The sequence below is a fragment of the Ranitomeya variabilis genome, chromosome 2 (genome assembly GCF_051348905.1).
Source record: "Ranitomeya variabilis isolate aRanVar5 chromosome 2, aRanVar5.hap1, whole genome shotgun sequence".
NCBI classification, from domain to species: domain Eukaryota; kingdom Metazoa; phylum Chordata; class Amphibia; order Anura; family Dendrobatidae; genus Ranitomeya; species Ranitomeya variabilis.
This window is the reverse complement of record NC_135233.1, coordinates 278,622,849-278,694,937: the sequence shown is the minus strand read 5'-3', so window position 1 is coordinate 278,694,937 and position 72,089 is coordinate 278,622,849. Positions and strand designations below refer to the sequence as shown.

The window sequence follows — 72,089 nt, the reverse complement described above, 5'->3', positions numbered from 1 at the left end:
GCTCACCACACATCTAGATAAGTTCCTTTGGGGGTCTAGTTTCCAAAATGGGGTCACTTGTGGTGGGTTTCTACTGTTTAGGCAAATCAGGGGCTCTGCAAACGCAACATGATGACCGCAGAGCATTCCATCAAAGTCTGCATTTCAAAATGTCACTACACTTCCGAGCCCCGGCATGTGCCCAAACAGTGGTTTACCTCCACATATGGGGCATCAGCGTACTCAGGAGAAACTGGACAACAACTTTTGGGGTGAAATTTCTCCTGTTACCCTTGGGAAAATAAAAAATTGCGAGCTAAAAAATCATTTTTGAGAAAAGAAAAATTATTTTTTATTTTCATGACTCTGCGTTATAAACTTCTGTGAAGCACTTTGGGGTTCAAAGTGCTCACCACTAGGGTTGAGCGAAACGGGTCGATCATTTTCAAAAGTCGCCGACTTTTGGCTAAGTCGGCGTCTCATGAAACCCGATCCGACCCCTGTGCTTGTCGGCCATGCGGTACGCGACTTTCGCGCCAAAGTCGCGTTTCAATGACGCGAAAAGCGCCATTTCTCAGCCAATGAAGGTGAACGCAGAGTGTGGGCAGCGTGATGACATAGATCCTGGTCCCCACCATCTTAGAGAAGGGCATTGCAGTGATTGGCTTGCTGTCTGCGGCGTCACAGGGGCTATAAAGGGGCGTTCCCGCCGACCGCCATCTTACTGCTGCTGATCTGAGCTTAGGGAGAGGTTGCTGCCGCTTCGTCAGAAGCAGGGAGAGCGTTAGGCAGGGTCCACTAACCACCAAACCGCTTGTGCTGTAGCGATTTCCACTGTCCAACACCACCTTCGGTGTGCAGGAACAGTGGAAGCTATTTTTTTTTTTTTTCCTCAGCGTTGTAGCTCATTGGGCTGCCCTAGAAGGCTCCGTGATAGCTGTATTGCTGTGTGTACGCCACTGTGCAAACCAACTGCTTTTTTCAAAGCACATATCCTCTTGTTCCTTTCTGCACAGCTATCTTTTTTGTTTGTCCACACTTTTTATTTAATTTGTGCATCAGTCCACTCCTATTGCTGCCTGCCATACCTGGCTTAGATTACTGCAGGGAGATAGTAATTGTAGGACAGTCCCTGTTTTTGTTTTTTTTTTGTGGGAGATTAAGATTGGCATTTCTGCTACAGTGCCATCCCTGTGTGTGCCATCTCTCACTGAGTGGGCCATAGAAAGCCTATTTATTTTTTCCGTGATTTGTGTTCTAAATTCTACCTCAACACAAAAACACTACATCAATCAGTGGTAGAAAAATATTGGCCTCAGTCAGGGCTTGTGTGCCACTGCTGTGTGTGCTATCTCTCATTCAGTGGGCTATAGAAAGCCTATTTATTTATTTATTTTTTTTCTTATTATTTGGTTTCTAAAGTCTCCCTGAAAAAAAAAAAAAAAAAAACAACAGTGGGAGAGTAATATTGCCCTTTCAGCTTGTGTGCCAGTCTTGACTCCTGGGTGTGCCACCTCTCTCTCATTCAGTGGGCCATAGAAAGCCTATTTATTTTTTTGGTTTTTTTAATATTATTTGGTTTCTAAAGTCTCCCTGAAAATAAAAAAAAAAACTTAAAAAAACAGTGGGAGAGTAATATTGCCCTTTCAGCTTGTGTGCCAGTCTTGACTCCTGGGTGTGCCACCTCTCTCATTCAGTGGGCCATAGAAAGCCTATTTATTTATTTTTTTAAATATTATTGGGTTTCTAAAGTCTCCCTTAAAAAACAAAAAATACATAAAAAAACAGTGGGAGAGTAATATTGCCCTTTCAGCTTGTGTGCCAGTCTTGACTCCTGGGTGTGCCACCTCTCTCATTCAGTGGGCCATAGAAAGCCTATTTATTTATTTTTTTAAATATTATTGGGATTCTAAAGTCTCCCTTAAAAAACAAAAAATACATAAAAAAACAGTGGGAGAGTAATATTGCCCTTTCAGCTTGTGTGCCAGTCTTGACTCCTGGGTGTGCCACCTCTCTCATTCAGTGGGCCATAGAAAGCATTTTTTTTTTTCCTTGATTTGTGTTCTAAAATCTACCTCAACACAAAAACACTACATCAATCAGTGGGAGAAAAATATTGGCCTCAGTCAGGGCTTGTGTGCCACTGCTGTGTGTGCTATCTCTCATTCAGTGGGCTATAGAAAGCCTATTTATTTATTTATTTTTTTTCTTATTATTTGGTTTCTAAAGTCTCCCTGAAAAAAAAAAAAAAAAAAAAAAAACAGTGGGAGAGTAATATTGCCCTTTCAGCTTGTGTGCCAGTCTTGACTCCTGGGTGTGCCACCTCTCTCTCATTCAGTGGGCCATAGAAAGCCTATTTATTTTTTTGGTTTTTTTAATATTATTTGGTTTCTAAAGTCTCCCTGAAAATAAAAAAAAAAAAACTTAAAAAAACAGTGGGAGAGTAATATTGCCCTTTCAGCTTGTGTGCCAGTCTTGACTCCTGGGTGTGCCACCTCTCTCATTCAGTGGGCCATAGAAAGCCTATTTATTTTTTTGGTTTTTTTAATATTATTTGGTTTCTAAAGTCTCCCTGAAAATAAAAAAAAAAAAACTTAAAAAAACAGTGGGAGAGTAATATTGCCCTTTCAGCTTGTGTGCCAGTCTTGACTCCTGGGTGTGCCACCTCTCTCATTCAGTGGGCCATAGAAAGCCTATTTATTTTTTTTTAAAATATTATTGGGTTTCTAAAGTCTCCCTTAAAAAACAAAAAATACATAAAAAAACAGTGGGAGAGTAATATTGCCCTTTCAGCTTGTGTGCCAGTCTTGACTCCTGGGTGTGCCACCTCTCTCATTCAGTGGGCCATAGAAAGTCTATTTATTTTTTTTTTTAAATATTATTGGGATTCTAAAGTCTCCCTTAAAAAACAAAAAATACATAAAAAAACAGTGGGAGAGTAATATTGCCCTTTCAGCTTGTGTGTCAGTCTTGACTCCTGGGTGTGCCACCTCTCTCATTCAGTGGGCCATAGAAAGCATTTTTTTTTTTTCCTTGATTTGTGTTCTAAAATCTACCTCAACACAAAAACACTACATCAATCAGTGGGAGAAAAATATTGGCCTCAGTCAGGGCTTGTGTGCCACTGCTGTGTGTGCTATCTCTCATTCAGTGGGCTATAGAAAGCCTATTTATTTATTTATTTTTTTTCTTATTATTTGGTTTCTAAAGTCTCCCTGAAAAAAAAAAAAAAAACAGTGGGAGAGTAATATTGCCCTTTCAGCTTGTGTGCCAGTCTTGACTCCTGGGTGTGCCACCTCTCTCTCATTCAGTGGGCCATAGAAAGCCTATTTATTTTTTTGTTTTTTTTAATATTATTTGGTTTCTAAAGTCTCCCTGAAAATAAAAAAAAAAAAACTTAAAAAAACAGTGGGAGAGTAATATTGCCCTTTCAGCTTGTGTGCCAGTCTTGACTCCTGGGTGTGCCACCTCTCTCATTCAGTGGGCCATAGAAAGGCTATTTATTTTTTTGGTTTTTTTAATATTATTTGGTTTCTAAAGTCTCCCTGAAAAAAAAAAAATAAATAAATTAGGTGGGAGATTAATATTGACATTAGTGCTTGAGTGACAGTCCTGCGTGTGTGTCATCTCTGTGATTTTGTGCCACAGAAAACAGAGTGTGTAACATTGTGCCTGATTTTCCTTGTGGTCTCACCAACCTGTTAAGGGATATTGAAATCATACTGAAGTTATAGCTCACCGTGTAAGTTGTTTGACAGCAACAAATAAAGTTACTTTGGTTAAGATTTTAAAACAATGAGGAAGTCTGGTGCAAGAGGTCGTCGTGGGCGTTCATTGTCAGCTGGTAATGATGGTAGTGGTAGTGGAGCATCAGGTGGTCGTGGGGATAAAAATATTCCACCTAAGTCTGGAGCTGTGGAGCCAGTTTCGTCGTCAGGCTACACAAGGCCTCGAACGCTCTCTTTTCTGGGAGTAGGAAAACCGCTTTTAAAGGCGGAGCAGCAACAGCAAGTTTTGGCTTACATTGCAGACTCAGCCTCTAGCTCTTTTGCCTCCTCTTCCGAAACTGGTAAATGTAAAAGCAGCGCGTCGCTTGTGGATGTTCACGGTCAGGGACAAGTCGCTTCCTTGTCCTCCTCAGCAAAAACTACAACAAGAGAGAAGGATGCAGCAGGCGACACAACGGGTCACTCCATGGAGCTCTTTACACATACCGTCCCTGGCTTAGAAAGTGAAACATTTAACAGGCCATGCCCATTACAAGTATATTCTGACATGGAGTGCACTGATGCACAGCCACAGCCAGAGTACTATGCTGCTCCTTTGACTCAGACCACCACATTGCCCTCTCAGGGTACAGATCCACAATCAGACCCTGATGAGACTATGTTGCCCCGCCACGAACGCTATACCACCGACCGACACAGTGACACAGACGAAGTTGCACACGAGCTCGAAGAGGAGGTAATAGATGACCCAGTTATTGACCCCGATTGGCAGCCATTGGGGGAACAGGGTGCAGGCGGCAGTAGTTCAGAAGCGGAGGTGGAGGAGGGGCCGCAGCAGGCATCAACATCGCAACAGGTTCCATCTGCCGGGCCCGTATCTGGCCCAAAACGCGTGTCAAAGCCAAAACCTGTTGGAGGACAGCGTGGCCATCCGGTTAAAGCTCAGTCTGCAATCCCTGAAAAGGGATCCGAGTCTAGGAAGAGTGCAGTCTGGCATTTTTTTAAACAACATCCAACTGATCAGCGCAAAGTCATCTGTCAAAAATGTTCAACTAGCTTAAGCAGAGGTCAGAATCTGAAAAGTCTAAATACTAGTTGCATGCATAGACACTTAACCACCATGCATTTTCAAGCCTGGACTAACTACCAAACGTCCCTTAAGGTTGTAGCACCCTCGGCCAATGAAGCTAGTCAGCAACGCAACATCCCTTCCGTCACTGTAAGGCCACCATTTTCCGCACCACCGGCAGTATCTGTGCAGGTTTCTTTGCCAGCCAAAAGCAGTCAGGGTCAGGGAACCACCAGTTTTGTAGGAGGAAATATTGCATCTAGGGCACCGGCGGAAACAATACCGTCTCCAACCGTCTCTCAGTCTGCCATGTACACCGGCACACCCGAAAGTTCCACGATCTCCAGCTCTCCAGTCCAGCTCACCCTACATGAGACTCTGGTTAGAAAAAGGAAGTACTTATCCTCGCATCCGCGTACACAGGGTTTTAACGCCCACATAGCTAGACTAATCTCGTTAGAGATGATGCCCTACCGGTTAGTTGAAAGCGAAGCTTTCAAAGCCCTGATGGAGTACGCTGAACCACGATACGAGCTACCCAGTCGACACTTTTTTTCCAGAAAAGCCATCCCAGCCCTGCACCAGCATGTTAAACAGCGCATCGTCCATGCACTCAGGCAATCTGTGAGTACAAAGGTGCACCTGACTACAGATGCATGGACCAGTAGGCATGGCCAGGGACGTTATGTGTCCATCACGGCACACTGGGTGAATGTGGTGGATGCAGGGTCCACAGGCGACATCAATTTAGGGACAGTTGTGCCTAGCCCACGGTCTAGGAAACAGTTGGCTGTAGGCGTTCGCACCCCCTCCTCCTCCTCCTCCTCGTCCTCCTGCAGAAGCTACAGCTCTTCCACAGAACGCAGTCTGCCAACCACTCCATCGGCAGATGACACTGTTGCACACCAGTTGTCCCATTATGGGCCAGCTACTGCCAAGCGTCAGCAGGCTGTATTGGCTATGAAGTGTTTGGGCGACAACAGACACACCGCGGAAGTTCTATCCGAGTTCTTGCAACAAGAAACGCAGTCGTGGCTGGGCACAGTAGATCTTGAGGCAGGCAAGGTAGTGAGTGATAACGGAAGGAATTTCATGGCTGCCATCTCCCTTTCCCAACTGAAACACATTCCTTGCCTGGCTCACACCTTAAACCTGGTGGTGCAGTGCTTATTGAAAACTTATCCTGGGTTCTCCGACCTGCTCCTCAAAGTGCGTGCACTTTGCTCACATATCCGACGTTCGCCTGTACACGCCAGCCGTATGCAGACCTATCAGCGGTCTTTGAACCTTCCCCAGCATCGCCTAATCATAGACGTTGCAACAAGGTGGAACTCAACACTGCACATGCTTCAGAGACTGTGCGAACAGAGGCGTGCTGTTATTTATTTGTGGGAGGATACACGGGCAGGCAGTAGGATGGCAGACATGGAGTTGTCAGGTGTGCAGTGGTCTAAGATACAAGACATGTGTCAAGTCCTTCAGTGTTTTGAGGAATGCACACGGCTGGTTAGTGCAGACAACGCCGTAATAAGCATGAACATCCCCCTAATGCGTCTGCTGATGCAAAGTTTGACGCACATAAAGGAGCAGGCGTCTGCACCAGAGGAAGAGGAAAGCCTTGATGACAGTCAGCCATTGTCTGGTCAGGGCAGTGTACAGGACGAGGTAGCGGGCGAAGAGGAGGTGGAGGACGAGGAGGATGATGGGGATGAGTATATTTTTAATGCCGAACCTTTCCCGGGGGCACAGGAAATTGGTTGCGTGTCACGGCCGGGTTCTGGTTTTTTGAGGGACACAAGTGACGTAGATTTGCCTGCAACTGCCCCTCAACCAATCACAACCGGAGATTTGACAACTGGAACTTTGGCCCACATGGCGGATTATGCCTTACGTATCCTAAAAAGGGACACACGCATTACGAAAATGATGAACGATGACGATTACTGGTTGGCCTGCCTCCTTGATCCACGCTATAAAGGCAAATTGCAAAATATTATGCCACATGAGAACTTGGAACTAATATTAGCAACCAAACAATCAACTCTTGTTGACCGTTTGCTTCAGGCATTCCCAGTAGGGTTGAGCGAAACGGGTCGATCATTTTCAAAAGTCGCCGACTTTTGGCTAAGTCGGCGTCTCATGAAACCCGATCCGACCCCTGTGCTTGTCGGCCATGCGGTACGCGACTTTCGCGCCAAAGTCGCGTTTCAATGACGCGAAAAGCGCCATTTCTCAGCCAATGAAGGTGAACGCAGAGTGTGGGCAGCGTGATGACATAGATCCTGGTCCCCACCATCTTAGAGAAGGGCATTGCAGTGATTGGCTTGCTGTCTGCGGCGTCACAGGGGCTATAAAGGGGCGTTCCCGCCGACCGCCATCTTACTGCTGCTGATCTGAGCTTAGGGACAGGTTGCTGCCGCTTCGTCAGAAGCAGGGAGAGCGTTAGGCAGGGTCCACTAACCACCAAACCGCTTGTGCTGTAGCGATTTCCACTGTCCAACACCACCTTCGGTGTGCAGGGACTGTGGAAGCTATTTTTTTTTTTTTTTCCCCTCAGCGCTGTAGCTCATTGGGCTGCCCTAGAAGGCTCCGTGATAGCTGTATTGCTGTGTGTACGCCACTGTGGAAACCAACTGCTTTTTTCAAAGCACATATCCTCTTGTTCCTTCCTTTCTGCACAGCTATCTTTTTTGTTTGTCCACACTTTTTATTTAATTTGTGCATCAGTCCACTCCTATTGCTGCCTGCCATACCTGGCTTAGATTACTGCAGGGAGATAGTAATTGTAGGACAGTCCCTGTTTTTTTTTTTTTTTTGTGGGAGATTAAGATTGGCATTTCTGCTACAGTGCCATCCCTGTGTGTGCCATCTCTCACTGAGTGGGCCATAGAAAGCCTATTTATTTTTTCCGTGATTTGTGTTCTAAATTCTACCTCAACACAAAAACACTACATCAATCAGTGGGAGAAAAATATTGGCCTCAGTCAGGGCTTGTGTGCCACTGCTGTGTGTGCTATCTCTCATTCAGTGGGCTATAGAAAGCCTATTTATTTATTTATTTTTTTTCTTATTATTTGGTTTCTAAAGTCTCCCTGAAAAAAAAAAAAAAAACATAAAAAAACAGTGGGAGAGTAATATTGCCCTTTCAGCTTGTGTGCCAGTCTTGACTCCTGGGTGTGCCACCTCTCTCCCTCTCATTCAGTGGGCCATAGAAAGCCTATTTATTTATTTTTTTAAATATTATTGGGTTTCTAAAGTCTCCCTTAAAAAACAAAAAATACATAAAAAAACAGTGGGAGAGTAATATTGCCCTTTCAGCTTGTGTGCCAGTCTTGACTCCTGGGTGTGCCACCTCTCTCTCTCATTCAGTGGGCCATAGAAAGGCTATTTTTTTTTTTGGTTTTTTTAATATTATTTGGTTTCTAAAGTCTCCCTGAAAAAAAAAAAAAAAAACATAAAAAAACAGTGGGAGAGTAATATTGCCCTTTCAGCTTGTGTGCCAGTCTTGACTCCTGGGTGTGCCACCTCTCTCCCTCTCATTCAGTGGGCCATAGAAAGCCTATTTATTTTTTTTTTAAAATATTATTGGGTTTCTAAAGTCTCCCTTAAAAAAAAAAAAAACATAAAAAAACAGTGGGAGAGTAATATTGCCCTTTCAGCTTGTGTGCCAGTCTTGACTCCTGGGTGTGCCACCTCTCTCCCTCTCATTCAGTGGGCCATAGAAAGCCTATTTATTTATTTTTTTAAATATTATTGGGTTTCTAAAGTCTCCCTTAAAAAACAAAAAATACATAAAAAAACAGTGGGAGAGTAATATTGCCCTTTCAGCTTGTGTGCCAGTCTTGACTCCTGGGTGTGCCACCTCTCTCTCTCATTCAGTGGGCCATAGAAAGGCTATTTTTTTTTTTGGTTTTTTTAATATTATTTGGTTTCTAAAGTCTCCCTGAAAAAAAAAAAAAAAAACATAAAAAAACAGTGGGAGAGTAATATTGCCCTTTCAGCTTGTGTGCCAGTCTTGACTCCTGGGTGTGCCACCTCTCTCCCTCTCATTCAGTGGGCCATAGAAAGCCTATTTATTTTTTTTTAAAAATATTATTGGGTTTCTAAAGTCTCCCTTAAAAAAAAAAAAAACATAAAAAAACAGTGGGAGAGTAATATTGCCCTTTCAGCTTGTGTGCCAGTCTTGACTCCTGGGTGTGCCACCTCTCTCCCTCTCATTCAGTGGGCCATAGAAAGCCTATTTATTTATTTTTTTAAATATTATTGGGTTTCTAAAGTCTCCCTTAAAAAACAAAAAATACATAAAAAAAACAGTGGGAGAGTAATATTGCCCTTTCAGCTTGTGTGCCAGTCTTGACTCCTGGGTGTGCCACCTCTCTCTCTCATTCAGTGGGCCATAGAAAGGCTATTTTTTTTTTTGGTTTTTTTAATATTATTTGGTTTCTAAAGTCTCCCTGAAAAAAAAAAAAAAACATAAAAAAACAGTGGGAGAGTAATATTGCCCTTTCAGCTTGTGTGCCAGTCTTGACTCCTGGGTGTGCCACCTCTCTCCCTCTCATTCAGTGGGCCATAGAAAGCCTATTTATTTTTTTTTTTAAATATTATTGGGTTTCTAAAGTCTCCCTTAAAAAAAACAAAAACATAAAAAAACAGTGGGAGAGTAATATTGCCCTTTCAGCTTGTGTGCCAGTCTTGACTCCTGGGTGTGCCACCTCTCTCTCTCATTCAGTGGGCCATAGAAAGGCTATTTTTTTTTTTTTTGTTTTTTTAATATTATTTGGTTTCTAAAGTCTCCCTGAAAAAAAAAAAAAAAACATAAAAAAACAGTGGGAGAGTAATATTGCCCTTTCAGCTTGTGTGCCAGTCTTGACTCCTGGGTGTGCCACCTCTCTCCCTCTCATTCAGTGGGCCATAGAAAGCCTATTTATTTTTTTAAAAAAATATTATTGGGTTTCTAAAGTCTCCCTTAAAAAAAAAAAAACATAAAAAAACAGTGGGAGAGTAATATTGCCCTTTCAGCTTGTGTGCCAGTCTTGACTCCTGGGTGTGCCACCTCTCTCTCTCATTCAGTGGGCCATAGAAAGGCTATTTTTTTTTTTTTGTTTTTTTAATATTATTTGGTTTCTAAAGTCTCCCTGAAAAAAAAAAAAAAAACATAAAAAAACAGTGGGAGAGTAATATTGCCCTTTCAGCTTGTGTGCCAGTCTTGACTCCTGGGTGTGCCACCTCTCTCCCTCTCATTCAGTGGGCCATAGAAAGCCTATTTATTTTTTTTTTAAAATATTATTGGGTTTCTAAAGTCTCCCTTAAAAAAAAAAAAAACATAAAAAAACAGTGGGAGAGTAATATTGCCCTTTCAGCTTGTGTGCCAGTCTTGACTCCTGGGTGTGCCACCTCTCTCCCTCTCATTCAGTGGGCCATAGAAAGCCTATTTATTTTTTTTTTTAAATATTATTGGGTTTCTAAAGTCTCCCTTAAAAAACAAAAAATACATAAAAAAACAGTGGGAGAGTAATATTGCCCTTTCAGCTTGTGTGCCAGCCTTGACTCCTGGGTGTGCCACCTCTCTCTCATTCAGTGGGCCATAGAAAGCATTTTTTTTTTTTTCCTTGATTTGTGTTCTAAAATCTACCTCAACACAAAAACACTACATCAATCAGTGGGAGAAAAATATTGGCCTCAGTCAGGGCTTGTGTGCCACTGCTGTGTGTGCTATCTCTCATTCAGTGGGCTATAGAAAGCCTATTTATTTATTTATTTTTTTTCTTATTATTTGGTTTCTAAAGTCTCCCTGAAAAAAAAAAAAAAAACATAAAAAAACAGTGGGAGAGTAATATTGCCCTTTCAGCTTGTGCGCCAGTCTTGACTCCTGGGTGTGCCACCTCTCTCTCTCTAATTGTGGGCCATAGAAAGCCTTTTTTTTTTTTTTAATATTATTTGGTTTCTAAAGTCTCCCTGAGAAAAAAAAAAAAATAAATTAGGTGGGAGATTAATATTGACATTAGTGCTTGAGTGACAGTCCTGCGTGTGTGTCATCTCTGTGATTTTGTGCCACAGAAAACAGAGTGTGTAACATTGTGCCTGATTTTCCTTGTGGTCTCACCAACCTGTTAAGGGATATTGAAATCATACTGAAGTTATAGCTCACCGTGTAAGTTGTTTGACAGCAACAAATAAAGTTACTTTGGTTAAGATTTTAAAACAATGAGGAAGTCTGGTGCAAGAGGTCGTCGTGGGCGTTCATTGTCAGCTGGTAATGATGGTAGTGGTAGTGGAGCATCAGGTGGTCGTGGGGATAAAAATATTCCACCTAAGTCTGGAGCTGTGGAGCCAGTTTCGTCGTCGGGCTACACAAGGCCTCGAACGCTCTCTTTTCTGGGAGTAGGAAAACCGCTTTTAAAGGCGGAGCAGCAACAGCAAGTTTTGGCTTACATTGCAGACTCAGCCTCTAGCTCTCTTGCCTCCTCTTCCGAAACTGGTAAATGTAAAAGCAGCGCGTCGCTTGTGGATGTTCACGGTCAGGGACAAGTCGCTTCCTTGTCCTCCTCAGCAAAAACTACAACAAGAGAGAAGGATGCAGCAGGCGACACAACGGGTCACTCCATGGAGCTCTTTACACATACCGTCCCTGGCTTAGAAAGTGAAACATTTAACAGGCCATGCCCATTACAAGTATATTCTGACATGGAGTGCACTGATGCACAGCCACAGCCAGAGTACTATGCTGCTCCTTTGACTCAGACCACCACATTGCCCTCTCAGGGTACAGATCCACAATCAGACCCTGATGAGACTATGTTGCCCCGCCACGAACGCTATACCACCGACCGACACAGTGACACAGACGAAGTTGCACACGAGCTCGAAGAGGAGGTAATAGATGACCCAGTTATTGACCCCGATTGGCAGCCATTGGGGGAACAGGGTGCAGGCGGCAGTAGTTCAGAAGCGGAGGTGGAGGAGGGGCCGCAGCAGGCATCAACATCGCAACAGGTTCCATCTGCCGGGCCCGTATCTGGCCCAAAACGCGTGTCAAAGCCAAAACCTGTTGGAACACAGCGTTGCCATCCGGTTAAAGCTCAGTCTGCAATCCCTGAAAAGGGATCCGAGTCTAGGAAGAGTGCAGTCTGGCATTTTTTTAAACAACATCCAACTGATCAGCGCAAAGTCATCTGTCAAAAATGTTCAACTAGCTTAAGCAGAGGTCAGAATCTGAAAAGTCTAAATACTAGTTGCATGCATAGACACTTAACCACCATGCATTTTCAAGCCTGGACTAACTACCAAACGTCCCTCAAGGTTGTAGCACCCTCGGCCAATGAAGCTAGTCAGCAACGCAACATCCCTTCCGTCACTGTAAGGCCACCATTTTCCGCACCACCGGCAGTATCTGTGCAGGTTTCTTTGCCAGCCAAAAGCAGTCAGGGTCAGGGAATCACCAGTTTTGTAGGAGGAAATATTGCATCTAGGGCACCGGCGGAAACAATACCGTCTCCAACCGTCTCTCAGTCTGCCATGTACACCGGCACACCCGAAAGTTCCACGATCTCCAGCTCTCCAGTCCAGCTCACCCTACATGAGACTCTGGTTAGAAAAAGGAAGTACTTATCCTCGCATCCGCGTACACAGGGTTTTAACGCCCACATAGCTAGACTAATCTCGTTAGAGATGATGCCCTACCGGTTAGTTGAAAGCGAAGCTTTCAAAGCCCTGATGGAGTACGCTGAACCACGATACGAGCTACCCAGTCGACACTTTTTTTCCAGAAAAGCCATCCCAGCCCTGCACCAGCATGTTAAACAGCGCATCGTCCATGCACTCAGGCAATCTGTGAGTACAAAGGTGCACCTGACTACAGATGCATGGACCAGTAGGCATGGCCAGGGACGTTATGTGTCCATCACGGCACACTGGGTGAATGTGGTGGATGCAGGGTCCACAGGCGACATCAATTTAGGGACAGTTGTGCCTAGCCCACGGTCTAGGAAACAGTTGGCTGTAGGCGTTCGCACCCCCTCCTCCTCCTCCTCCTCGTCCTCCTGCAGAAGCTACAGCTCTTCCACAGAACGCAGTCTGCCAACCACTCCATCGGCAGATGACACTGTTGCACACCAGTTGTCCCATTATGGGCCAGCTACTGCCAAGCGTCAGCAGGCTGTATTGGCTATGAAGTGCTTGGGCGACAACAGACACACCGCGGAAGTTCTGTCCGAGTTCTTGCAACAAGAAACGCAGTCGTGGCTGGGCACAGTAGATCTTGAGGCAGGCAAGGTAGTGAGTGATAACGGAAGGAATTTCATGGCTGCCATCTCCCTTTCCCAACTGAAACACATTCCTTGCCTGGCTCACACCTTAAACCTGGTGGTGCAGTGCTTATTGAAAACTTATCCTGGGTTCTCCGACCTGCTCCTCAAAGTGCGTGCACTTTGCTCACATATCCGACGTTCGCCTGTACACGCCAGCCGTATGCAGACCTATCAGCGGTCTTTGAACCTTCCCCAGCATCGCCTAATCATAGACGTTGCAACAAGGTGGAACTCAACACTGCACATGCTTCAGAGACTGTGCGAACAGAGGCGTGCTGTTATTTATTTGTGGGAGGATACACGGGCAGGCAGTAGGATGGCAGACATGGAGTTGTCAGGTGTGCAGTGGTCTAAGATACAAGACATGTGTCAAGTCCTTCAGTGTTTTGAGGAATGCACACGGCTGGTTAGTGCAGACAATGCCGTAATAAGCATGAGCATCCCCCTAATGCGTCTGCTGATGCAAAGTTTGACGCACATAAAGGAGCAGGCGTCTGCACCAGAGGAAGAGGAAAGCCTTGATGACAGTCAGCCATTGTCTGGTCAGGGCAGTGTACAGGACGAGGTAGCGGGCGAAGAGGAGGTGGAGGACGAGGAGGATGATGGGGATGAGTATATTTTTAATGCCGAACCTTTCCCGGGGGCACAGGAAATTGGTTGCGTGTCACGGCCGGGTTCTGGTTTTTTGAGGGACACAAGTGACGTAGATTTGCCTGCAACTGCCCCTCAACCAATCACAACCGGAGATTTGACAACTGGAACTTTGGCCCACATGGCGGATTATGCCTTACGTATCCTAAAAAGGGACACACGCATTACGAAAATGATGAACGATGACGATTACTGGTTGGCCTGCCTCCTTGATCCACGCTATAAAGGCAAATTGCAAAATATTATGCCACATGAGAACTTGGAACTAATATTAGCAACCAAACAATCAACTCTTGTTGACCGTTTGCTTCAGGCATTCCCAGCACACAGCGCACGTGATCGTTCTCACACGAGCTCCAGGGGGCAGCAGACTAGGAGTGTTAGGGGTGCACACATCAGAAGTGGCGTTGGACAGAGGGGTTTTCTGACCAGGTTGTGGAGTGATTTTGCTATGACCGCAGACAGGACAGGTACTGCTGCATCAATTGAAAGTGACAGGAGACAACATTTGTCCAGTATGGTTACTAACTATTTTTCATCCCTTATCGATGTTCTCCCTCAACCGTCATTCCCATTTGATTACTGGGCCTCCAAATTAGACACCTGGCCAGAATTGGCAGAATATGCATTGCAGGAGCTTGCTTGCCCGGCAGCAAGTGTCCTATCAGAAAGAGTATTCAGTGCTGCAGGTTCAATATTAACCGAAAAAAGGACTCGTCTGGCTACCCAAAATGTTGACGATCTAACATTCATTAAAATGAACCACAACTGGATTTCGAAATCTTTTGCCCCACCTTGCCCGGCCGACACCTAGCTTTCCTATGAAAAGCTCTTGCCTGTGAATTACTTTTCTAATGTCTAATTTGCTGCAGCTGATTGTACAGCATACGACATGTTTACACCTCCCTAAATGGCAAAACTCCCCACACGGGGCCGTGGTATCGCGACTTGGCGCAAGCACCCGTGAGACTGCTGTTTGTCTGAAGAGGTGGGTGTGCTCGCTTTTGGTTGACGGCATTGCTACTGGGTCCCTCATAGTACAATGTAGTGTCTCTGGCGGTGGTGGTGCGCACCCAACGTCAGACACACCGTTGTAACATGAGGGGCCCTGGGGCGGTCCCGCCGGCCTCAAGAGAGTTCCCCCCTACCCCAGCTCAAAATGTGCTCTACCACGTGCAAAATTATGTCGCACAGCTCCACCAATCTTTAGTCTATTCGCTGACATCATTCAATGTCTGGCACTGACAATACAAATTTGTAGACATCTATGATGCAACTTAAAGTAGTCTGTGTCTGTGTCCTATATTGGCACCATTAAATAGTTACTGCCAAATTACTATGTCAGAAACTCAGCAGATGAGCCCACCCCTGTACCTAAGTATGCCACCTTTTTTTTTGTTTTGGTTGTTTTGCGAGACATTAACATCTATTTATATTTTGGGAGTACTGGGACAGACACTCCTTGCACTACTCCTCCACTCACCACCAAGCTGCCCGTGTATCCATGTAACCGCTGTAAAACTGCCATGAGCCTATTGTTTGTTATTTTAGGCCTTTGAAGCCTGTCTGCGGTCCCTCCTTCCACTAGTCCTCCACTGACCAGACCACTGCTGCCCGTGTACCCCTGGAACCAATTATAAAGTGCCTACAGCCAGCCCATTTTTTTATGTTAGGCCTTTGAAGCCTGTCTGCGGTCCCTCCTTCCACTAGTCCTCCACTGGCCAGACCACTGCTGCCCGTGTACCCCTGGAACCAATTATAAAGTGCCTACAGCCAGCCAATTTTTTTATGTTAGGCCTTTGAAGCCTGTCTGCGGTCCCTCCTTCCACTAGTCCTCCACTGGCCAGACCACTGCTGCCCGTGTACCCCTGGAACCAATTATAAAGTGCCTACAGCCAGCCCATTTTTTTATGTTAGGCCTTTGAAGCCTGTCTGCGGTCCCTCCTTCCACTAGTCCTCCACTGGCCAGACCACTGCTGCCCGTGTACCCCTGGAACCAATTATAAAGTGCCTACAGCCAGCCCATTTTTTTATGTTAGGCCTTTGAAGCCTGTCTGCGGTCCCTCCTTCCACTAGTCCTCCACTGGCCAGACCACTGCTGCCCGTGTACCCCTGGAACCAATTATAAAGTGCCTACAGCCAGCCCATTTTTTAATGTTAGGCCTTTGAAGCCTGTCTGCGGTCCCTCCTTCCACTAGTCCTCCACTGGCCAGACCACTGCTGCCCGTGTACCCCTGGAACCAATTATAAAGTGCCTACAGCCAGCCAATTTTTTTATGTTAGGCCTTTGAAGCCTGTCTGCGGTCCCTCCTTCCACTAGTCCTCCACTGACCAGACCACTGCTGCCCGTGTACCCCTGGAACCAATTATAAAGTGCCTACAGCCAGCCCATTTTTTTATGTTAGGCCTTTGAAGCCTGTCTGCGGTCCCTCCTTCCACTAGTCCTCCACTGACCAGACCACTGCTGCCCGTGTACCCCTGGAACCAATTATAAAGTGCCTACAGCCAGCCCATTTTTTTATGTTAGGCCTTTGAAGCCTGTCTGCGGTCCCTCCTTCCACTAGTCCTCCACTGACCAGACCACTGCTGCCCGTGTACCCCTGGAACCAATTATAAAGTGCCTACAGCCAGCCCATTTTTTTATGTTAGGCCTTTGAAGCCTGTCTGCGGTCCCTCCTTCCACTAGTCCTCCACTGGCCAGACCACTGCTGCCCGTGTACCCCTGGAACCAATTATAAAGTGCCTACAGCCAGCCCATTTTTTTATTTTAGGCCTTTGAAGCCTGTCTGCGGTCCGTCCTTCCACTAGTCCTCCACTGGCCAGACCACTGCTGCCCGTGTACCCCTGGAACCAATTATAAAGTGCCTACAGCCAGCCCATTTTCTTATGTTAGGCCTTTGAAGCCTGTCTGCGGTCCCTACTTTAAATACTCCTCCACTCACCACCAAGCTGCCTGCCCGTGTATCCATGTAACCGCTGTAAAACTGCCATGAGCCTATTGTTTGTTATGTTAGGCCTTTGATAGCCTGTCTGCGGTCCCTACTTTAAATACTCCTCCACTCACCACCAAGCTGCCTGCCCGTCTATCCATGTAACCGCTGTAAAACTGCCATGAGCCTATTGTTTGTTATGTTAGGCCTTTGATAGCCTGTCTGCGGTCCTTACTTTAAATACTCCTCCACTCACCACCTAGCTGCCTGTGTATCCATGTAACCGCTGTAAAACTGCAATGAGCCTATTGTTTGTTATTTTAGGCCTTTGATAGCCTGTCTGCGGCCCCTACTTGCAATACTCCTCCACTGACCACAATGCTGCCTGGAGTGCCTGCCTGTGTATCCATGTAACCGATGTAAAACTGCCATGACTGCCTACTGTTTGTTATTTTAGGCCTTTGATAGCCTGTCTGCGGCCCCTACTTGCAATACTCCTCCACTGACCACAATGCTGCCTGGAGTGCCTGCCTGTGTATCCATGTAACCGATGTAAAACTGCCATGACTGCCTACTGTTTGTTATTTTAGGCCTTTGATAGCCTGTCTGCGGCCCCTACTTGCAATACTCCTCCACTGACCACAATGCTGCCTGGAGTGCCTGCCTGTGTATCCATGTAACTGATGTAAAACTGCCATGAGTGCCTACTGTTTGGTATTTTAGGCCTTTGATAGCCTGTCTGCAGCCCCTACTTGCAATACTCCTCCACTGACCACACCAATGCTGCCCGTGTACCCCTGGAACCTATTTAAAAGTTCATAGAGCCTAGTTATATATTTTATTTACTATTAATAAGGCCATGATGGACTACGCTGTACCACGCTACAAGCTAACCAGTCGACACTTCTTTTGCGAGAAAAGCCATCCCAACCCTCCACCAGCATGTAGAAGACCGCATTGTCCATGCACTCTGGCAATCTGTGAGTACAAAGGTGCACCTGACAACAGACGCATGGACCTGTAGGCATGGCCACGGAAGATTACGTGTCCATTACGGCGCAATGGGTTAATGTGGTGGATGCATGGTCCACAGGGGACAGCCTACTAAGTCTGTCTGCAGTCCCTAATTCAAATTGTCCTCCACTGTCTAAATCGGAGCTTCCACCTTCTGGCTTTCGGCCTATAGTATCAGAAATTAAACTGCATTTGGCCTTCAACTTTGGTTAGGGCCTACTAACGGCTTCTGCCCTTCCCTGGTGTTGCCCTCAACTAAATAAAGCTGAGCTTCAACCTTCTGCTCCAAATTACCATTTTAAAAAATGCAATAGGCTTTTCCTGCCTACTAAAGGTGTCTGTCTGTGTGCCCCTGCCTGGTGTTGTCCTCAACTAAATAAAGCTGAGCTTCAACCTTCTGCTCCAAATTACCATTTTAAAAAATGCAATAGGCTTTTCCGGCCTACTAAAGGTGTCTGTCTGTGTGCCCCTGCCTGGTGTTGCCCTCAACTAAATAAAGCTGAGCTTCAACCTTCTGCTCCAAATTACCATTTTAAAAAATGCAATAGGCTTTTCCGGCCTACTAAAGGTGTCTGTCTGTGTGCCCCTGCCTGGTGTTGCCCTCAACTAAATAAAGCTGAGCTTCAACCTTCTGCTCCAAATTACCATTTTAAAAAATGCAATAGGCTTTTCCGGCCTACTAAAGGTGTCTGTCTGTGTGCCCCTGCCTGGTGTTGTCCTCAACTAAATAAAGCTGAGCTTCAACCTTCTGCTCCAAATTACCATTTTAAAAAATGCAATAGGCTTTTCCGGCCTACTAAAGGTGTCTGTCTGTGTGCCCCTGCCTGGTGTTGTCCTCAACTAAATAAAGCTGAGCTTCAACCTTCTGCTCCAAATTACCATTTTAAAAAATGCAATAGGCTTTTCCGGCCTACTAAAGGTGTCTGTCTGTGTGCCCCTGCCTGGTGTTGCCCTCAACTAAATAAAGCTGAGCTTCAACCTTCTGCTCCAAATTACCATTTTAAAAAATGCAATAGGCTTTTCCGGCCTACTAAAGGTGTCTGTCTGTGTGCCCCTGCCTGGTGTTGTCCTCAACTAAATAAAGCTGAGCTTCAACCTTCTGCTCCAAATTACCATTTTAAAAAATGCAATAGGCTTTTCCGGCCTACTAAAGGTGTCTGTCTGTGTGCCCCTGCCTGGTGTTGTCCTCAACTAAATAAAGCTGAGCTTCAACCTTCTGCTCCAAATTACCATTTTAAAAAATGCAATAGGCTTTTCCGGCCTACTAAAGGTGTCTGTCTGTGTGCCCCTGCCTGGTGTTGTCCTCAACTAAATAAAGCTGAGCTTCAACCTTCCGGCTCTCATTAAGTGGTTTTTAAAAAAAAAAATGGTGGTTAGGGCCTACTAACGGCTTCTGCCCCTCCCTGGTGTTGCCCTCAACTAAATAAAGCTGAGTTTCAACCTTCTGCTCCAAATTACCATTTTAAAAAATGCAATAGGCTTTTCCGGCCTACTAAAGGTGTCTGTCTGTGTGCCCCTGCCTGGTGTTGTCCTCAACTAAATAAAGCTGAGCTTCAACCTTCTGCTCCAAATTACCATTTTAAAAAATGCAATAGGCTTTTCCGGCCTACTAAAGGTGTCTGTCTGTGTGCCCCTGCCTGGTGTTGTCCTCAACTAAATAAAGCTGAGCTTCAACCTTCCGGCTCTCATTAAGTGGTTTTTAAAAAAAAAAATGGTGGTTAGGGCCTACTAACGGCTTCTGCCCCTCCCTGGTGTTGCCCTCAACTAAATAAAGCTGAGCTTCAACCTTCTGCTCCAAATTACCATTTTAAAAAATGCAATAGGCTTTTCCGGCCTACTAAAGGTGTCTGTCTGTGTGCCCCTGCCTGGTGTTGTCCTCAACTAAATAAAGCTGAGCTTCAACCTTCTGCTCCAAATTACCATTTTAAGAAATGCAATAGGCTTTTCCGGCCTACTAAAGGTGTCTGTCTGTGTTCCCCTGCCTGGTGTTGTCCTCAACTAAATAAAGCTGAGCTTCAACCTTCTGCTCCAAATTACCATTTTAAAAAATGCAATAGGCTTTTCCGGCCTACTAAAGGTGTCTGTCTGTGTGCCCCTGCCTGGTGTTGCCCTCAACTAAATAAAGCTGAGCTTCAACCTTCTGCTCCAAATTACCATTTTAAAAAATGCAATAGGCTTTTCCGGCCTACTAAAGGTGTCTGTCTGTGTGCCCCTGCCTGGTGTTGTCCTCAACTAAATAAAGCTGAGCTTCAACCTTCTGCTCCAAATTACCATTTTAAAAAATGCAATAGGCTTTTCCGGCCTACTAAAGGTGTCTGCCCCTCCCTGGTGTTGTCCTCAACTGAACAAAGCTGAGCTTCAACCTTCCGGCTCTCATTAAGTGGTTTTTAAAAAAAAAAATGGTGGTTAGGGCCTACTAACGGCTTCTGCCCCTCCCTGGTGTTGCCCTCAACTAAATAAAGCTGAGCTTCAACCTTCTGCTCCAAATTACCATTTTAAAAAATGCAATAGGCTTTTCCGGCCTACTAAAGGTGTCTGTCTGTGTGCCCCTGCCTGGTGTTGTCCTCAACTAAATAAAGCTGAGCTTCAACCTTCTGCTCCAAATTACCATTTTAAAAAATGCAATAGGCTTTTCCGGCCTACTAAAGGTGTCTGTCTGTGTTCCCCTGCCTGGTGTTGTCCTCAACTAAATAAAGCTGAGCTTCAACCTTCTGCTCCAAATTACCATTTTAAAAAATGCAATAGGCTTTTCCGGCCTACTAAAGGTGTCTGTCTGTGTGCCCCTGCCTGGTGTTGTCCTCAACTAAATAAAGCTGAGCTTCAACCTTCTGCTCCAAATTACCATTTTAAAAAATGCAATAGGCTTTTCCGGCCTACTAAAGGTGTCTGTCTGTGTTCCCCTGCCTGGTGTTGTCCTCAACTAAATAAAGCTGAGCTTCAACCTTCTGCTCCAAATTACCATTTAAAAAAATGCAATAGGCTTTTCCGGCCTACTAAAGGTGTCTGTCTGTGTGCCCCTGCCTGGTGTTGCCCTCAACTAAATAAAGCTGAGCTTCAACCTTCTGCTCCAAATTACCATTTTAAAAAATGCAATAGGCTTTTCCGGCCTACTAAAGGTGTCTGTCTGTGTGCCCCTGCCTGGTGTTGTCCTCAACTAAATAAAGCTGAGCTTCAACCTTCTGCTCCAAATTACCATTTTAAAAAATGCAATAGGCTTTTCCGGCCTACTAAAGGTGTCTGCCCCTCCCTGGTGTTGTCCTCAACTGAACAAAGCTGAGCTTCCACATTCTGGCTTTCGCCCTATACTATCAGATATTAAACTGCATTTGGCCTACTAGTGTGGTTAGGCCCTTGAAACAGTGTCTGCTGCTCTTGGGTTTGCTACTCCACTGAACAAAGCAATGCCGCCTGTTTAGTCCTGTTACCAATTTTGAACTGCATTTAGCCTACTTTATTCTTTGGCCCTATATCTGTTTCCTCCTCATCCTGCCCATTGCCCAGCCACTGCTAAATGAGTCTGCTGGTACATTGACCTAGACCACTACATTCCCCTTGTACTCTACACAGCCAGAATCTGACCCTGCTGAAAGTAAGGTTCCCCTTCCCGCATGTTATACCACCTTACACAGGGACAAAGAGGAAGGTGCAGATGAAAGTGCAGGTTCCTTCATCAGGTGGGGGGGCATACTCGTTGGCGACGTCACTGGCACAGGGCCCCTCAGAGTACGCAAAAGTGTCGCTGCTGGTGGGAGGCGCCCCCGCCATGCAAACACACCGCCGTACTTTGAGGGGCCCTGTGCCAGTGCCAATGCGAACGAGTGGGCCCCCCCCTGCTTGCTCAGGATCACAGCACTTGCAACGTTTAAATACTTACCTTTCCCTGCAACACCGCCGTGACGTAGTCCGCATTTCCTGGGCCCACGAAAAACTTGAGCCAGCCCTACTCCCCCCACAACTTTCCCCCAATTCCCTATGCCCAACTATTATTATACAGTTAATTAAGATTGGCAAGCTTCAGAAACAAGAATGGATGTTTTTGGCATTAAAATGGGCACTGTAGGTGTTTTCCTGGCCTCCACTCACTGCCGACTATGCTTCCCCATTGACTTGCATTGGGTTTCGTGTTTCGGTCGATCCCCGACTTTTAGCGATAATCGGCCGACTGCACTCGACTCGACTCTGGACAAAATCGGGTTTCCCAAAACCCTACTCGATCTTAAAAAAATGAAAGTCGCTCAACCCTAATTCCCAGCACACAGCGCACGTGATCGTTCTCACACGAGCTCCAGGGGGCAGCAGACTAGGAGTGTTAGGGGTGCACACATCAGAAGTGGCGTTGGACAGAGGGGTTTTCTGACCAGGTTGTGGAGTGATTTTGCTATGACCGCAGACAGGACAGGTACTGCTGCATCAATTGAAAGTGACAGGAGACAACATTTGTCCAGTATGGTTACTAACTATTTTTCATCCCTTATCGATGTTCTCCCTCAACCGTCATTCCCATTTGATTACTGGGCCTCCAAATTAGACACCTGGCCAGAATTGGCAGAATATGCATTGCAGGAGCTTGCTTGCCCGGCAGCAAGTGTCCTATCAGAAAGAGTATTCAGTGCTGCAGGTTCAATATTAACCGAAAAAAGGACTTGTCTGGCTACCCAAAATGTTGACGATCTAACATTCATTAAAATGAACCACAACTGGATTTCGAAATCTTTTGCCCCACCTTGCCCGGCCGACACCTAGCTTTCCTATGAAAAGCTCTTGCCTGTGAATTACTTTTCTAATGTCTAATTTGCTGCAGCTGATTGTACAGCATACGACATGTTTACACCTCCCTAAATGGCAAAACTCCCCACACGGGGCCGTGGTATCGCGACTTGGCGCAAGCACCCGTGAGACTGCTGTTTGTCTGAAGAGGTGGGTGTGCTCGCTTTTGGTTGACGGCATTGCTACTGGGTCCCTCATAGTACAATGTAGTGTCTCTGGCGGTGGTGGTGCGCACCCAACGTCAGACACACCGTTGTAACATGAGGGGCCCTGGGGCGGTCCCGCCGGCCTCAAGAGAGTTCCCCCCTACCCCAGCTCAAAATGTGCTCTACCACGTGCAAAATTATGTCGCACAGCTCCACCAATCTTTAGTCTATTCGCTGACATCATTCAATGTCTGGCACTGACAATACAAATTTGTAGACATCTATGATGCAACTTAAAGTAGTCTGTGTCTGTGTCCTATATTGGCACCATTAAATAGTTACTGCCAAATTACTATGTCAGAAACTCAGTAGATGAGCCCACCCCTGTACCTAAGTATGGCTACGTTCACATTTGCGGTGTGCGCCGCAGCGTCGCCGCCGCAACGCACAGCGCAAATGTGAACACATGCACAACGCTGCTTTTTGCGCCGCATGCGTCCTTTTTTCCATTGATTTTGGACGCAGCAAAAATGCAACTTGCTGCGTCCTCGGCGCCCCGACGCGGGCGCCGCAGGGACGCATGCGGCGCAAAAAGCAAGTGCACCGCATGTCCATGCGCCCCCATGTTAAATATAGGGGCGCATGATGCATGCGGCGCCGCTGCGGTGCCCGACGCTGCGGCGCTAGCCGCGAATGTGAACGTAGCCTATGCCACCTTTTTTTTTGTTTTGGTTGTTTTGCGAGACATTAACATCTATTTATATTTTGGGAGTACTGGGACAGACACTCCTTGCACTACTCCTCCACTCACCACCAAGCTGCCTGTGTATCCATGTAACCGCTGTAAAGCTGCCATGAGCCTATTGTTTGTTATTTTAGGCCTTTGATAGCCTGTCTGCGGTCCCTACTTTAAATACTCCTCCACTCATCACCAGCTGCCTGCCCGTGTATCCATGTAACCGCTGTAAAGCTGCCATGAGCCTATTGTTTGTTATTTTAGGCCTTTGATAGCCTGTCTGCGGTCCCTACTTTAAATACTCCTCCACTCACCACCAAGCTGCCTGTGTATCCATGTAACCGCTGTAAAGCTGCCATGAGCCTATTGTTTGTTATTTTAGGCCTTTGATAGCCTGTCTGCGGTCCCTACTTTAAATACTCCTCCACTCACCACCAAGCTGCCTGCCTATGTATCCATGTAACCGCTGTAAAGCTGCCATGAGCCTATTGTTTGTTATTTTAGGCCTTTGATAGCCTGTCTGCGGTCCCTACTTTAAATACTCCTCCACTGACCACCAAGCTGCCTGCCCGTGTATCCATGTAACCGCTGTAAAACTGCCATGAGCCTATTGTTTGTTATTTTAGGCCTTTGATAGCCTGTCTGCGGTCCCTACTTTAAATACTCCTCCACTGACCACCAAGCTGCCTGTGTATCCATGTAACCGCTGTAAAGCTGCCATGAGCCTATTGTTTGTTATTTTAGGCCTTTGATAGCCTGTCTGCGGTCCCTACTTTAAATACTCCTCTACTCACCACCAAGCTGCCTGTGTATCCATGTAACCGCTGTAAAGCTGCCATGAGCCTATTGTTTGTTATTTTAGGCCTTTGATAGCCTGTCTGCGGTCCCTACTTTAAATACTCCTCCACTGACCACCAAGCTGCCTGCCCGTGTATCCATGTAACCGCTGTAAAACTGCCATGAGCCTATTGTTTGTTATTTTAGGCCTTTGATAGCCTGTCTGCGGTCCCTACTTTAAATACTCCTCCACTCACCACCAAGCTGCCTGTGTATCCATGTAACCGCTGTAAAGCTGCCATGAGCCTATTGTTTGTTATTTTAGGCCTTTGATAGCCTGTCTGCGGTCCCTACTTTAAATACTCCTCCACTCATCACCAGCTGCCTGCCCGTGTATCCATGTAACCGCTGTAAAGCTGCCATGAGCCTATTGTTTGTTATTTTAGGCCTTTGATAGCCTGTCTGCGGTCCCTACTTTAAATACTCCTCCACTCACCACCAAGCTGCCTGTGTATCCATGTAACCGCTGTAAAGCTGCCATGAGCCTATTGTTTGTTATTTTAGGCCTTTGATAGCCTGTCTGCGGTCCCTACTTTAAATACTCCTCCACTCACCACCAAGCTGCCTGTGTATCCATGTAACCGCTGTAAAGCTGCCATGAGCCTATTGTTTGTTATTTTAGGCCTTTGATAGGCTGTCTGCGGTCCCTACTTTAAATACTCCTCCACTCACCACCAAGCTGCCTGCCCGTGTATCCATGTAACCGCTGTAAAACTGCCATAAGCCTATTGTTTGTTATTTTAGGCCTTTGATAGCCTGTCTGCGGTCCCTACTTTAAATACTCCTCCACTGACCACCAAGCTGCCTGCCCGTGTATCCATGTAACCGCTGTAAAACTGCCATGAGCCTATTGTTTGTTATTTTAGGCCTTTGATAGCCTGTCTGCGGTCCCTACATTAAATACTCCTCCACTCACCACCAAGCTGCCTGTGTATCCATGTAACCGCTGTAAAGCTGCCATGAGCCTATTGTTTGTTATTTTAGGCCTTTGATAGCCTGTCTGCGGTCCCTACTTTAAATACTCCTCCACTGACCACCAAGCTGCCCGTGTATCCATGTAACCGCTGTAAAGCTGCCATGAGCCTATTGTTTGTTATTTTAGGCCTTTGATAGCCTGTCTGCGGTCCCTACTTTAAATACTCCTCCACTGACCACCAAGCTGCCTGTGTATCCATGTAACCGCTGTAAAGCTGCCATGAGCCTATTGTTTGTTATTTTAGGCCTTTGATAGCCTGTCTGCGGTCCCTACTTTAAATACTCCTCCACTGACCACCAAGCTGCCTGCCCGTGTATCCATGTAACCGCTGTAAAGCTGCCATGAGCCTATTGTTTGTTATTTTAGGCCTTTGATAGCCTGTCTGCGGTCCCTACTTTAAATACTCCTCCACTGACCACCAAGCTGCCTGTGTATCCATGTAACCGCTGTAAAGCTGCCATGAGCCTATTGTTTGTTATTTTAGGCCTTTGATAGCCTGTCTGCGGTCCCTACTTTAAATACTCCTCCACTGAACACCAAGCTGCCTGCCCGTGTATCCATGTAACCGCTGTAAAACTGCCATGAGCCTATTGTTTGTTATTTTAGGCCTTTGATAGCCTGTCTGCGGTCCCTACTTTAAATACTCCTCCACTCACCACCAAGCTGCCCGTGTATCCATGTAACCGCTGTAAAACTGCCATGAGCCTATTGTTTGTTATTTTAGGCCTTTGATAGCCTGTCTGCGGTCCCTACTTTAAATACTCCTCCACTCACCACCAAGCTGCCCGTGTATCCATGTAACCGCTGTAAAACTGCCATGAGCCTATTGTTTGTTATTTTAGGCCTTCGAAGCCTGTCTGCGGTCCCTCCTTCCACTAGGCCTCCACTGACCAGACCACTGCTGCCCGTGTACCCCTGGAACCAATTTTAAAGTGCCTACAGCCAGCCCATTTTATTGTGTTAGGCCTTCGAAGCCTGTCTGCGGTCCCTCCTTCCACTAGGCCTCCACTGACCAGACCACTGCTGCCCGTGTACCCCTGGAACCAATTTTAAAGTGCCTACAGCCAGCCCATTTTATTGTGTTAGGCCTTCGAAGCCTGTCTGCGGTCCCTCCTTCCACTAGGCCTCCACTCACCTGACCACTGCTGCCCGTGTACCCCTGGAACCAATAATAAAGTGCCTACAGCCAGCCCATTTTATTATGTTAGGCCTTTGAAGCCTGTCTGCGGTCCCTCCTTCCACTAGGCCTCCACTGACCAGACCACTGCTGCCCGTGTACCCCTGGAACCAATAATAAAGTGCCTACCGCCAGCCCATTTTATTATGTTAGGCCTTCGAAGCCTGTCTAAGGTCCCTCCTTCCACTAGGCCTCCACTCACCTGACCACTGCTGCCCGTGTACCCCTGGAACCAATAATAAAGTGCCTAGAGCCTATTTTTTTATTTAATTTAATATTAATAAAGCCAGGATGAACTACGATATACCACGCTATGAGCTACCCAGTTGACAATTCTTTTGCGAGAAAAGCCATCCCACCCCTCCACCTGCATGTTAAAGACCGCATTGTCCTTGCATTCTGTCAATTTGTCAGTCCAAAGGTATACCTGACAACAGACACATGGACCTGTAGGCCTGGCCACGGAAGGTTACGTGTCCTTTGTGGCTAAATGGGTTAATGTATTGGATGCATGGTCCACACAGGGGACAGCCTGCAAAGTCTGTCTGCAGTCCCTAGTTCAAGTTGTCCTCAACTGAATAAAGCTGAGCTTCTACCTTCTGGCTCTGATTAACTGCTGTTTTTAAAAAAATTGGCTGTTCCGTCCTTCTAAAGGTGTCTGCCCCTGCCTGGTGTTGTCCTCAACTGAATAAAGCTGAGCTTCAACCTTCAGTTCCAAACATACAACAGAAAACTGGTACAATACAAAAAGTGGCCTCCAGCTACAAAAACTTTCTCCTACAAGTAGTTAACTGACAGTTTTTTTTCCAGTGAAAACACAGATATGGCATCCAACGAGTGTTGTCCTGTCTCGTCTTCTTTATATTATTGCCAAGAAGCTGCAACTGAATAAAGCTGAGCTTCAACCTTCAGTTCCAAATTACCATTTTTAAAAAAGCAATTGGCTGTTCCGGCCTACTAAAGGTGTCTGTCTGCCCCTGCCTGGTGTTGTCCTCAACTGAATAAAGCTGAGCTTCAACCTTCTGTTCCAAATTACCATTTTTAAAAATGCAATTGGCTGTTCCGGCCTACTAAAGGTGAATGTCTGCCCCTGCCTGGTGTTGTCCTCAACTGAATAAAGCTGAGCTTCAACCTTCAGTTCCAAATTACCATTTTTAAAAATGCAATTGGCTGTTCCGGCCTACTAAAGGTGTCTGTCTGCCCCTGCCTGGTGTTGTCCTCAACTGAATAAAGCTGAGCTTCAACCTTCTGTTCCAAATTACCATTTTTAAAAATGCAATTGGCTGTTCCGGCCTACTAAAGGTGTCTGTCTGCCCCTGCCTGGTGTTGTCCTCAACTGAATAAAGCTGAGCTTCAACCTTCAGTTCCAAATTACCATTTTTAAAAATGCAATTGGCTGTTCCGGCCTACTAAAGGTGTCTGTCTGCCCCTGCCTGGTGTTGTCCTCAACTGAATAAAGCTGAGCTTCAACCTTCTGTTCCAAATTACCATTTTTAAAAATGCAATTGGCTGTTCCGGCCTACTAAAGGTGTCTGTCTGCCCCTGCCTGGTGTTGTCCTCAACTGAATAAAGCTGAGCTTCTACCTTCTGCCTCTTACTAACTGCTGTTTTTTTTAAAAATTGGCTGTTCCGGCCTACTAAAGGTGTCTGTCTGCCCCTGCCTGGTGTTGTCCTCAACTGAATAAAGCTGAGCTTCAACCTTCAGTTCCAAATTACCATTTTTAAAAATGCAATTGGCTGTTCCGGCCTACTAAAGGTGTCTGTCTGCCCCTGCCTGGTGTTGTCCTCAACTGAATAAAGCTGAGCTTCTACCTTCTGCCTCTTACTAACTGCTGTTTTTTTTAAAAATTGGCTGTTCCGGCCTACTAAAGGTGTCTGTCTGCCCCTGCCTGGTGTTGTCCTCAACTGAATAAAGCTGAGCTTCAACCTTCTGTTCCAAATTACCATTTTTAAAAATGCAATTGGCTGTTCCGGCCTACTAAAGGTGTCTGTCTGCCCCTGCCTGGTGTTGTCCTCAACTGAATAAAGCTGAGCTTCTACCTTCTGCCTCTTACTAACTGCTGTTTTTTTTAAAAATTGGCTGTTCCGGCCTACTAAAGGTGTCTGTCTGCCCCTGCCTGGTGTTGTCCTCAACTGAATAAAGCTGAGCTTCAACCTTCTGTTCCAAATTACCATTTTTAAAAATGCAATTGGCTGTTCCGGCCTACTAAAGGTGAATGTCTGCCCCTGCCTGGTGTTGTCCTCAACTGAATAAAGCTGAGCTTCAACCTTCAGTTCCAAATTACCATTTTTAAAAATGCAATTGGCTGTTCCGGCCTACTAAAGGTGTCTGTCTGCCCCTGCCTGGTGTTGTCCTCAACTGAATAAAGCTGAGCTTCAACCTTCAGTTCCAAATAACCATTTTTAAAAATGCAATTGGCTGTTCCGGCCTACTAAAGGTGTCTGTCTGCCCCTGCCTGGTGTTGTCCTCAACTGAATAAAGCTGAGCTTCAACCTTCAGTTCCAAATTACCATTTTTAAAAATGCAATTGGCTGTTCCGGCCTACTAAAGGTGTCTGTCTGCCCCTGCCTGGTGTTGTCCTCAACTGAACAAAGCTGAGCTTCCACATTCTGGCTTTCGCCCTATACTATCAGATATTAAACTGCATTTGGCCTACTAGTGTGGTTATGCCCTTGAAACAGTGTCTGCTGCTCTTGGGTTTGCTACTCCACTGAACAAAGCAATGCCGCCTGTTTAGTCCTGTTACCAATTTTGAACTGCATTTAGCCTACTTTATTCTTTGGCCCTATATCTGTTTCCTCCTCATCCTGCCCATTGCCCAGCCACTGCTAGATGAGTCTGCTGGTACATTGACCTAGACCACTACATTCCCCTTATACTCTACACAGCCAGAATCTGACCCTGCTGAAAGTAAGGTTCCCCTTCCCGCATGTTATACCACCTTACACAGGGACAGAGAGGAAGGTGCAGATGAAAGTGCAGGTTCCTTCATCAGGTGGGGGGGCATACTCGTTGGCGACGTCACTGGCACAGGGCCCCTCAGAGTACGCAAAAGTGTCGCTGCTGGTGGGAGGCGCCCCCGCCATGCAAACACACATCGCTGTACTTTGAGGGGCCCTGTGCCAGTGCCAATGCGAACGAGTGGGCCCCCCCTGCTTGCTCAGGATCACAGCACTTGCAACGTTGAAATACTTACCTTTCCCTGCAACACCGCCGTGACGTAGTCCGCATTTCCTGGGCCCACGAAAAACTTGAGCCGGCCCTACTCCCCCCACAACTTTTGCCAAATGACCCCCAATTCCCTATGCCCAACTATTATTATAAAGTTAATTAAGATTGACAAGCTTCAGAAACAAGAATGGATGTTTTTGGCATTAAAATGGGCACTGTAGGTGTTTTCCTGGCCTCCACTCACTGCCGACTATGCTTCCCCATTGACTTGCATTGGGTTTCGTGTTTCGGTCGATCCCCGACTTTTAGCGATAATCGGCCGACTGCACTCGACTCGACTCTGGACAAAATCGGGTTTCACAAAACCCGACTCGATCTTAAAAAAATGAAAGTCGCTCAACTCTACTCACCACACATCTAGATTAGTTCCTTGGGAGGTCTAGTTTCCAAAATGGGGTCACTTGTGGGGGAGCTCCAATGTTTAGGCACACAGGGGCTCTCCAAACGCGACATGGTGTCCGCTAATGATTGGAGCTAATTTTCCATTCAAAAAGTCAAATGGCGTGCCTTCCCTTCCGAGCCCTGCCGTGCGCCCAAACAGTGGTTTACCCCCACATATGGGGTATCAGCGTACTCAGGAGAAACTGGACAACAACTTTTGGGGTCAAATTTCTCCTGTACCCCTTGGGAAAATAAAAAATTGCAGGCTAAAAAATTATTTTTGAGGAAAGAAAACTTATTTTTTATTTTCATGGCTCTGCATTATAAACTTCTGTGAAGCATTTGGGGGTTCAACGTGCTCACCACACATCTAGATAAGTTCCTTTGGGGGTATAGTTTCCAAAATGGGGTCACTTGTGGTGGGTTTCTACTGTTTAGGCAAATCAGGGGCTCTGCAAACGCAACATGATGACCGCAGAGCATTCCATCAAAGTCTGCATTTCAAAATGTCACTACACTTCCGAGCCCCGGCATGTGCCCAAACAGTGGTTTACCTCCACATATGGGGCATCAGCGTACTCAGGAGAAACTGGACAACAACTTTTGGGGTGAAATTTCTCCTGTTACCCTTGGGAAAATAAAAAATTGCGAGCTAAAAAATCATTTTTGAGAAAAGAAAAATTATTTTTTATTTTCATGACTCTGCGTTATAAACTTCTGTGAAGCACTTTGGGGTTCAAAGTGCTCACCACACATCTAGATTAGTTCCTTGGGAGGTCTAGTTTCCAAAATGGGGTCAGTTGTGGGGGAGCTCCAATGTTTAGGCACACAGGGGCTCTCCAAACGCGACATGGTGTCCGCTAATGATTGGAGCTAATTTTCCATTCAAAAAGTCAAATGGCGTGCCTTCCCTTCCGAGCCCTGCCGTGCGCCCAAACAGTGGTTTACCCCCACATATGGGGTATCAGCGTACTCAGGAGAAACTGGACAACAACTTTTGGGGTCAAATTTCTCCTGTACCCCTTGGGAAAATAAAAAATTGCAGGCTAAAAAATTATTTTTGAGGAAAGAAAACTTATTTTTTATTTTCATGGTTCTGCATTATAAACTTCTGTGAAGCATTTGGGGGTTCAACGTGCTCACCACACATCTAGATAAGTTCCTTTGGGGGTCTAGTTTCCAAAATGGGGTCACTTGTGGTGGGTTTCTAATGTTTAGGCAAATCAGGGGCTTTGCAAACGCAACATGATGACCGCAGAGCATTCCATCAAAGTCTGCATTTCAAAATGTCACTACACTTCCGAGCCCCGGCATGTGCCCAAACAGTGGTTTACCTCTACATATGGGGCATCAGCGTACTCAGGAGAAACTGGACAACAACTTTTGGGGTGAAATTTCTCCTGTTACCCTTGGGAAAATAAAAAATTGCGAGCTAAAAAATCATTTTTGAGAAAAGAAAAATTATTTTTTATTTTCATGACTCTGCGTTATAAACTTCTGTGAAGCACTTTGGGGTTCAAAGTGCTCACCACACATCTAGATTAGTTCCTTGGGAGGTCTAGTTTCCAAAATGGGGTCACTTGTGGGGGAGCTCCAATGTTTAGGCACACAGGGGCTCTCCAAACGCGACATGGTGTCCGCTAATGATTGGAGCTAATTTTCCATTCAAAAAGTCAAATGGCGTGCCTTCCCTTCCAAGCCCTGCCGTGCGCCCAAACAGTGGTTTACCCCCCACATATGGGGTATCAGCGTACTCAGGACAAACTGGACAACAACATTTTGGGTCCAATTTCTCCTGTTACCCTTGGGAAAATAAAAAATTCCAGGCTAAAAAATCATTTTTGAGGAAAGAAGAATTAAATTTTATTTTCACGGCTCTGCGTTATAAACTTCTGTGAAGCACCTGGGGTTTTAAAGTGCTCACTATGCATCTAAATAAGTTCCTTGGGGGGTCTAGTTTCCAAAATGGGGTCACTTGTGGGGGAGCTCCAATGTTTAGGCACACAGGGGCTCTCTAAACACGACATGGTGTCCGCTAATGATTGGAGCTAATTTTCCATTCAAAAAGTCAAATGGCGGGCCTTCCCTTCCGAGCCTTGCCGTGCGCCCAAACAGTGGTTTACCCCCACATATGAGGTATCGGCGTACTAAGAAGAAATTGCCCAACAAATTTTAGGATCCATTTTATCCTATTGCCCATGTGAAAATGAAAATATTGAGGCTAAAATAAATTTTTTGTGAAAAAAAGTACTTTTTCATTTTTACGGATCAATTTGTGAAGCACCTGAGGGTTTCAAGTGCTCACTATGCATCTAGATAAGTTCCTTGGGGGGTCTAGTTTCCAAAATGGGGTCACTTGTGGGGGAGCTCCAATGTTTAGGCACACAGGGGCTCTCCAAACGCGACATGGTGTCCGCTAAAGATTGGAGCCAAATTTTCATTCAAAAAGTCAAATGGCGCTCCTTCCCTTCCGAGCCTTACCATGTGCCCAAACAGTGGTTTACTCCCACATATGAGTATTGGTGTATTCAGGAGAAATTTCCCAACAAATTTTAGGATCCATTTTATCCTGTTGCCCATGTGAAAATGAAAAAATTGAGGCTAAAATATTTTTTTGTGAAAAAAAAGTACTTTTTCATTTTTACGGATCAATTTGTGAAGCACCTGGGGGTTCAAAGTGCTCACTATGCATCTAGATAAGCTCCTTGGGGGGGGGGAGCTATTTTCCAAAATGGGGCCACTTGTGGGGGAGCTGCAATGTTTAGTCACACAGGGGCTCTCCAAATGCGACATGGTGTCCGCTAAAGATTGGAGCCAATTTTTCGTTGAAAAAGTCAAATGGCGCTCCTTCCCTTCCGAGCCCTGCCGTGCACCCAAACAGTGGTTTGCCCCCACATATGAGGTATCAGCGTACTCAGGACAAATTGGACAACAAGATTCATGGTACAGTTTCTCCTTTTACCCTTGGGAAAATAAAAAAATTGTTGCTAAAAGATCATTTTTGTTACTAAAAAGTTAAATGTTCATTTTTTCCATGTTTCCATTGTTTCCATGTTGCTTCTGCTGCTGTGAAACACCTGAAGGGTTAACAAACCTCTTGAATGTGTTTTTGAGCACCTTGAGGGGTGTAGTTTTTAGAATGGTGTCACTTTTGGGTATTTACTGCCATATAGAACCCTCAAACTGACTTCAAATGTGAGGTGGTCCCTAAATTTTGTTGTAAAAATGAGAAATCACTGGTCAAATTTTAACCCTTATAACTTCCTAGCAAAAATTTTTTTTCCAAAATTGTGCTGATGTAAAGTAGACATGTGGGAAATGTTATTTATTAACTATTTTGTGTCACATAACTCTCTGATTTAACAGAATAAAAATTCAAAATGTGAAAATTGCGAATTTTTCAAATTTTTTGCCAAATTTCCATTTTTTTCACAAATAAATGCAGAAATTATTGACCTAAATTTACCACTAACATGAAGCCCAATATGTCACGAAAAAACAATCTCAGAATCGCTAGGATCCGTTGAAGCGTTCCTGAGTTATTACCTCATAAAGGGACACTGGTCAGAATTGCAAAAAATGGCCAGGTCATTGAGGTCAAAATAGGCTGGGTCATGAAGGGGTTAAATACATGTATTTTGGGCTAAACACGTTTTATTATTGGGTTTCACTAAAAACTTTGCACTGTTTGCATTTAGTTTCTATGTTTCAGCTGATTCATGACCATATTAAAGTTCTCGTGAACTTGATGTGGTCTCTAGAAGGTATCATCTTTCAGAGGTATAAAGTGATAGGTTATCTTGACATACCACTGTATAGGTTTAGGTTATAAAATAAAGTTCTGAACTTCTAATGGTATTTCTGTAGGATTCCTTAGCATAAGAAGTATAATCAATTTTTTTTCTATGCAGCTAAAAAAAACAAAAAAAAACAGGTATGTCGATGGAGATCCAAAGCATACACTTTTGGCCTCTGTTCGGTGAATAGGGAATGTGAATACTTTTAATATGTAACCTGGGAGCATTCCCAGTGCACATTCTGCGTGCACTGTAGCTATAGTTTTAACCCCTTAATGACAAGGCCAGTTAGTCTCCTAATGACTCTCCAAACTTTTTTTTTTGCTTTGCCTCTCATTATTTCAGCAGTCGTAACTTAATTTTTTTTCATTAATGTTGGTGTATGAGACTTTATTTTGTGTGGGAGAAATAGAACTTTCATCTATGACAGTAACACAGAAAGAGAGAGAGGATCCATCCTTTAAGGACAGTAAGCATAAATAATAAAATGGAGGAGCCTCTCCAATTGCATCAGTGGTTTCCTGGCCTTGGAGAGGGAAACTACACAGTGTGATGCTCGATGCCCGACAGGTGGGAGGGTGCTGGAACGCTGCAACGCTTCCTGGTAAGGATTATGTTGAGGTGGCGGTGTAAGTGCTTTAGTGAAGCAGCAAGCCATCCCTGATGGCGCTGAGTTTCTGGACTGCAATCCCGATGTCATCCGACACGTCCTGTGCCTGTGCAGTCTAGACATACGGCGCCGTCAGGGGTGACTCACGGACTTGTCTCAGACACTTACACCACCTTAGGGATGAGATGGCTTATTAGTTACGCCAGATGAAGGCTGGGTGTCTTAAAGGCTGCATTTTCCCCAATCTGGTGGTTTGAGACAAAATGTGGTCAGTTCAGCAAGCAGGGCTTCTCGTGGTTCCTGTGTCATCAGGAGAGTTGAGCCCACAGCCTCCAGAGGGGTTCCGATTCACCTCCAAATCCAGGATTCTATTCTGAGGGGGTAAGTGACCTCTGTGAAAGTTCACCTTTTTAATTGGGATATAATGCTTCTGTCTCATAGGACAGGTCTAGAGTGTCGCTAAAACAAGGAATGTGCGTTGTGTAAAGCCAAATTACCAGGTGTACGGGATAAGAGATTGTCAGTTCTGTATAGAGAAAACATTTTGCGAAAAATCCACTTAATTTACCTTGGAAATTAGATCTATTATTAAAGTCTAGGTTACAAACTCATTAAAACATTAATACACCCTAAGGATTTAAGATGGGATAAATCGGGAAGCACTAACGTCCTACCCTTGGATTTGGATGAGTAGTTTGACATCTCTGAAGGAGAATATGTCTCCTCTTTCTCAACATCCTCTTTGTATGAGGGTAAAGCAGGATGGCCTTGTTTTCCAGTAGAGGACATGGACAAACTTATTAAAGCCATTAAGTTCACAGTGAATATAAAGCCTAATGCACCTAGGTCAATACCGGATATAATGTTTGGGGGCTTGGAACATTATAAATGTTGGGCCTTCTGGTTAAAAAAAAAAAAAAAAGGCTATGTCACTCAAAAGGGACCAGAAGAAACCTAAGTGGAAAGGTTTTCTACCGTTGGTAGTAAAGCAGAAATACCCCTTTGAAAAAGAGACTTTGGCTATCTGGGACAGGCTTTGAAAAATTGAGGGGGCAGAGGCGTTTAGCTGCCAAGTTTAACTCTGTCCGCTGCTATTACCCAATTTCTTCTCTGGTGGCTAGAATCTGTCCATAGGTACTTACTGGACAAATCCAACACCCTGTGTTCTAACAACGGACATAAGCCCTCGAGCAGGGTTATCAAGTTGCATTTTTTTTTTTAATCTGGGCAGCTTATCAAAAAAAAAGTCATGGACAGAAAACAATTTTTACTGACACATTGGAAAACCATAATAAATCATTATTATAAGTGATACACGTCTATAGTCCATAATTCTGATATGAAGACATCAGCTGCAATCTCTGTAAGATCCTGAGAATTACAGTCAAAATATTTTGCATAAGTTTCTTTAGCTTCAAAATCACAGACGTCTTACTTTTTTTTTTTTTTTTTTTACAGAGAGGGTAAAAAAGTACCTTATTTTTAGGGAGTGTCCTGGAATTTCTGGACAGTTGGCAAGCCAGACCTCACAGCTGTGGAGCTTATATGGAAGACATCTTTGTCCAAGGTTTTTGATCTGACCAGGAAATGTCCACTTCCTCCTATATGAATCAACCTTCAGTAATAAAGTGGACACTAAAGGTACCGTCACATTAAACGACGCTGCAGCGATATAGACAACGATGCTGATCGCTGCAGCGTCGCTGTTTCGTCGTTGTGTGGTCGCTGGAGAGCTGTCACACAGACAGCTCTCCAGCGACCAATGATGCCGAAGTCCCTGGGTAACCAGGGTAAACATCGGGTTACTAAGCGCAGGGCCGCGCTTAGTAACCCGATGTTTACCCTGGTTACCAGTGTAAATGTAAAAAAAAACAAACACTACATACTTACATTCTGGTGTCTGTCGCGTTCCCCGGCATTCACTTCCCTGCACTGTGTAAGCGCCGGCCCTAAAGCACAGCGGTGACATCACCGCTGTGCTCTGCTTTACGGCCGACCGGCGCTGACACAGTGCAGGGAAGCGGACGCCGGGGAACGCGACAGACACCAGAATGTAAGTATGTAGTGTTTGGGTTTTTTTACATTTACACTGGTAACCAGGGTAAACATCGGGTTACTAAGCGCGGCCCTGATATCGCTATCCAGGACGCTGCAACGTCACGGATCGCTATCGTTGTTAAGTTGTTCAGTGTGAAGGTACCTTAAGGGAGATGCCTCTGCTTATATAAAGTTATGTTGGGATCTTATCAGACAACAGAAGTAAAGTAGCCTACAAGCCTACATAAATCACAAAGAGGAAAAATACCCAGGTCCCTGATGGCAGAAACCAAGCAAATCCTCCTGGAGACAAATCTCTTATCTTTATTAGGCTTCACATAAGAAGAGAAGAGAACTTCAAAGCAGACATCGTAAGTAGTGTTTAACTAAAGGTACCTTCACACTAAACAACTTTACAACGAGAACGACAACGATCCGTGACGTTGCAGCGTCCTGGATAGCGATCTCGTGTTTGACACGCAGCAGCGATCTGGATCCCGCTGTGATATCGCTGGTCGGAGCTAGAAGTCCAGAACTTTATTTGGTCGTCAGATCGGCGTTTATCGTCGTGTTTGACAGCAAAAGCAACGATGTCAGCAATGTTAAACATGGAGCTAACGACCTGTGAGAACGATAAGTGAGTCGCCGTTACGTCACAGGATCGCTCCTGCATCGTTGTGGAGCTGCTGTTTGACATCTCTACAGCGACCTAAACAGCAACGCTGCAGCGATCGGCTCGTTGTCTATATCGCTGCAGCGTCGCTGAGTGTGACGGTACCTTAAAGGTACCGTCACTCAGCAACTTTGCAAAGAGAACGACAACAATCCGTGACGTTGCAGCGTCCTGGATAGCGATCTCGTTGTGTTTGACACGCAGCAGCGATCTGGATCCCGCTGTGCCATCGCTGGTCGGAGCTAGAAGTCCAGAACTTTTTTTTCTTCGCCAGGTTGGCGTGTATCGTCATGTTTGACATCAAAAGCAACGACGCCAGCAACGAGCATAGAGGGCATCGCAGCGTCTCCTTCTAGCCAGTCGGTACACTCCAGCTGTTTGACATGGAGCTAACAACCAGCGAGAACGAGAAGTGAGTCGCCGTTACGTCACTGGATCGCTCCTGCATCGTTCTGGAGTTGCTGTGTTTGACGTCTCTACAGCGACCTAAACAGCGACGCTCCAGCGATCTAGTTTAGGTCGGCTCATTGTCTATATCGCCACAGCGTCACTGAGTGTGACGGTACTTTAAGTGGTCAAATAGATTATGAGCCAATGGGGGATTCCGGAAATAGATCTGGTCGCAGACAGAGAAAACAGGAAAGTAAGTACGTTTAGTTCCCTGGATCTCGGAGATTTCCCTCAAGCAGTCAATGCTGTGCTACTTATGTGGGACTGGTCAATTACTCAAATTGCTCTAATTCCAGCAGTTCTGAAAAATCAGAGATCAGGCAAGAGTGAGCCAAGTAGCCCCCATTTGGCACAAAAGGCCATGATTCTAATGGGCAATAAATATGTCAGTCTCCGATCCCTGGGTTCTAATGGAAGTTCCGAATCTGCTATCCCAAGAGCCAATCTTCCATCGTCATGTAGCCAGCCTATACTTGACAGCCTGGAATTTGAAAAAGAATTACTAGAAAAAAAGATTTTTTTTTGCTAATCTGATCTCTTTGCTACAGCAAAGTAGGAAAATGATAACCACAAAAATCTATGGCAGAACTTGGTAAAAATTCCTAAGTAGCTCAGTGCTAAAGGATGATGACAGCTCACCAGTTACATTTATTTTATATTTCAACCAAGCCATGTTGGAAAAGAGACTGTCTACGAGTACACACAAAGTACAGGTGTCTGCTCTGGACGCATAATATAGGAGGGGCGTTCATTAAAGATTTCCCCTGACCCACTTCCTGTGGACTGAGATTAATGAAGCTTGGCAGTTATTAGCCCTTCTCTACATAGGTGCCACCTGGGGACACACACTTCTCCCATCTCTTTAAGCAACTGTAAACACCTCGCTTGTAGATGTTGACAGATTGCTCCAAAAGCCACATTGTGACTTCGGAAATCAGAGTCTCATCACCTGGAAAATGCTTCCCTTCAAAAATAACTTAATTTTTGGAAAGAGGTGGAAGTCCAATGGTGTGAGGTCGGGTGAATAAGTGGGATTCGGTAGAATTTCAAAGCCACAGGAGCATGCTTCCATTTGGATAACATGTGAGTTGTGAACTTCAAAAACTTCCTTCCTGAAACTTTAATTTGGTGCTTACAGCCCTAATGAAAGCTGCTTTTGAGCCCTTGAATTCATCCCTTATCAGTCATCACACTTAAAACTAGCCTTCTCATGGACCTAACGTCAGCTTGTAGGGTTAGTCAGCGGGTCTTCCATTTACTGAATTATTGGAGGACAGGGTTGTGTTAAAACCTAACCTTGCCAACCTCTCCAAGGTAGCCTCTAGGTTCCACAGAAATCAGAATATTGTCCTTCCTCCTTTTTGTAGGAATCCTAGAACCTCTATAAAAATAAATTAAAAAAAAAGGTAGTTCCATAGCTTAGACGTCAAGAGAAGTTTTGAAAGTTTCATCTCGGCCGCAAAATGGAAGAAGTGCTCATCTCTCTGCATTTCCTTTCCCAAGAAAGTTTATGGGGCTTCCAAAGGCACCTTAGCTAGATGGATTAGAGCAGCCATCATATCAGCAAATGCAGCAAGTAATCAGACCATTCTGGGAGGGCCTGACAACTCATTCGTCTAGACCGGTTTCGACCTCCTAGAGAGAGAGATAGAGAGCTAATGTTCTTATTAAACAAATATGTAAGGTCACAACCTGGGCCATACCTGGTACTTTCTATAAGCACTATAGGTTGGATTTGGAGTCTTCTACCGATCTTTCGAGTTGTTTTTCAGGCAGTGGTCTTCCCTAAGGGCTGAGGTTTCTCTTCAACTCTCTGGGGTGCTGTCATGAGTGAAAAGACGATAATTACTTAGCAGTAATTGAATTTTTTAAAACCCATGACAGCACCCTTCTATTCCCTCCTTACTGTTTAAAACTAATGGGTCACACACAAGTCCTTACTTGGGGGTTTGTTCACGCTGTGCTGGAGAAAAAAAAACCTTACTTTTATTTTGCTGATGTGATTGGTGAGGCTCCAAACCTCAGAGTTTTGTCTTGAACTCTGTGAACTCTGAAACGTGTTGACTAATAAAACCGCAGTTTTCAACACATAGCCTCCTGGATCTCCTTTTTCATCACATTATGTCTTCGGCAGCAGTTAAAGATTCATCCTCCATAGTTTTTCTTTCCATTGTATGTATCCTGGCACAGCAGCAGCCATTCTTTAGTATTGAAGTACACAACCCTGCCAGGTGAGCACATCCCAACACCTATCATTCTCCTATCTTCGAACCAGGTAAGACCCTATTTTGCCCTATTGTCTTAGGGTACTGTCACACAGTGCCATTTTCATCGCTACGACGGCACGATCCATGACGTCGCAGCGTCGTATGATTATCGCTCCAGCGTCGTAGACTGCGGTCACACTTTGCAATCACGGCGCTGGAGCAATGCCGAAGTCCCCGGGTAACCAGGGTAAACATCGGGTTACTAAGCGCAGGGCCGCGCTTAGTAGCCCGATGTTTACCCTGGTTACCAGCGTAAACGTAAAAAAAACAAACAGTACATACTTACATTCCGGTGTCTGTCCCCCGGCGTTCTGCTTCTCTCCACTGTGTAAGCACCATAGCCGGAAAGCAGAGCGGTGACTTCACCGCTGTGCTCGCTTTCCGGCCGGCAGGCGCTCACAGTGCAGAGAAGCTGAGACGCCGGAGGACAGACACCGGAATGTGAGTATGTACTGCTTGTTTTTTTTTACGTTTACGCTGGTAACCAGGGTAAACATCGGGTTACTAAGCGCGGCCCTGCGCTTAGTTACCCGATGTTTACCCTGGTTACAAGCGAACACATCGCTGGATCGGTGTCACACACAACGATCCAGCGATGTCAGCGGGTGATCAAGCGACGAAAGAAAGTTCCAAACGATCTGCTACGACGTACGATTCTCAGCAGGGTCCCTGATCGCTGCTGCGTGTCAGACACTGCGATATCGTAACGATATCGCTAGAACGTCACGAATCGTACCGTCGCAGCGATGAAAATGGCACTGTGTGACAGTACCCTTACAGTTTTTTTATTGGATCTTTCTAGTGCTTTCACCATTGAGTTTCCATGGAGTTAGAACTAGATTGCTGGTACATGTGTCACAAGCTGTTAGATTCAGCTGTTGAGGTGGATGTACTAAGCCGCAGGGGGTTGACACCCAGACCCCAGGCATTGGCACAGCATGCTGTCAGGCATGAGGTGTGATAAATACTGGGATAACTGGCTTTCGTACAGCAGGCAATTTAGCAATGCCGGAGACTGTCGCAGCCACGGAAGTAGGAGGATAGAAGTAGGAAGATGATCGGTCTTAAGCAGGCACGCAGATGTAGGTAATGCAAACAGTCTCCAATAATTGTTTAGGTTTTTCACAGCAGCAGTGGGTTAAACAGCAGCAGGTGAATGTATTGCAAACAAACTTCAATAACACAGGTCAACAAAAAAATTTTTTTTTTCTGGTGTCCAAAATATTTTAATGAATTTGGGGTATTTTTGGTGTGCTGATTCTGAATATGTCATCAGTTTTGCCAGATTGGCTCAAGTTTTTGAGATTTTTGGTATCTTATTTATAGCACTTGTTGGTAAATGCGACGCATCATCTCATTAATTTCTTTGGATTAGTACTTGAACTGAGCAGTTCTCAATATAGTTTTGTGTTAATTAGTGTTCTAAAAGTTTGTTCATAGCTTGATTTTTGCACTAACTTTATGTTGTTGTCTGTTTTCCAGTGAAAAGCATGAACTCATCAAGAAGTTGTCTTAACGATCCAGACTCATTCTGTTACATTTGTGGTGAATACACACTGCCAAAACATAGAAGAAACATAACAGACTTCGTAAAAAAAAGTGTATTTTGCCTATTTTGGGGTTATGCTTGGGGACCAAGACAAGTTTTGGGCACCACACATAGTGTGCAAAGCATGTATCGAATTATTACGAAAATGGAGCAAAGGACAAAGAAAAAGCTTCAAATTTGGTGTTCCAATGGTGTGGAGAGAGCCAAAAAATCATCATGATGACTGTTATTTATGGTAAACACAGGTACAGGCACATCTTCACAATGAGGGACAGGCCTTCTTGCAGATTCCATGTTACTCCCATTTTCGTTTCTTATGCTTATTGAATCCTTGCACTTTTCACTGCACAGAAATAACAGTCATCATGATGATTTTTTGGCTCTCTCCACACCATTGGAACACCAAATTTGAAGCTTTTTCTTTGTCCTTTGCTCCATTTTCGTAATAATTCGATACATGCTTTGCACACTATGTGTGGTGCCCAAAACTTGTCTTGGTCCCCAAGCATAACCCCAAAATAGGCAAAATACACTTTTTTTACGAAGTCTGTTATGTTTCTTCTATGTTTTGGCAGTGTGTATTCACCACAAATGTAACAGAATGAGTCTGGATCATTAAGACAACTTCTTCTTGATGAGTTCATGCTTTTCACTGGAAAACAGACAACAACATAAAGTTAGTGCAAAAATCAAGCTATGAACAAACTTTTAGAACACTAATTAACACAAAACTATATTGAGAACTGCTCAGTTCAAGTACTAATCCAAAGAAATTAATGAGATGATGCGTCGCATTTACCAACAAGTGCTATAAATAAGATACCAAAAATCTCAAAAACTTGAGCCAATCTGGCAAAACTGATGACATATTCAGAATCAGCACCCCAAAAATACCCTAAATTCGATGAAATATCTTTGGCACCAAAAATGCTGTTGACCAGTGTAATAGTTCAAAAAGCATATGAAAAGGGATGAGCAAGCCTGCTGGACTGAAGAGTTCACAGACAATTTCATTGCTTTTGTCCCAATGAAGGATGAAGAGATTTGTAAACCTTGAAATGCGTCGACGAAATAAACAGCATTCATTGCTCCATTTTTGTGTGTGATCATACTCTTGGACTTTCGGCAGCAAGGACTCAGAACCACCATATTCCCCCATCTGTTGCATTGTAATTTTCAAGTCTTGTCACAAATTTAGGGCTGGACTTTGACTGGGCCATTCAAACACATGAATATGTTTTGATCTAAATTATTCTATTGTAGCTCTGGCAGTATGTTTACGGTTGTCATCCTGCTGGAAGGTGAACCTATAGCCCCAATCTCAAGCTTTTTGCTGCCACCAACAGGTTTTTCTCCAGGACTTCCCAGTATTTAGCTCCATCCATCTTGCCATCAACTCTAACCAGCTTCCCTGTCCCTGCTAAAGAAAAGCAGCCCCACAGTTTAATGCTGCCGCCAACATCACTGACAGTGGTGAAGCTGTTCTCTGGGTTTTGGGCAGTGTTAAGTATCCAGCACGCACATCATTTTGCATGTAGCCCAAAAAGTTCTACTTTGGTGTCATTTGACCAGAGCACCTTTTTTAACATGCTGTATCCCCTTCATGACTTTTTGCAAACTGCAACTGAGATCTCATATGGTTAACTTAAAAAAATGGCTTTCTTCTTCCCACTCTTCCATAAATGCCAGATTTGTGGAGGATACGACTTATAGTTTTCCTGTGGACAGATTCTCCCACTTGAGCTGTAGATCTCTGCAGCTCCTCCAGAGTAACTGTGGGCCTCTTGGTTGCTTCTCTAATTAGTGGTATCCATGCCTGGGATGTCAATTTAGATGGGCGGCCATGTCTTGGAAGTTTTGCAATTGTGTCATACTCCTTCCATTTTTAGATGATAGATTGAACAGTATTCTGTGAGATGGACAGTGTTTGGGCTATTTTTGTTTACAACATAACCCAGCTTTACTCTTCTGCACAATTTTATCCCTGACCTGTCTGGTGTGTTTCTTGGTTTTCATTATGTAGTTGTTCCCTAATGTTCTCAAACAAACCCCAGAGGCCTTCACAGAACAGCTGTAGTTATACTGAGAATAGTTTATGCACAGGTAGACTCACTTTACTAATTATGTGAGTTCTGGAGGCAATTGGTCACACAGGGTTTTATTTAGGGTTATCAGAATACAGCGGGCTGAATACAAATGCACATCACAATTTTCAGTTTTACATTTTGAACCCCTTCACGACATGCGCCGTACATGTACGGCGCATGTTGTGTCCCTCCCTTTGATGTGGGCTCAGCGCCAGAACCCACATCTTTCCCGGCACATGTCATCTGTTTTGAACAGCTGACATGTGCTCCTAACAGCCGTGGGTGGAATCACGATCCATCCGCTGCTGTTAACCTGTTAAATGCCGCTGTCAATCTCTGACAGCAGCATTTAATGTGAAAGTGCCAGAAGCACATTACTAATCCCACACAACGGCACTTCTGTCACATGACCGTGGGTCCCCCTGACAACCCAGGGTCTGCAGGAGACCCCTGTGGTTGTCATTGTCGGATTCCTATGAGTGCCGCCCAGCAGTCGACGCTCATAGCAAGTGAGCATTTCTGCTACACACATGTGATTTGATCTTCGCCTGTGTGTAGCAGAGGCAATCAGATTATCGCAGCTTCTAGCCTCCCATGGAGACTATTGAAGCAAGTGAAAAGTAAAAAAAAGTTTTTAAAAATAAAAAAAATATAAAAGTTCAAATCGCCCTATTCAAAATAAAATAAAAAACACATATTTGGTATCTCCACGTTCAGTCGCCCGATCTAGCAACATATAAAAATAATTTATCCAATCGTTAATCGACATAGCGAAAAAAAAGTCAAAACACCAGTATTACTTTTTTTGGTTGTTGCAACATTGTATTAAAATGCAATAATGGGCGATCAAAAGATCGTATCCCAGCCCCAGATCATAAAAAATGGGAGACGCTATGGGTCTCGGAAAATGACAGTGTTTGTTTTTTTTTTCACCATTTAAATAAAAAACAACCTATGCATGTTTGGTATCTACGAACTTTTAATGACCTGGAGAATCATAATGGCAGGTCAGTTTTAGCATTTGGTGAAGATGGTCAAAAATAAAAAAAAAGGAAAGAAAAAACAGCTCTGTAATTGCACTTTTTTTTTGCAATTTCACCGCACTTGGAATTTTTTTTCCCGTTTTCCAGTAAACGATATGGTAAAACCAATGATGTCGATCAAAAGTCCAACTCGTCCCGCAAAAAACAAGCCCTCACGTGGCCATATTAACGGAAAGCGAAAAACAAACGCAAAACCTATAAAGGGTTGCGACGTGAAGGGGTTAAAATTATAAAACTATGAATCCTTTCCTTTACACTTTACAAATACTTGCTACTTTGTGCTTGTATATAAGATTTTGGCACATAAAATCCCAATAAAATAAGTCTGTGGGTGTAATGTGAAAAAATATGTAAGGGTATGTGCACACGTTGCTGATTTGACAGCGGATCCGCAGCAGATTTGGCCCTGTACAGTACCATGTAAACCTATGGAAAACCAAATCCGCTGTGCACATGCTGCGGAAAATTCCGCACAGAAACGCAGCGGTTTATTTTCCGCATGTCAATTCTTTGTGTGGAGTCTGCAGCGTTTTTATACCTATTCCATTATAGGAATCCGCATGTGTAAAACCGCAGGTCACTTTACCTGCGGAAAAATCCGCAATGGAATCCGCAACATGTGCACATATCCTAAAAGTTCAGGGGTTATAAATACTTTTATAAAGCGCTGTATATAAAGCTGCCAATCCTTTAAAAAAAAAAAAATTATAAATGTTTACATACCGTATATACTCGAGTATAAGCCGAGATTTTCAGCTCACTTTTTTGGTCATACGCAGGGGAGCGGGGCTGTGTAATAATACTCATCTGCTCCTGGCGCGGTCCCTGGTTCTCCAGGTGCCGGCAGCTTCTTCCTGTAGTGAGCGGTCACATGGTACCGCTCATTACAGTAATGAATATGGACCCCACTTCCATAGGGGTGGAGCCGCATATTAATTACTGTAATGAGCGGTACCATGTGACCGCTCACTACAGGAAGAAGCTGCCGGGGAACAGACGTGCAGGGACCGCGCCAGGAGCAGGTGAGTATAACGCAGTGTGCTATATTCACCTGCTCCCTGTTCCACCGTTGGTGCCGCTGCATCTTCCGCGTCCTCTGCAGTGACGCTCAGGTCAGAGGGAGCGGTGACGTGATTAGTGTGCACGCTGCCCTCTGCCTGAGCGTCAGTGCGCAGGACGGAGAAGACACAGCGGCGGTCGGCGGTGGAACGGGGAGCAGGTGAATATAGCAAGTGTCGGCGGCCTGAGAGGTATGTGATTTTTTATTTTTTTAATCGCAGCAACAGCATATGGGGCAAATATCTGTATGGAGCATCTTATGGGGCCATGTGCAGCGTTATATGGGGGCAAATATCTGTATGGAGCATCTTATGGGGCTATGTGCAGCATTATATGGGGCAAATATCTGTATGGTGCATCTTATGAGGTCATGTGCAGCATTACATGGGGCAAATATCTGTATGGAGCATCTCATGGGGCCATGTGCAGCATTATATGGGGCAAATATCTGTATAGGGCCATGTGCAGCATTATATGGGGCAAATATCTCTGGAGCATCTTATGGGGCCATAATCCACATTTGTGGAGCATTATACGGGGTAAATGTGTCTATGGAGCATCTTATGGGGCCATAATCAGCATTTGTGCAGCATTATATGGGGCATATTTTAATATGGAGCCCATCATAAACTGTATGGAGCATTATATGGGGTGTATTTTGTATGGAGCATCTTATGGGGCCATCATGAACTGTATGGAGCATCTTATGGGGCCATGATGAACTGTATGGAGCACCTGATTAAATATGGATATTCAAAAACACTTAAACTACTGATGTCTCAATTAATTTTACTTTAATTGGTATCTATTTTTATTTTTGAAATTTACAAGTAGCTGCTGCATTTTCCACCCTAGGCTTATACTCGAGTCATTAAGTTTTCCCAGTTTTTTTGTGACAAAATTAGGGGGGTCGGCTTATACTCGAGTATATACGGTAATTGGATATTTATTCTTTCTTTGCATTTATTTTTATTTATCCATACACTTGCTCAGGTATGTACCTGTTTGGTTTGTCTTATGTATCCACATCTTACATACAGTGGGGCAAAAAAGTATTTAGTCAGTCAGCAATAGTGCAAGTTCCACCACTTAAAAAGATGAGAGGCGTCTGTAATTTACATCATAGGTAGACCTCAACTATGGGAGACAAACTGAGAAAAAAAAATCCAGAAAATCACATTGTCTGTTTTTTTATCATTTTATTTGCATATTATGGTGGAAAATAAGTATTTGGTCAGAAACAAAATTTCATCTCAATACTTTGTAATATATCCTTTGTTGGCAATGACAGAGGTCAAACGTTTTCTGTAAGTCTTCACAAGGTTGCCACACACTGTTGTTGGTATGTTGGCCCATTCCTCCATGCAGATCTCCTCTAGAGCAGTGATGTTTTTGGCTTTTCGCTTGGCAACACGGACTTTCAACTCCCTCCAAAGGTTTTCTATAGGGTTGAGATCTGGAGACTGGCTAGGCCACTCCAGGACCTTGAAATGCTTCTTACGAAGCCACTCCTTCGTTGCCCTGGCGGTGTGCTTTGGATCATTGTCATGTTGAAAGACCCAGCCACGTTTCATCTTCAATGCCCTTGCTGATGGAAGGCGGTTTGCACTCAAAATCTCACGATACATGGCCCCATTCATTCTTTCATGTACCCGGATAAGTCGTCCTGGCCCCTTTGCAGAGAAACAGCCCCAAAGCATGATGTTTCCACCACCATGCTTTACAGTAGGTATGGTGTTTGATGGATGCAACTCAGTATTCTTTTTCCTCCAAACACGACAAGTTGTGTTTCTACCAAACAGTTCCAGTTTGGTTTCATCAGACCATAGGACATTCTCCCAAAACTCCTCTGGATCATCCAAATGCTCTCTAGCAAACTTCAGACGGGCCCGGACATGTACTGGCTTAAGCAGTGGGACACGTCTGGCACTGCAGGATCTGAGTCCATGGTGGCGTAGTGTGTTACTTATGGTAGGCCTTGTTACATTGGTCCCAGCTCTCTGCAGTTCATTCACTAGGTCCCCCCACGTGGTTCTGGGATTTTTGCTTACCGTTCTTGTGATCATTCTGACCCCACGGGGTGGGATTTTGCGTGGAGCCCCAGATCGAGGGAGATTATCAGTGGTCTTGAATGTCTTCCATTTTCTAATTATTGCTCCCACTGTTGATTTCTTCACTCCAAGCTGGTTGGCTATTGCTGATACAGTCTTCCCAGCCTGGTGCAGGGCTACAATTTTGTTTCTGGTGTCCTTTGACAGCTCTTTGGTCTTCACCATAGTGGAGTTTGGAGTCAGACTGTTTGAAGGTGTGCACAGGTGTCTTTTTATACTCATAACAAGTTTAAACAGGTGCCATTACTACAGGTAATGAGTGGAGGACAGAGGAGACTCTTAAAGAAGAAGTTACAGGTCTGTGAGAGCCAGAAATCTTGATTGTTTGTTTCTGACCAAATACTTATTTTCCACCATAATATGCAAATAAAATGATAAAATAACAGACAATGTGATTTTCTGGATTTTTTTTTCTCAGTTTGTCTCCCATAGTTGAGGTCTACCTATGATGTAAATTACAGACGCCTCTCATCTTTTTAAGTGGTGGAACTTGCACTATTGCTGACTGACTAAATACTTTTTTGCCCCACTGTATGATATATGATTTGGTTGTGCAATTTCAAATGGTATTTTCATCTCGATAGGAAATGCATTATCATGTCCTGTGACTATTCTTCAAGAAAAAAAAATCAAAGTTGAATGTCTTTTTTTCCCTTATAAAAACAAGCTGTCATATTTCAAAGGGTTGGCCCATAAAGTACATTTTCATCAATATATCTTCTAAAAATAAGTTCCACAATTGGATGTCTTTTTCAAATAATTTTTATTGGGAATTTTAACTTTTAACAGGGAAGGATAAGTTAGGAAGGGATGGAAAGGAAGGGTCGGATATGGAGGTAGGGAAAAATAAGCCCCTATAGCAATAGGGGAGACAGGCAGTCATAAAGTCGATTAGTATAACATAATAGCTTAAAATGAGGTAACATAGTGATCTATGAAAATAGCATAAGTAATGCTTTGTAGAGGGTCGCTAAGTAAACATCTAGTACTGTCATAAAGCAAAATGACGCAGTAAACCATAAAACTGATATGAGTAATGCAATGTACAGATTCGCTAACTAAACTAGACGTTTGAAGGTAGGCTATAAAAATGACAAATATAATGCTTTGTGTAGGTTCACTACATAGACAACTATAAACCGGTAAGTAGTAGAATATGGATATGAATGCCCGTCATGAACTTTAAGCTTGATATATGGTAGACAGTAGCTTGTCGTGTACGGGAACACCTCCTGATGATCCCGTAACAATGTGGGCAGCAAAAAAAAGTCTGGCTCAGTATCAAGGCTAATCATTGGGAAGAAAAATATTTATAACTTATAAGCATAGTAAGGATATATGATTTTATGTATGGGACAGGACTACAAGTCAAGTAGGACCAGTGGAGGCTCTAGGAGGATTCAGACCATGTTGCTGCAGAAAGGTCATACCCTCCTCCGGTGTTGCAATATGTACAGTTCCAGACAAGAATTTCACCAAAATAGTGGAGGAAGGCGACCATGAATACGCAAAATGGGACTTCCGGAGCTCCCGTGTGATGGATGAAAAATCTTGTCGCTTTTTCAAGGTGTCTTTAGACAAGTCTCTGAAGAATGTTAGGTGGCCGTATGAGGAGAGCTGAAAGCTTTTTTCGGAGGAGAGGTCAAACAGTTTACCCCTAACCCAGGCTGGAAAAAAGGAGACAATAATGTCTCTTGGCACATCTGATGGGAGGTACACAGGTCTTTTAATTCTGTAGACTCTCTATAATATTGGGTTCGTTGAGATCAGGAAAGAATTTAGAGATCATTTTGTGAATATAATTTTTCAAGTGACGGGGTTTAACGGATTCCGGGACACCCCTAATTTTCACGTTGCTTTTACGTCTATGATCTTCGAGAGTCGCCAAGTTACATTTGAGTGAGTCTATATCTCTTTGCATACTATCTAGTAAGGCTGAGGACACAGGAGGAATCAGCGGAAGATCTGTGCAGGGAAGATTATAGTTCCCAGGGGAAGAGTCCTCCATATTGCTGTCTAAGGAGTGTGCAGAGGGTACATATGAATCATGAGTTGGTGAAGAAAGATGATCATATAGGGAAGACCTTGAGGAAGATAAGGACGAGGAGGACTCTAGGCTTTCCGCAATGGATGTCAACGCGTCCTTTATATATGACTCAGATGCTGAATCCGGGCTAGAAGATCGAGTGATTGACGGATCAAAAGAGAGCGAGAATTTATCTAGTGTTAGGAATTGTTCCATTATTTTTTGGTTGACTTGTTCGCAGAAGTCTTTCAACAGATTGACTATACATAGTTCGGACAGGGGGTTTTCTGCAGCTCTCTCCCCCTCAGCATTGAGGAAAGAACATGCATATTCTATGATGGGCTTCACCCCCCCTTGGTTGGAACAGTCGCTGGATTTCTTCAATGGTGCCACTTGTGAGTGGCGGTTTATTAGTGGAGTGTCGTCCGAAGTCGGTGGAGAGACAAGTTGTGTTTGCTGGGTCATTTGTGACAGTGGAAAGGTTAGAAAAGCTGCAGTGCACTGGGATTCCTCTATAGCCCCTCTGGAGTCTGCGTCCTCAGTGTCAGATTGCTCTGTTTCATGGTGCCTCTTGATATCAGTAATGGCACTAACGGAGCTTGGGAATATGATTTTAAGACTCAGCCCTGTGCCTCTCTGTTATCTGGTGTCTGGGCTGGGGCACGAAAGAGGGGGCATTATAATTCAGTGTGCGGCTAGCAGCCTGTCTTGCTATGCCCCTTGCTGCGGTGCCGCTTAGATGTGGGCGGGGTCGAGGGCAGGGTTTCATCCTCCCTCCTGCTCCCCTTCCCCGCCGGTGAATGCAGAGCCGCCGCTTCATTTTTTGATGTTGCGCCGGTCTGAGGGGTTGGAGCAGGCGGACCTATGGATTGCAGAGCAGGAGCCGCCCATGGAAGAGGCTCACCTTGTGCTCTTCCTGCAGCCGGGTCAGTTCTCCTGCCTCATGCAGCGATGCCGCCAATGGCTGTGGGCGGAGCAGTGGGCAGAGCTCCAGCGTCTCTTCTGCTTCCCAGCCTCGTCTGTCCAGGCGAGGCCGCGGCTCTGGGTCCATTCCCGGCGGCGGCTCTGGATTGCATACAAGCAGCAGAGAGCACCCGGGACTTCATGGCTGGGGCCGCTTGTATTAAGGGCTTACCCGATGTCTCTCCCGCTGCAGGGTCCGGGTTCCTCCATTTGGAAATGGGGCTGCCGCGCGTCTTGGGCGGGGCTTCGGCGTCTCTCCTTTCCGGCCCTGCCAGCTCAGGCAAGACCGTGGCTTTGGGCCTACCTCCGGATTTAGCAGCGGTCCGTGAACCTGCCTTGTAGGGACTTGCAGGCTTTAGCACGGGGGACGCTGTGGACGGGAGCTTATCCAGGGGTCCTCTAGTAGATGAGATAGGTCTGGGGCTTGATGGCACCGATGAGTGCAGCCTCTTCTTGTCTTGGGAGTACAGGCCTACAGCAAGGCCTCGGCTGGGGTCCATATGTCCTGAAATTGCTTGTGCCTTCTCAAAAGCCATATTTTTCATCTTGTAATCTAGTCTTGGGCACTTTAAATAAAGATTTGGGCAGTTTTTTCAGGAGCTCCTGTGGCACAGGTCTGCTCCCAGTCCCTAGCAAGCCACGCCCCCCCAATTGGATGTCTTAAAAAACTATTCATGTGCTGTATAATAGCTGCGTCTTAACAGTGCAGAAACCTTATGGGCACATACCACAGCTCCAGATCAGGAGAAGTTGCAAATGAGAGTATACAGACAGGACAGCATGAGATCGTAGGTGTTGCTTTCAGTGAAGTAAAACATTTCACTGCCTGTTTTTAAGCAATGTTTTACCTCACAGAATCTGATTTATGCTCCCTGCTGTAAAGGCCTCAGCTCGAACTTCAGCCATGTTGACTCGATGAATAAAAGATCTTCAGGAAGATTGATTTTATGCAAGCCTAAAGATAAACATAAGGGAGCGGAAATAAGGTTGCGGTCCTGAGGGACTACCTGGAAACAAAATTACTGCTAGGTTTAATTCCCTTTTTCCAGAATGCCCCTCCGGACAGCACACCAGGTGTAGGTGCTAGAGAAATAGCAACAGGCTGGGTACAGAAGCCATAAAGAACCACAGTCCCAGGCTAGATACAGTAACCAATCTGGAAGATCAGAAGATACCTTCACTCTAGGAGCACCTCACATGTGACTATCCCGTGAGAACAGGAAAAATACTGGAGGGTTTTTTTTAACCGCTGTTATCCTGCCCCATAGTAGGTCAAGGAAGGGCTACCTCCAGGTGTGCTGTCCACAGGGAAGTACTGGAAAATGAGATTATATGCTCCCTGCAGCTGCTGGCTTCTAGTCATTGGGGCGGTGCAGGGATCAGTCAGTCACCACTCATTATACAGTGACATGCTGTAATATCTCCCCAGCACTTTGACATCCTATTCACACACAAATACACACGCACTGCACAGTAGAGTGCCAGGGAGAGATTGCAGTGGCTTTCTGGGCTGCTTCATATGTGCAAATCAGTCCGAGCACAGATTGCAATGCATGGACTGGCCACAGCTCTGCCAACCAGAGCATCACAAGCACAGACAAAATATATGAAGCTGTCACACTTCTGTCGGAAGACCTGAGGCCAGGCATTGCTGTCCATTCTCACCTTGATTTGAATGGATGTCTGAAACTGCCTGTACAGCCACCCGTTCTGCTCGGAAGACTGAAAGGAAGCGGCTGCAGGGAGAAAAAAACTTAATTTTCTTCCAGTAGCTGCTGTTCCAGAAACCTAACCCCTATAGTATTGCAGGGGGCAGCTGAGAGCCTGAGTGCGCACTAATCCTGAAATTCAAGTGGTTAAACTCTAGCGAGCAAAGCTTGCTTTGATTTCTAATGTTACAGGCAGCCGCTGTCTGGGTAACACAGCTTGTATTCGCTGGCTATGGTGTGAGCTTGGGTCCTATGCTCTCTCGGTAAGGGGTGGGAGAGATATTACCTTAATACAGAACACCCTGCTATTGTGTTGCAGGGGACCGATGATAGACTAAGTGCACACTAATCAAATAAAAGTGGATAAACTTTAGCAATCGAAGTAAGCTCTGCTCGCTAATGTTACAGGCAGATGCTGGCTGGGTAGCACAGCTCCTGTGCCTTCTCCATCAATGGGGATCTAATGCCCTCCAGGTAAGGAGTAATACCTTAATACAGAAAATGGCTTAAGAAAGAAATGTGTGATAATACAAGGACAGGAAAAAAAAATCCAAAAAGTTAGAAGCATTATCCAAAGTACCATTTATTATGAGTCCTTTAAATAAATATAAATGTTAATTGGATTTAACTAAAAGATACGCATTGAATTAGAAATTTAGTTCTTAGCACAAAAATATACATTCCTGATAATTTGTCAGGTGGACATAAGAAGAAAACCCACTGAATGGATCTTCCCCCAGCTGGTGAATGACTAGGATTCCATTTCTTGGCTCCGTTTCATTTTATCCAGAACATAACACAGGACGCCCACAATCTCTATTGGTCACCAATGTCAGTAGTGGCACTACCCATTGCTGTATTGCAGAGAAAGTCAGCAGCTAGTCCTGAATTTCTGGTCTCGGACATGCTCAGGAAATACGTAAAACACGTCAACTGTAATCTGACAAAGGCACGCTGGCTGGGACTTGTAGTTTTACAGTATATGGAGGATCACAATTCCTAACCCCTCCAGGGCTGTGTGAGCACATTGGCATTTGCAGTGGTGCCAGCAGCTTGAGCCACAGGTGCCATTAGGTGTAGGACACAGATTGCTCTTTGGTAATGAAGACAGATGACATATTAGCAAGTACCATTATTACACAGTATAAATGAACTTACAGGATACATAATCTTTGTAAAATATAGAAAAAGGTCACAGCCACTTCAACTGCTGCATTTATTCCATTATAAAAAGTAATTCATGTCGACAGGGTTCTGGCAACCGAGAACAGAGGCACTGGTGTGACGAGAGAGAACCCTCATTCCAGTCCTCTCCCATCCTAGAAATGGCTTTACAATTAGGCTGGCCTCACCCGTATTACTACTTCTCTTATTGTAATCCTGTGCAGCCTGAGCTAAGGAAATCGATCTGCAAGGAAGAAAAGCGTATTGTATCAATACCTCCTCTACGATGGGGAACTTCCACTGTAATGTCACGGGGTGTGTACGGTATAGCACATCACAAGTCCAAGGAACTAAAGACATTCCCTTCTTAAGAGCTGTTGTCACTTTCTTACCAGTTTGGATAAAGGACCAATATAAATTAGACAGGGGCTTGATCTCAAAAATGAGTTAACTAAAATACTTGGACTCTACAAGTATTTGATATAACTGGGCTTTGTTTCCTAGGTAATACCTGCTGCCTGCTAGCTCTATGGCCGAATTCAGACATCCATGGGACACAGTGCGGGTTCAGACTGATCTCTAGACTGACCATCGGTCTCCCCCCCCCCTGAATGCAACACCCTCATAGGCATATATGAGGCTATTTATCTAGGGTCAGGAGACCCTCGGCCTGTCCTGAAGGCACGGACCATACTTCGCTGAATCCAGCCTTAGGCCGGGATCACACATGCGAGAAACACGTCCGTGTCTCGCATGTGAAACCCAAGCTCTGGCGCCAGCACTTGGGAGCGGAGCGTGCAGCTCCATGTGTTCCTATGCGGCCGCACGCTCCGCTCCACAGTGCCGGCGCCAGAGCTTGGGTTTCACATGCGAGACACGGACGTGTTTCTCACATGTGTGATCCCGGCCTTATAGTGCCACTCCGGGATTTTTTTTTCTAATATCAATACCGGATAGGTATCAATAATGTTCCCTATGTGCAGTAAAATACTCACCAACTGCCGTCTTCCACTGTTTCTAGCGTTGCTCCGATGCCTCTTCGCCATCTTGTGACAGCAGCTGTGACTGGCTGAGAGTTACTGCTAGTTGTTACTACTAGTGATGAGCGAGCATGCTCGGGTGCTAACAGAGTATCTTCAGCGTGCTCGAAAAATATGTTCCAGTCTCCGTGGCTGTTAATCAGGCAATCCCTGCATGTGTTGTGGCTGTCGAACAGCCACGAGATACAGTCACGGGGACTCAAACATTATTCGAGCACGCCGACGTCACTGTTAGCACCCAAGCATGCTCAGATAATACCTTATCCCTGCATGTTTGCTCATCACTAGTTATCTTTCTTCATGTCAGTAAATGATAGCCTCGTTCAGACTGAAAAGTGACTTCTGCCCAGCAAATACTGGAGTAATCCAGCCAATCACAACTGACGTCACATGATGCACAAGACTGAAACGGCACCGGAAACAGCAGAAAACGGCCACAGTAAGTATTTTATTACACACAAGGACAATAAATTACTGATACACATAAAAAAAATACATGATAAAAAAAAAAACTGACCGGAGTGGTGTTTTAAAAGCGTAACCATTTTTATTCCCCCCTAGAAATTAATACATGTAACTTTAGAAAATATCTTATCAGAAAAATCCACTTTTTTCCTTGTGGACTGATTTTGCACTCCGTTCATGGGTAAAATCCATGATATCTGTACTCAGTAAAGATAGATTTTCCCATGACTGAGATGGCAGTTGGTGCTTTTAAAATTCTATGTAGTGGAGAGGAATAGAGAGGAGCTGGAGACAGACATTCTACTGTAAGCTTTCCTGAAACAGCAGTTACAGTTCTTCATAGAACTTTGAGCACTGTCATCTTTCAGTCTTAATGGCCAATTTCTGCATTCAAGGAAGACTGCTTTTCCCACTGAGATAGGACAGTTGGTGCTTTTAAAGATTCCTTGCCGAGGAGAGAGGCAAACATTTTGCTGATAGTTCTTCCGAAACCACAATTACAGTTCTCCATAGAACTTTATGAGCACCAACTGTCATCTCATCTCAGTAGTGGGAAAATCTATATTCCGTGAAGACTGTTTTTACCTGGGAATTGGGAAATTTGAGAATTAAATATCAGTCTTTGCACAGAAAGAAGCAGATTTTTATGATGAGATATTACAATGTTTCAAATAGTCAGGTTTACTCTTGATGTATGAAAAAAGAAATTAAAGGCAGTCACTGTAAATAGTTTATATGCACTGCCGTTTCCTAAAACTGCAGCCTACAATGGATATCTGCCGGTAATGGATTCATGAATGATGGGGGGGGGTGCATTGCCGAAAAGTTGAAGGAGCAACAAAAAGATGATAGGGGAGTATGGGTAACATCAGTCCCTAATCACATGCAGCACAACTAGATCAAATCTGGAGCAAATAAAAAAAAAAGGGTCAGAACCAATCACCATAACTGGTAATATTGCCATATTCATAATTGATACATTAATTTCCGTGCCTTTAGGGGATTAGTCTTCCACTCAATCATGGAAGAGTTTCCAGTAGTTTTTATCTATATATGAACCACAAGTGAGATATATATATATATATATATTTTTTTTTAATTATATATATACCGTATTTTCCGGCGTATAAGACGACTGGGCGTATAAGACGACCCCCCAACTTTACCAGTTAAAATATAAAATCTTCTTAAAAGTCGGGGGTCTTCTTATACACCCTATGTCGTCTTATAGGGCCGGTGAATATGTGCCTTTTGGGGGGGGGGGGGGAGTGATCCTGATGACGAGGGGGCGTCTCACAGGAAAGTGAGTATCCCCCATTACCTTATCGTAGCGGTGCAGCGTGGGGGTCTCAGTGCTGGGAGCGGCGGCGGCTGCTGTGCTCTGGTGCGGCGGCTGCTGTGCTCTGGTGCGGCGGCTCCTCTTCTGTGTGGGGCCTCTGTGCTGTGAGGTGGCGGTGGCGGTGGCGGCGGCATATCTTTATCCAGTTGGGGCTCCTCCGGCATCTCCTTAGCCCTGGAGGCCCCGCCGCAACTCCATCGGTGCAATGCAGCGGCCATTTTCCCGGAGGCAGCTCAATAGGTGCGATGCGGTGGCCTCCGGGAAAATGGCCGCTGCTCAGATTCAGATCTCGTCCCGAAATCTCGGGACACGAGATCTGAATCTGAGCAGCGGCCATTTTCCCGGAGGCCACCACATTGCACCGATGCAGTTGCGGCGGGGCCTCCAGGGCTAAGGAGATGCCGGAGGAGCCCCAACTGGATAAAGATATGCCGCCGCCACCGCCACCGCCACCTCACAGCACAGAGGCCCCACACAGAAGAGGAGCCGCCGCACCAGAACACAGCAGCCGCCGCCGCTCCCAGCACTGACACCCCCACGCTGCACCGCTAGGATAAGGTAATGGGGATTACTCACTTTCCTGTGAGACGCCCCCTCGTCATCAGGATCACTCCCCCTCCCCACCCACCATATACACCGGCGTACAAGACGATTCCCGGCGTATAAGACGACCCCCGACTTTTAAGAAGATTTTCGGGGGTTAAAAAGTCGTCTTATACGCCGGAAAATACGGTATATAGCATTTCTAGAATTGCCTTTTGTTTTCAAAGATTAGGCAAGGAGAGAGGGTACAACTGTACATTAAGAATTTTGGCAGCACACAGTTCTAATATTGTAATATACATGCATGGCAAATCTGCTCCCAAGAGCAAACCTTATAAATCATGCAGATGATGTGATAACGGCAAGCTGAGGGCAGAGAAAATATTGATCACAGGTAGCACAGTCATGAATGACAGTAAACTACTGTGCCTGATGAAGAGATGACCTAGACAGAAATTATGATACTCATTGGCACTAGTATTAATGTAGAGATAAGCAGATTCAGTGCACTGTGCATCACGCACGCCAGCGCCTGCTCCAGATCACGCACATTCTCATTTACAGCAGCTGAAGCACAACATAACCTAGCCTCTGGTTACTGAAACTATGACTGGGGCAGCAAACTGCTCATCTACAACTCTGGCAAAAATTAAGAGACCACCACATCAACATCCTGTCATGGGCAGCCCAATCTCCAGACCTGAACCCCATTGAAAACCTCTGGAATGTAATCAAGAGGATGATGGATAGTCACAAGCTATCAAACAAAGAAGAACTGCTTACATTTTTGTGCCAGAAGCAGTGTGAAAGACTGGTGGAAAGCATGCCAAGACGCATGAAAGCTGTGATTAAAAATCATGGTTATTCCACAAAATATTGATTTCTGAACTCTTCCTGAGTTAAAACATTAGTATTGTTGTTTATAAACGATTATGAACTTGTTTTCTTTGCATTATTTGAGGTCTGAAAGCACTTTTTTAATTTTGACCATTTCTCTTCAGAAAAAATACAAAATTTATTGCTTGGAAAGTCGGAGACATGTCAGAAGTTTATAGAATTAAAACATTTTACTCAAAAATATACCTATAAAGCGAAAAATCTGACAAACGGAACATTTTGCAGTGGTCTCTTAATTTTTGTCAGTTGTATATTGTCTACGTAATGCGCTGTTCTTTTTGATGATCAATTCCCTTTAACCCATTTCCATAAGGAGATCCGTTTTATAACCGCTATGAAGCCCTGAGTTGTATGATAAGAATAAAGGTGTCTATCCTGTGTTACAGAAAGATTTGCGATCTCATTAAAAAAAAAAAAAAGCTTTCCTCCTGGAAAAGGAAAGTTACAGTGTTTAGCAGAATTCAGTGGGATGGAAAGCATCGATCCAGCACATAGTGAAGAATAAACCATCTGGCAGTCCGAATGCCTTTCAGTCACGCAGGTGAAAGTGTAAAGCCCTTTATAAAGCACACGTTCGTAAAGTATAGAATTTCTGAAAAAAAAAAAAAAATTGCACAGTGAAGCTTTAATAGTGGCAAGGTAAGAAGGGTAGTAATAAAATAGGTTTCTTCTAGGAAAAAGAAAAAAAAAAAAGCAGAATTTTCATCTGTGTTGGCAATATAGTGTGTGTGTGTGTGTGTGTGTGTGTGTGTGTGTGTGTGTGTGTGTGTGTGTGTGTGTGTGTGTGTGTGTGTGTGTGTGTGTGTGTGTGTGTGTGTGTGTGTGTGTGTGTGAATAATAAAATAAACCAGACATGACAATCCAAAGTGCAAGGCTGGCATGTGTAAGCGCTTGGAGAGATTTCTTGTTCCAAGTACATCATGACTTATTGCATTGCTCTGCACGATCCGCTGCCTTGTCCGTGGCGTATTCATTCATTCTTGGGAAAGCTATAAAGCGCAATCAATCGACTCCACACAACGCTGTTCATGCAAGCTGAGGAGAAAAGGGATATCGCCCAAGGTGCCGTGCTAAAACCCCAGACTTACTGCCGAAACAGCATCGCAGTGGTCGCCATTCACACCTATAGTAGGAAACACTTCTTCTGATTCTTCTTGACCACAGGGTTTAGGACAGCACGGACAGCATCTGCAAACACCTCCCTGACCCCCTCCTGGTGCAGGGCAGAGCACTCAAGATACTTCACGGCACCGATCTGTTTGGCCAGAGACGAGCCCTGCTGGCTTGTGGTAGGTGCAAGACTCTGCTCCTTTAACTTTTTAATAGTCTCTGCATCATTTCGAAGATCTCTTTTGGTACCCACAAGTAAGACTGGCACATTAGGACAGTGATGGGAAACCTCCGGGTGCCACTTGTGCCGCACATTGGCATAGGAAGACGGACTGCCAATGGAGAAGCATATTATGAAGACATTGGTCTGAGGATAAGACAAGGTGCGCAGGCGGTCATATTCCTCCTGACCAGCAGTGTCCCACAGGTTAAGGCTAACCGTTCTGCCATCCACCGTCATCTGAGCACTGTAATTGTCAAATACTGTGGGGATGTACTCCTCTGGAAAGGCATTGGTGGTGTAACTGATAAGAAGGCATGTCTTCCCCACTGCTCCATCACCAACGACTACACACTTTATTGTCTGCATTCTTCATGAAGTCACACTGTACCTGGCGACACAAGGACAACGCTGTTAGCTTCTTGTTCAGGAAAAGCACATAAGGAGGTATACAAAAAGGCCTGTGTGTGTATAGGCCAAAGGGCTGACTAGAACTTAAGGTTCACACACTTGTGACCTAGAAAGAGTATTTCGACATGTTCCATTTTTTGAGACATATTAAGGCCATGTTCACATTGCTTTTTACCCTGACGTCAGCTGTGTAAGGGCTCCTCTAGGAATTCTTGGGAAATAGGCTTCGGATGTGTGCGCTGATGACCACTGGCTGATGATGCAGACGGGGTCACTGTGCTCTGTTGTACATTTTCGGCCGATGTGCCTATCCTTGAGGCGGACACCAAACCGTGTACGACTGCATCTTGGTATCCTCCTCAAATAGGCGCTTACTGCTGAAAATGATGCGCGGCAGAGCATGTAGTGACCCCCTCTGCACCAGTCAATGGGCTCATCAATGCGCACACACGGTTTTCTAGGACTTCAGACATAAGCCCTGACGGTCGGACCCACTGATGTGAGAGTAAAAAGCAATGTGAACACAGCCTTAGGCACCACAGTGTAATAATTGATTAAAGAAGGGGTAAAGTTAGAGGGAAGAATGTGAAACATCTGAGTAAACTTACAGAACTGCAGTAACACTTAGCGCTGACCATTAGTAATTACCTAGAGTCAATGAGCACATTCCTCTTATTAAATCCATTAACCCCTTCACCCCCAAGGGTGGTTTGCACGTTATGGACCGGGCCAATTTTTACAATTCTGACCACTGTCCATTTATGAGGTTATAACTCTGGAACGCTTCAACGGATCCCGGTGATTCTGACACTGTTTTCTCGTGACATATTGTACTTCATGATAGCGGTAAAATTTCTTTGATATTACCTGCGTTTATTTGTGAAAAAAAAGGGAAATTTGGCGAAAATTTTGAAAATTTCGCAATTTTCCAACTTTGAATTTTTATGCAATTAAATCACAGTGATATGTCACACAAAATACTTAATAAGTAACATTTCCCACATGTCTACTTTACATCAGCACAATTTTGGAACCAAAATTTTTTTTTGTTAGGGAGTTATAAGGGTTAAAATTTGACCAGCAATTTCTCATTTTCACAACACCATTTTTTTTTTAGGGACCACATCTCATTTGAAGTCATTTTGAGGGGTCTATATGATAGAAAATACCCAAGTGTGACACCATTCTAAAAACTGCACCCCTCAAGGTGCTCAAAACCACATTCAAGAAGTTTATTAACCCTTCAGGTGTTTCACAGGAATTTTTGGAATGTTTAAATAAAAATGAGCATTTAACTTTTTTTTCACACAAAATTTACTTCAGCTCCAATTTGTTTTATTTTACCAAGGGTAACAGGAGAAAATGGACCCCAAAAGATGTTGTACAATTTGTCCTGAGTACGCCGATACCCCATATGTGGGGGTAAACCACTGTTTGGGCGCATGACAGAGCTCGGAAGCGAAGGAGCGCCATTTTACTTTTCAATGCAAAATTGACTGGCATTGAGATGGGATGCCATGTTGCGTTTGGAGAGCCCTTGATATGCCTAAACATTGAAACCCCCCACAAGTGACACCATTTTGGAAAGTAGACCCCCTAAGGAGCTTATCTAGAGGTGTGGTGAGCACTTTGACTCACCAAGTGCTTCACAGAAGTTTATAACGCAGAACCGTAAAAATAAAAAATCATATTTTTTCACAAAAATGATCTATTCGCCCCCAATTTTTTATTTTCCCAAGGGTAAGAGAAGAAATTGGACCCCAAAAGTTGTTGTACAATTTGTCCTGAGTACGCTGATACCCCATATGTGTGGGTAAAGCACTGTTTGGGCGCATAGGAGAGCTCCGAAGGGAAGGAGCGCCGTTTGACTTTTCAATGCAAAATTGACAGGAATTGAGGTGGGACGCCATGTTGCGTTTGGAGAGCCACTAATGTGCCTAAACATTGAAACCCCCCACAAGTGACACCATTTTGGAAAGTAGACCCCCTAAGGAACTTATCTAGAGGTGTAGTGAGCACTTTGACCCACTAACTGCTTCACAGAAGTTTATAATGCAGAGCCGTAAAAATAAAACAAACATTTTTTTCCCACAAAAATTATTTTTTAGCCCCCAGTTTTGTATTTTCCCAAGGGTAACAGGAGAAATTGGACCCCAAAAGTTGTTGTCCAATTTGTCTTGAGTACGCTGATACCCCATATGTGGGGGGGGAACCACCGTTTGGGCGCATGGGAGGGCTCGGAAGGGATGGAGCGCCATTTTGAATGCAGACTTAGATGGAATGGTCTGCAGGCGTCACATTGCGTTTGCAGAGCCCTAATGTACCTAAACAGTAAAAAAACCCACAAGTGACACCATTTTGGAAAGTAGACCCCCTAAGCAACTCATCTAGATGTGTTGTGAGAGTTTTGAACCCTCAAGTGTTTCACTACAGTTTATAACGCATAGCCGTGAAAATTAAAAAAAAAAAAATCTCCCCCCAAAATTATTTTTTAGCCCCCAGTTTTGTATTTTCCCAAGGGTAACAGGGGAAATTGGACCCCAAAAGTTGTTCTCCAATGTGTTCCGAGTACGCCGATACCCCATATGTTGGGGTAAACCCCTGTTTGGGTGCACGGGAGAGCTCGGAAGGGAAGGAGCACTGTTTTACTTTTTCAACGCAGAATTGGCTGGAATTGAGATCGGACGCCATGTCGCATTTGGAGAGCCCCTGATGTGCCTAAACAGTGGAAACCCCCAATTATAACTGAAACCCTAATCCAAGCACACCCCTAACCCTAATCCCAACGGTAACCCTAACCACACCCCTAACCCTGACACACCCATAATTCTAATCCCAACCCTAATCCCAACGGTAACCCTAACCACACCTCTAACCCAGACACACCCCTAACCCTAATCCCAACCCTATTCCCAACCGTAGATGTAATCCAAACCCTAACCCTAACTTTAGCCCCAACCCTAACTTTAGCCCCAACCCTAACTGTAGCCTTAACCCTAACCCTAGCCCCAACCCTAGCCCCAACCCCAACCCTAGCCCCAAACATAACCCTAACCCTAGCCCTAACCCTAGCCCTAACCCTAGCCCTAACCCTAGCCCTAACCCTAGCCCTAACCCTAGCCCTAGCCCTAACCCTAGCCCTAGCCCTAGCCCTAGCCCTAGCCCTAGCCCTAGCCCTAACCCTAGCCCTAGCCCTAGCCCTAGCCCTAGCCCTAGCCCTAGCCCTAATGGTAAAATGGAAATAAATACATTTTTTAAATTTTTTTTATTTTTCCCTAAGGGGGGTTTGATTTACTTTTATAGCGGGTTTTTTAGCTGATTTTTATGATTGGCAGCCATCACACACTGAAAGAAGCTTTTTATTGCAAAAAATATTTTTTGCGTTACCACATTTTGAGAGCTATAATTTTTCCATATTTGAGTCCACAGAGTCATGTGAGGTCTTGTTTTTTGCGGAACGAGTTGACGTTTTTATTGGTAACATGCTCGGGCACGGGAGATTTTTTGATCGCTTTTTATTCCGATTTTTGTGAGGCAGAATGACCAAAAACCAGCTATTCATGAATTTCTTTTGGGGGGAGGCGTTTATACCGTTCCGCGTTTGGTAAAATTGATAAAGCAGTTTTATTCTTCGGGTCAGTACGATTACAGCGATATCTCATTTCTATCATTTTTTTTTATGTTTTGGCGCTTTTATACGATAACTATTTTATAGAAAAAATAATTATTTTGGCATCGCTTTATTCTGAGGACTATAACTTTTTTATTTTTTCGCTGATGATGCTGTATGGCGGCTCGTTTTTTGCGGGACAAGATGACGTTTGCAGCGGTACCATGGTTATTTATATCCGTCTTTTTGATCGCGTGTTATTCTACTTTTTGTTTGGCGGTATGAGAATAAAGCGTTGTTTTTTGCCTCGGTTTTTTTTTTTTTTTTTAACGGTGTTCACTGAAGGGGTTAACTAGTGATATAGTTTTATAGGTGGGGTCGTTACGGACGCGGCGATACTAAATATGTGTACTTTTATTGTTTGATTTTTTTTTATTTAGATAAAGGAATGTATTTATGGGAATAATTTATTTTTTTTTTTCTTTATTTAGGAATTTTTTATTTTTTTTTTACACATGTGGGAATTTTTTTTTTTACTTTTTTACTTTGTCCCAGGGGGGTACATTACAGATCGTTGATCTGACAGTGTGCACAGCACTCTGTCAGATCACCGATCTCACAGCCGTGCAGGCTGCAGCTTTCATCTGCAGCCTGCACGGCACCCGGAAGTAATCCCTGCAGGACCCGGATGCAGCCCCGCGGCCATTTTGGATCCGGGGCCTGCAGGGATAGGAGGTAGGAGACCCTCGCAGCAACGCGATCACATCGCATTGCTCCGGGGGTCTCAGGGAAGCCCGCAGGGAGCCCCCTCCCTGCGCGATGCTTCCCTGTACCACCGGCAGGGTGGATAAAAATCAATGTTTTTTTAAAAAAATCAAAAAAATCGGATTTTTTTGATTTAAATCGGATTTTTTTGATTTAAATCGGATTTTTTTCAATAAACTGCTTTTTGAGGAAAATATTTTACCATCCAAAGGTTCTTCCATCATGAGATAAAGCTGAGTTGTTTAACTCAGTAGAATAAAGGCTGTACATGTGTAACATTCACAATGCCATGCTCTTCCAGAGGTTTCTGTAGGATGCTGACTATCCAACAAGTTTGGGCATGTCAACTGAATGGAAAAAGAAACTAAACCAAAAGTGAAACCAAGCTAGAAGTGTGGAATTAAAGGGGCAGTATGAACAAAATGTGGAGGCTATTAATAGTTTATACAATTAAGACATGCTGCTTTTAAACACCTACCTATTGCCATATAGTAAAACAAAAAAGATTTTTACTTACTTTGGGGTCCCCCCCTCACCCTGGCGTTAGATCGTTGCCCCTAGTTTCGTCCGTGTAACTATGGGCGCACATGCGCACTGCTCTCACTTCTCATTTTAATCGTGATTTATATTAAAAAAAAACTTTTGATTTAAATCAGTGATTTAAATCATGATTAAAATCATGATTTAAATCGATCCGATTTAAATAGAAAAAAATCTTTTGATTTAAATCGTGATTTAAATCATGATTTAAATCGGCGTGATTTAAATCAATCCACCCTGACCACCGGCACACCGCGATCATGTTTGATCGCGGTGTGCCGGGGGTTAATGTGCCGGGGGCGGTCTGTGACCGCTCCTGGCACATAGTGCCGGATGTCAGCTGCGATAGGCAGCTGACACCCGGCCGCGATCGGCCGCGCTCCCTCCGTGAGCGCGGCCGATCGTGCTGGACGTACTATTCCGTCCTTGGGAATTAGGGCCCACCCCACATGGACGGAATAATACGTCCAATGGCAGAAAGGGGTTAAGTCACATGAAAACCTGGGTCCAATGCAGTAATCTGTGATTGCTACCATAAAAGTCGTCCACAAGGACATACTGGAAGGTTACATAGCACAACGTCACTAAAGAAGGAAGTCATTGGCATATCAAGATAAGATGGTGGAACTCCATCCTGCCAGATGTTGTGGCTCTACAAGTCCCATACTTTTCAGTAGTGTTTCCATATAGCCTGCTGATAACTCAGAGCATTCGACCTGCAATTGGGCTTAAGCGTGCAGATTAAACATATACTTAGATTATGTGTAACACCAGCATTAGATTATATTTGGATTTGTGTCACACTGATATCTCAATGGTTTACCAACTTCTTATGTTAAAGGGAATCTGTCCGCTCATTAAGGCTACTTTCACACTAGCGTCGTACGACGCACCTCGCAATGCGTCGTTTTGGAAAAAAAAACACATCCTGCAAAATTGCTTGCAGGATGCGGTTTTTTCTCCTTAGACCTGCATTAGCGACGCATTGCGACGGATTGCCACACGTCGCAACCGTCGTGCGACGGTTGTGTCGTGTTGCGTCGGACCGTCGGCACAAAAAAGTTACATGTAACGTTTTATTTTCGCCGCATGCGCGGCTGGAACGCCGCCCCCGCCTCCCCGGACATCACAATGGGGCAGCGGATGCGTTGTAAAACTGCATCCGCTGCCCCCGTTGTGTTTTTAACTCGCAGTTTGCGTCGGTACATCGCAACGTCGCATTGCGACGTGCGTCATACGACGCTAGTGTGAAAGTAGCCTAATGCTGCCAAAATCCTGGGCATCAATCAGATCCTCGCTGCACATCTCATGCCGGGTATATTATTCTCTGCAACGCTCCAGCATTTTAGAGAGTATATAGTCAGAAGATCTATAGCGAGAGACCTGTCATGCGCCTCTATGGGCGCTGGGTAGAGCCGGCCATGGGACTAGTCTCGTCTCCGGATATGGTCCTCGGCTCAATCTCCTAACTGTATTTTCTCTGAAATGCTCCAGAGTTAGGTTGCCATCACACTATCAGTATTTGGTCAGTATTTTACATCAGTATTTGTAAGCCAAAACCAGGAGTGGGTGATAAATACAGAAGTGGAGCATATGTTTCTGTTATACTCTTCCCCTAATTGTTCCACTCCTGGTTTTGGCTTACAAATACTGATCTATACAATTGTCTAAGGGGTACTTCAGTCTGTCTGTTGTGGAAATCCCGGGTCGCTGATTGAATCAGCGACAGGCACAGTCCGACCGCGAATTGGCCCCTCCCTACTCCCCTCCAGTCAGTGCCCCCTGCGTGCATCACTGCTGACACATGACCCGCACACAGAGCACGAGGTTATAATGGGGAGGAAGCAGTGAGCGCTCACAATGCGGGACACGGAAATACAACAGGGAGATCACAGCAGCCGCCATCATCTGACCTGTGCCCGGGGCTCCGCACGCTTCCGGGAGCAGCCACGATGTCCTCTGCCAGCAGCGGCCTCCGTGCCGGACTACAGGAAGGGCAGACTATCACCCCAAACTTGAACGGCTCTTCGGAGCCAGCCCATGTGCCGGCACTGTGGAGTACCGCAGAGCGCCCCATGTGAGCCACACTCCTGGCCGGCCCCTCGGCTTCTCCGTCATCTACACACGTGTCCTGTTATTGTTATGCGCGGGCCGTGTGCTGCTCCTGCACTGCCAGAGATGGCGCCTCCGCCGCTCTCACCACCGCCTGTACATCTGCTCCTCTCGTTGACGGATGGGCTGAGGACGGTCTCCAGAAAGCTGCCCCCACCTCCCCCCTCCATACTCCCCTCCAGTCAGCGACCACATAGGGTTTTATCAGTCCGTTAACACTGCCATTAACCCTGTGTGACCACCTTTTTACTATTGATGCTGCCTATGCAGCATCAATAGTAAAAACAATGTTAAAAATAATTTTTAAAAAATTCTCACCTTCCGGCGCCTTTCCCACTCCTCGCGATGCTCCGGTCCCAAGAATGCATTTTGGCAATGACCATAGATGATGTAGCGGTCTCGCGAGACCGCTACATCATCACGTGTTATTGCCGCAATGCATTCTTGAGACCGGAGCGTCGCGAGGAGCATCGCTAAATGCCTGGCCTGGATCCGGGGGCCACCCGAAGGTGAGTATATAACCTTTTTTTTATGTTAATTCTTTTTTTAACAGGGATATGGTGCCCACATTGCCATCTACTACGTGGGCTGTGCCATCTACTACGTGGGCTGTGCCATCTACTACGTGGGCTGTGCCATCTACTACGTGGGCTGTGCCATCTACTACGTGGGCTGTGCCATCTACTACGTGGGCTGTGCCATCTACTACGTGGGCTGTGCCATCTACTACGTGGGCTGTGCCATCTACTACGTGGGCTGTGCCATCTACTACGTGGGCTGTGCCATCTACTACGTGGGCTGTGCCATCTACTACGTGGGCTGTGCCATCTACTACGTGGGCTGTGCCATCTACGACGTGGGCTGTGCCATCTACGACGTGGGCTGTGCCATCTACGACGTGGGCTGTGCCATCTACTACGTGGGCTGTGCCATCTACTACGTGGGCTGTGCCATCTACTACGTGGGCTGTGCCATCTACTACGTGGGCTGTGCCATCTACTACGTGGGCTGTGCCATCTACTACGTGGGCTGTGCCATCTACTACGTGGGCTGTGCCATCTACTACGTGGGCTGTGCCATCTACTACTATACATATTCTAGAATACCCGATGCATTAGAATCGGGCCACCATCTAGTAAAATACTGACCAAATACTGCTAGTGTGACGGCAGCCTTATGCCTCGCTACAATCGAACAGATGGGCTCAGATTCAAACTGCCCGTATTTTGGGTATGCAAATTGCCTCTTCTGAGAAAAAAAGGACTTAACTCTATAGCGCCACCTGTTGGAAGTAGCGATCCTACAAGTCACAATCAACCCTCTAACGAGTCGTGCAATAGGACTTAGGATAAAAGCCAAATCAGTATCTCAATTCGCAGACACGGTGTTTCGGGCTGTTGGCCCTCGTCAGTGCGAAGCATGAGAACTGATTTGGCTAGGTGAGAGGCTCTGGATTGGGGTCTAAGGGGTATCGTTTCTCCTTATGGAGAGTGACGTATTTTGGGTAGCACTGATCAGCTAAAAGGTTCCCTTTAAGTTAATGTATGAGAAAATTGTCCCATTGGTGGACTGTGTTCCCCCACTGACTGCCAGAACCTGAGGGTTGCCATCCAACACATACCTCATGAGTGGTGGAATGTGGGCTTGGTGTTAAAATAACAATTACTGACTGTCAATACTTTCTCGTTTATTTCACCTTTATCAACTGACCACCAACAAGTAACACTGTGGATGAAGCACTGTGCCTGCTTAGGTGCTTGTCCTCCAATAAAAACAATACCTCTTTTGTAGTGATTTGATGTGGCAACCATGATAAATCTAGTGCAGGAACCATATGCTAATAAGGCTGCAAGTGCACTGGGGAGTGTCACTGTACTTGGACTGCTTCTTTGCAGTGCCTTGATACACGCCCCCAGTACACTTCCAGCCTGATTTGCATGTGGTTTGATTTATCATGGTTGGCACATCAGATCACTACAAAGGAAGTTTTTACTGGTGCAAAGGAGCTTATACAGCCTTACCTTTACTTCATTTTCAGGCCGGGGCTGCACTGTGACTGGCCGCCACATAGGCCGAGCAGCCAAAGATTGCTATGTGCCGCTGCTACATCGCAGGTGAATGGAGTTGCATTGTGACCCATAGGGTACCGCAACAGGAAAGTAGCAAAACGTCAGACCCAGTTACCGTGCAGCCACAGCCTGATTGGCACTTTGTTGCTGGCAGAATGACATTTGGTCATTGGCGTCTTAGAAATCACCACTGACAACCGATAAGACTGCAAATATTCTGTTCTCATGTTTGCAAACATTGTCTGATACTAGAACCCAGAACTGCGGTATCCGCCCAATATGGAGACGCAGCACCAGAGAGAGCGTACAGTTATACTGAGCAGTCAGATAATAGAATGCCAGAAGGGGGCACAAATAACAGGCGGACAACTGGGGAAAGTCAAATTGGCTGCAGAATTAAAACTGCTCCCCCACTTATCAGTGATTCCGATAATATATTGGGGAGGTGTGAGCTTTATAAAAGGGCTGTGTGTTACAATAGGAACATAAGCAATGCTCACCTATCCTACACCTGGCCCCCCACCAATCCTGCAGCACTGACACCGTGCACATCATTCACACAGGCATGAGCAGTAAGACCAGGTCCACAAGGGTCTCACTAATGGTGGATGTGCCAGTGCAGAATCAGGGGGCATGAATCTGTGAGGAACTGATATTTATTAACACATTTTGTGTATATCTGTGTGCGCGGACGAGCCGGTGTATATGTATGCGTGCACGGACGTGCCGACGTATAATATATGTATGCACGTGTGTATGTGTGCGCAGACATGCCAGTGTATATGTATGCACGTGTGTGTGTGTGTGTGTGTGTGTGTGTGTGTGTGTGTGTGTGTGTGTGTGTGTGTGTGTACACGCCGGGGTATGTGTGTGTGTGGACATGCTGGTGTATATGTATGTGTCTATACCTGTGTGTGGATTTGTCCCGCACCGATGTGTGTACGCGTCTGTATATCTGTGCCGCTGTGTGTCTGCGCCGCTGTATATCTCTGTGTGCCGCTGTATCTCTCTGTGTGCCGCTGTATCTCTCTGTGTGCCGCTGTATCTCTCTGTGTGCCGCTGTATCTCTCTGTGTGCCGCTGTATCTCTCTGTGTGCCGCTGTATATCTGTGTGTGTCTGTGCCGCTGTATATCTGTGTGTGTCTGTGCCGCTGTATATCTGTGTGTGTCTGTGCCGCTGTATATCTGTGTGTGTCTGTGCCGCTGTATATCTGTGTGTGTCTGTGCCGCTGTATATCTGTGTGTGTCTGTGCCGCTGTATATCTGTGTGTGTCTGTGCCGCTGTATATCTGTGTGTGTCTGTGCCGCTGTATATCTGTGTGTGTCTGTGCCGCTGTATATCTGTGTGTGTCTGTGCCGCTGTATATCTGTGTGTGTCTGTGCCGCTGTATCTGTGTGTGTCTGTGCCGCTGTATATCTGTGTGTGTATGTGCCGCTGTATATCTGTGTGTCTGTACTGCTGTATATCTGTGTGTGTATGTGCCGCTGTATATCTGTGTGTCTGTACTGCTGTATATCTGTGTGTGTCTGTGCCGCTGTATATCTGTGTGTGTCTGTGCCGCTGTATATCTGTGTGTGTCTGTGCCGCTGTATATCTGTGTGTGTCTGTGCCGCTGTATATCTGTGTGTGTCTGTGCCGCTGTATATCTGTGTGTGTATGTGCCGCTGTATATCTGTGTGTGTATGTGCCGCTGTATATCTGTGTGTGTATGTGCCGCTGTATATCTGTGTGTGTATGTGCCGCTGTATATCTGTGTGTGTATGTGCTGCTGTATATCTGTGTGTATGTGCTGCTGTATATCTGTGTGTGTGTATGTGCTGCTGTATATCTGTGTGTACCGCTGTATATCTGTGTGTCTGTGCCGCTGTATATCTGTGTGTGTCTGTGCCGCTGTATATCTGTGTGTGTCTGTGCCGCTGTATATCTGTGTGTGTCTGTGCCGCTGTATATCTGTGTGTGTCTGTGCCGCTGTATATCTGTGTGTGTCTGTGCCGCTGTATATCTGTGTGTGTCTGTGCCGCTGTATATCTGTGTGTGTCTGTGCCGCTGTATATCTGTGTGTGTCTGTGCCGCTGTATATCTGTGTGTGTATGTGCCGCTGTATATCTGTGTGTGTCTGTGCCGCTGTATATCTGTGTGTGTATGTGCCGCTGTATATCTGTGTGTGTATGTGCCGCTGTATATCTGTGTGTACCGCTGTATATCTGTGTGTCTGTGCTGCTGTATATCTGTGTGTGTATGTGCCGCTGTATATCTGTGTGTGTCTGTGCCGCTGTATATCTGTGTGTGTATGTGCCGCTGTATATCTGTGTGTGTATGTGCCGCTGTATATCTGTGTGTGTATGTGCCGCTGTATATCTGTGTGTGTATGTGCCGCTGTATATCTGTGTGTGTCTGTGCCGCTGTATATCTGTGTGTGTCTGTGCCGCTGTATCTGTGTGTGTCTGTGCCGCTGTATATCTGTGTGTCTGTGCTGCTGTATATCTGTGTGTGTCTGTGCCGCTGTATATCTGTGTGTGTATGTGCCGCTGTATATCTGTGTGTGTATGTGCCGCTGTATATCTGTGTGTGTATGTGCCGCTGTATATCTGTGTGTGTATGTGCCGCTGTATATCTGTGTGTGTCTGTGCCGCTGTATCTGTGTGTGTCTGTGCCGCTGTATATCTGTACATCATGTATATCTGTGCCGCTGTATATCTGTGGGTCTGTACATCATGTATATGTATTTTTCCTCCTGCAGCTCAGCACCTCGGCCTGCGGCTCTCCTCCATTCCTCCATGCCGGGGCCGGCTGCCATCATCCCGGAGATTACCTGACACTCTTCCCCTCTCCGCAGAGCCAGCACCTATCCACAGCGGATCCGCCCCTCGGACACTCCCACCCTGGCACCAGGTGCCCCCAGCACAGCCGGGACATGGGAGCCCCCGACTCACCCAGCAGGCTCTCCTGAACCCCGCAGTGCGCTCCTGTTCTGTGGGCAGCGTCTGACTACAGGAGAACCGCACCCAGCCCGGGGCCTCACTGTCTCCCGGGGACTTCCTGGTCTCACTGGCTCCGCTTCACTTCCTGTACCGGCCCTGGGCGGTTACTAGAACCGCACATCCGGGGCCTAGCACGGTGACACACCCGCCGCAGTGTACCCGGGGTAATGTAGTTCCATAGTGAGCCCAGTGCATGCTGGGAGAAACTTCACACTACAGGAGTCTGATAAGTCAGTCCGCTAGTCGGCGCTGTGACTGCAGGATACGATGTGTAGAGATGATGGTGTGCTGCGGGGCTGCTGGTGTCCTGGACCAGGGCCGGTGTCGTTCACATTAGCGGCGGGTGCCGCAGCGGCGCCGCATGCGTCATGCGCCCCTATATTTAACATGGGGGCGCATGGACATGCGTCGCACTTGCGTTTTGCGTCGCTGCGGCGCCCGCGTCCGGGCGCAGAGGACGCAGCAAGTTGCATTTTTGCTGCGTCCAAAATCAATTAAAAAGGACGCATGCG

The 72,089-nt window shown here is 45.3% G+C and overlaps 1 pseudogene across 1 annotated transcript; it reads right to left on the bottom strand.

Moving 5' to 3' along the window:
* Positions 1–58,688: 58,688 nt before the first annotated feature.
* LOC143805531 (rho-related GTP-binding protein RhoG-like) lies at positions 58,689–71,654 on the bottom strand (annotated as a pseudogene). The gene is made up of 2 exons (XR_013221264.1): positions 71,530–71,654; positions 58,689–59,473 (listed from the first exon to the last, which is right to left on the bottom strand). The product of XR_013221264.1 is annotated as a rho-related GTP-binding protein RhoG-like (transcript).
* Positions 71,655–72,089: the final 435 nt, after the last annotated feature.